The sequence below is a fragment of the Nicotiana tabacum genome, chromosome 13 (genome assembly GCF_000715075.1).
Source record: "Nicotiana tabacum cultivar K326 chromosome 13, ASM71507v2, whole genome shotgun sequence".
Taxonomy (NCBI): Eukaryota; Viridiplantae; Streptophyta; class Magnoliopsida; order Solanales; family Solanaceae; genus Nicotiana; species Nicotiana tabacum.
Window position 1 is genome coordinate 96943153 of NC_134092.1, and position 72089 is coordinate 97015241.

A 72089-nucleotide genomic window follows, 5' to 3' on the forward strand; every position below is an offset into this window, starting at 1 on the left:
ATCCCTTGAAATATCTTCTACTGCCTGAGAAGATCCACCTTCGGTATCCCTTTCAATCATCTTAGCTCAAGAAGGGATAATCTCGGCTTCTTCTTGTTCTGGGATTATGGCCAAGGTTCCCTGATTTGCTTCCACCAAATTGGAAGACTATTGAATCACAACATTAGCCCGTACGCAGGCTAAATTCTCCTTTCCTTCTTCGGGCTCGTCCCTTGAATGGCAGACCGCTTTCGAAGACATAACACCAGATCCCCCCTTCAGCTTTCGAGATCTCTTAGCCAGTTTCTTCTTTTCCGAGCTCGGGGAGCCCGATACGTCTTTTCTCTTCCTTTCTTTCACCTTCTTCAGGATAGGAACTTCTTCGCCACCAGATGGCAGCCTCATGACTACATCTTTCCCAAGTCCTACAAAAGGGAAGAGGAAGATTTACCATACAAACCGATGAAGAGACAAGTCGACAAAAAGATTTACCATGACTGATGGCCTCTCATCGACCCTTTTGATAATTCGACCCAAGCACGCTCGGAGTACAGTCTCTGCAATACCAGGCTTTCGACCCATTATCTAAGATCCGGGATCGGTTCCGGCATTCAAGCTACGGCTGTGATAAGGAAAAATAGATCAACAAAATAGAAAGCAATCACAAAATCAAAACGGGCAAAGAGAAACGTTTACTCACGGCTCATATTCCATTTCTCGGGAAATGGCAAGTCATCGGCAGGGATCAGATCCGAGGGTCTGATTCGAATAAAACGGCCTATCCAACCTTGATCCCATGTCTCGTCTATGCTCGAGAATGGCGCTTTGGTTGTTCGGCGAGCAAGCTTGATCAGCCCTCCTCGATAAAGTTGGGGACTATAAAGACGCATAAGATGATCGAGGGTGAAGATACACCCCTCGACCTTACTCGAGAAAAATCGAAGAAGAATCACTATCCTCCAAAAGGAAGGGTGTATTTGGCCGAGGGTCACATCGTATCTCTTATAAAAGGCAACGATGACAGGGTCTAGGGGTCCCAACATGAAAGGATAAGTATAAACACTTAAGAACCCTTCGACGTAGGTAGTAATTGATTCATCGGGCGATGGGATTACTATGAGTTTATTATCCCAGTTGCATTCTTGTATGACATTATCGAGAACTTTTTTGGTGATTGAACATTGGTACCTCGATATCGGCTCACACCGACCCGGTCTCGGAGAAGGCTTTTCAATTTTAAAATTGCCTACGATCGAACACCCAACCGGAACGAATTCCTCAGGGCGGGGCTCTTCCACATCCTCGCCACCAGCAGGTCGAGATGAAGAAGCGATCTCTTTTTGCGGAACAATTTTAGACGTTTTTGCCATTTTAAATTTCATAAACAAAGAACGGAAGTATTTGGTATTCTAAGGAAGAGTTTGCAATAAAACTCACAGGTTTACAGGCAGAAAACTCAGAAAAGACAAAAAGGAACTTGAAAAAATTGGAAGATTGAAGACGTAAAAATGATGAATGGTGGAAGGAAAGGCTATTTATAGATTAAAGCAATGACGGTTCAATATCAGAGGTGGCCAGCCACCGTCTGACACATTAAATGCCTCGGTAAAATCGAACTGATGGGACATCTATCACATACGTCATTCCCGGGATCGATGAAAATATCAGTATATATCTGATTGAGCTGTTGGGAAATCATATTGTTTCTCGCCACATCCTTTTCCAAGAAACGAGGGGACTATCTGTGTACGGTCAAAACCGATTTGAGTCAGTCGTACGGACTGGTCGAGACGATAATGTTTCGATCAAAGGATATCTGCATGACAAGCTCGGTCAAGGTCCGAAGTAAGGGCGGCGAGCTTCGAGCTCTATAACGGATCAATGACAAGCTCGATATCATTATCGAGCTCATATCCAAATCGAACAACAAGGCAAAGTGGAGATTATCGAAGATGCATGGACCGACCAACACTCACCCCGAATACCGAGACCCCAAGTCAGAATCGAGCTCGGATCAAGGACGAGAGCTCGATCCAATGCCGAGCTCGAGCCAGTATCGAGCTCGCAGACTAGGGCCGTTGCAACCGCACTATAGGAGAAAATCTTGGCGGAAATCGAGGAAAAGACAATACATCATGCGCTCTCCACTACGTATTTTTTATTGTATATAAAGTAGGATCCCTCTACTATAAGAGGGACATGGATTGTAAGCAAGCAGCATACACTGTAAAAAAAAAAGATCACTTCTCATATTGAAAGATATCCCCTTGTACTTGTTTTACTTTATCTTATTCATTCTTTTTGCTCACTATTTTCATTATCATAGTCAAGAATACACATATTTCTATTTCTCTACACGATTTATATTAAATTGTATCGCATATCCTTAGAACCATACACAAATCTAACGTTATCCGATTTTCCGGGTAAACACATAGCTTAAGGATAAATGACTTAATTGAGAAAAGCAAGCAGAAGTAGAGTCAATATCCACAACTCCAACATCATCTCCAGACGTACGTAACATCACATAGACACATCCTTCTTACCTTTGATAAGCTTGATATCATATGATAGAAATGAGACCGCCATGTTGTGGAGTTGCTGATATATTTTTGTGAATTTTGTTCATAAAGAAGGGAATAAAACCTTATTATACCAAAATAAAAGAATAAACATATAATGCAACATACATACATGAAAAAACTAAAAATCAAATGTACAAGGATGTAGAAAAGCAGTTATTCATGTGATCAGCCATGCATAAATTATTAATAAACTATTTTCGTTTTGTTCTTTTTATCATTCAAATGAAAATGATATAAAATGGGTAAATCTATCCCCGCGCTAAACACCAAACCAAGAAAATTCATTTCTTATTATCCATAAATGGAGAAAAGGTTAGTTTTTTCCTTTACGATAAATTTCGATATATTAATAATGTCTAACATGGTTAATCTTTTTAGAAGTTAGCAACTTTTTTCTTTCTCCTTTTTGGAACCATCCAAATCAAGAAGCAGACATCACAATATTAATCTTTGCTCTAAACCTCTAACCCAAAAAAAATTATTGTTATACATAAATATTTTTTTTCCTTTAACTTGAATTTTGATATATTAATAAACGTCTAAAGTACTTTGACTGTATTTGTTACTTAATATTTTTCGTTTTCTGTTATAGCCATCCAGATATGAGGAATGATTCAATGTAACTTTCTATAATTGAATAAAAACACGGTTGTTCATCACAATTATACTAACCAGTGAAAAACTAACAACTAAAATCTTTCTTATTTGCAATGTAGTATATACATTGATGTAGGCCGGGGATTTGGCGAATGAGAACGTACCTGGTGAAATCTTCTACTACAGATTAGTCCAAAAATATCAAGATCTTTTATTTCTCTGTGCATATACACTTACCGGCTTCATAATTAACTCAAATATTTTTAGCAGATTAGCTCTTCAGTCTCGAGACAGCCCAGTGTTTGACGAAAGAGAAATCTTTTAGCTCCTGCATGAAGAGGTCGTTTAGCTCAGAGAATAGCTTGATAGTATTAGTTACCAAACAATGTGCCATTATTTTAACCAATGCAACTCACGAAAAAGCATCTTTGGAGGAAAATAAAACAAAACAAAAGACTTAGAGTTGTACATACTAGTATGTGGTTGGTTTTGGAGTAGTCACTGCGATCAGGAATGGTGCTACGAGAATACGAGTTGTGTAATATGTTGGTTGATTATATCCATGGTTATAGTTATAGCTCGATGCAACTTGTTCGGACTTATACGGTGTGTAAATATAAGATTTGTGTCTTGAAAGAAATTCTAAAGGTTGGAAATTAAACTCCAAGGTTTATGGGCTAAGGTTAAATTAATGATTTTCAGTTGCATTGTGTAGTCAAGCCTATGTGGGATAGGGTGACGTGGGTTCAACTCCGTGTACGTGTGTGGCAAAATGGAACAGTGATTTGATGGCTTGGAAACAACTCTTGGCACGTTCGAGAACGAACGTATGTTTAAGTGGGGGAGAATGTAACAACTCGGACGGTCGTTTTGAGTATTACAATCCTGCTTCCCCATTTTCTGCTCAAATTATACTTTACAGTTGTTGTGTGACTTGCCGGGGTAATTGGTTCGGGTCCGGTGAGTTTTTGGAATGAATTGGAACACTTAGTTCCAAGGTTTAAAGCTTAAGTTACAATAGTGATCGGATGTCGGCTTATGTGTAAACGACCCCGAAATAGAGTTTTGATAATTCTAACAGCTCCGTACGGTGATTTTAGACTTAGGAGCATGTCTGGAAAATTATTTGGAGGTCCGTAGTGGAATTAGGCTCGAAATGCCGAAAGATGAATTTTTGAAAAATTTGACCGGGGGTTGACTTTTTGATATCGGGGTCGGAATTCGATTCAGGAAATTGAAATAGGTCTGTAATGTGAAATGTGACTTGTGTGCAAAATTTAAAGTCATTCCAGATTGATTTGATATGTTTCGACACAAGATATAGAATTTGAAAGTTCAAAGTTCATAGATTTTTGATTTGAGGTGTGATTCGTCATTTTGATATTATTTGATACGATTTGAGGCCTTGAGTTGGTCCGTGTTATGTTATGGAACTTGATGGTATGTTCGGATGGGGTCTCGAGGGCCTCGGGAGAGTTTCAGATGCTTAACGGATCGAATTCGGATTTGGAGGAGGAGCTAAAGCAGCTGGGATGCTGGTGTGATCGCACCTGAGCGAAAAAGGACCGCAGGCACGAAGAAATCATCGCGGGTGCAAAGACCGCAAGCGCGAAGAAATTATCGCGGGTGCGAAGACCGTAGGCGCGAAGAAATCATCGTGGGTGCGAAGACTGCAGGTGCGAAGAAATTACCGCGGGTGCAAAGACCGCAGGTGCGATGAAATCACCGCGGGTGCGAAGATCGCAAGTGCGAAGAAATCACCGCGGATGCGAAAATCCTGGACAGAATGCTAAAAATAGAGGGGGTTCTAAGTTTTGCCATTTTTGGACATACAAGCACGGTTTTTTGGGCGATTTTGATAGAGAATTTAAGAAAAACTTGAGGTAAGTCGCTTGTGATCATTTCTATTCCATAAATATTGAATTATCATCGAATAATCTGACTAGATTACATATTTTTGTGGTGTAAATCGGGGGTTTGAACTTAGGGATTTAAAAATAAGATTTGAAGATTTGTAGGTCGTATTTTGATAAAATTAGTATGGTTAGACTCGCGGTTGAATGGGCTTCCGAATTTTATAACTTTTATCGGATTCAGAGATGTGGGCCCCACAGGTGATTTTTGGGGCGTAATTTCGGATTTTTGAAAAATATTAGTATTTTGATATGGAATTAATTCCTATAAATTTTATGGGCTGAATCAAATTAATTGTGACTAGATTCGAGCCGTTTGGAAGTTGATACGCGCAGAATAAAATTTCTGGAGCATTGCTTAGCTTGCTCGATATTGGATTTTGCTTGTTCGAGGTAAGTAACTCTTCTAATCTTGGAGCTGGGGGTATGAACCCTGAATATATGTATTTTGTGAATTGTTGGGAGGTGACGCACATGCTAGGTGACGGGCGTGTGGGCGTGTACTATAGAAATTGTGACATAATTGGTTCTGTAGAATTTTGTAGTTTAATAGTCTTTGCATTCTCCATGCGGTTTTATGTGTTAAAGAAATTGAGCTAAAAAGCATATTAAAAATTATGTTGAGGCTATGTGCCAGTATTTGGGGATCCACAGAGGTCATATTGTTATGAATTATTTGTTTTAAATTGAAAATTCATACTCAGTTATATTCATTTCATTACATATCATATCTCAGTCTCTGTTGTTATTCGTTGATACATCATATCATCATTTTGGGCTATTTTCATGACATTTTGAGCCCGAGAGACTGATGACTGAATGAGGCCGAGGGCCTGATTGTGAGGATTATTATAGGATCGGGCTGCACGCCGCAGCAGTCCATATTTGTTTCATATATATTATTACTATTATATGGATCGCGGCTGCCCGCCTGCAACATGCCTTATTGGCTTATTATGGCACGTGAGTTGTCCGTGCGCATTCTGATATGATATTATAGCACGTGAGTTGTCCGTGCAGCACGTGAGTTATCCGTGCAGATTATAGCGCTTGGGTTGAAGTAGCCCCTCCGGAGTCTGTACACACCCGCAGGTACCTACTGAGTGCGAGTGCCGAGTGCCGAGTGATGAGTGACTGGGAGGCATGAGTGATTGTGAGGTATGCCCGATGGGCTGTTTGCGAGTGATTGTGAGGTATGCCCGATGGGCTGTTTATGAGTGATTGTGAGGTAAGCCCGAGGGGCTGTTTATGATTTTATCACTGAGTTGCATCACATTGGCATGCACACATGACATACAGGCATAGAGATGTATTTTTCTCATGTTGTACAACATCATATCACTCATGATTTCTCACACATTTTTGACAGATGAGCATAGTGATGCATTTGTTTTACACAAGTTATCCGAAAGGAAAATGAAACATCTTATTTATTATTAAAAAGATTTTTGGGAGAAATTATTATTTTCAAACTATTCATATTTTTGGCAACTTCGGCAAATAATTTTGGATTTTCACTGATGTATTTGAAAGTATTATTTTTTAAATCATGATTTGGCTGAGCATTTTATCTCTGAGTTACTTCTGGTATTATTTGCTTTATGTTGTTGTGAACTATTGGTTATGGACCCGACCTTGGTAGAAGCTCGTCACTACTTTCAACCTATGGCTAGGTTTGTTACTTACTCAGTACATGAGGTCGGTTTTACTGATACTACACTTCTGCACATTTCGTGCAGATGTTGGCTGCTGTTGTTACTGTGCTCGATGGTTGTGAAATTTGAAGATGTACCTACATTTCTGTTGTAGTTGCCTCTTGTTCAGTGTAGCCTTAGATTTATAAAAGCTCCGTTTAAGTATTATTCAAACAGACTATGTATTTATTTCATTTCCGCTATGTATACTCTATTCTTAGAAGCTCATGATTTACACTACCAGTTTTTATGGATTGTATAAGATTAAGACCTTTATTCACTTAAATTGCTTTAATAATTATTATTGAAATTGGATAGTTGGTAATTGGCTTACCTAACGGGTTGGGTTAGGTGTCATCACGACTAGTTGGATGTTGGGTCGTGACAATCTTAAACAAAGAAACTACCGAATACCCACTAAAATCACATTAACTATGACATAGTATATTAAAAAAGCAAGAATAGAGAATAATTCACCAGAATTTAATAAAATAAAGCACACACCAGAGAAACGTCGAAATCAAATTAAGCAATTTGAAAAAAAAAAACTCAATCAACGATGCATCGATGTGCAATAATTTCCAATACACCATGCGAGAGGAGAAAAATGATTCCTTACTGGACTGAAGTTGCAGTAAGAACTCCGTCTGCGTAACAGAATAGAAGATATTCACTTGTTATACCTAGAAGTGCATACCAAAAAATCTATGAAGCATCTGTTAAGTATTATATTAGTGTAGGAATCAGATAATACGTAAAAGAAATTAATATAGGCAATAATCATGAAATGATAAATACTGTCGCTACTACCTTTGCTCTATTTAGCTGCATGCCAAAAAATAAGGCTGAACTTAGAAGAAAGATTACTTATTCTTGCACACGATTAAAGCCCAGCACAGAAACCTTGCAACAAAATAAGCTTATAGAAGAAAGATAGATAAATATTAAAGGCACAATAATGTTTTGACATATATTCTCAAAAAGAAAACAACAACTTATTATATGAAGAAAAATGGAAGAAGTTCTATTCTTGCTATCACTAAAATTCATAGTAAATTGTTTCTCATACAGAACTGAAAATAACATATTATTCAAAGCAACAGTAGAGAAAAGCATACAAAGAGATTTAGATGTATAGACAATCCAAAAACACTCAAAAAGCATAATCAGTAAAACCAAAAATTGACTAATTAACATACGATACTGTGCTAACCCTGGGAAACCCCCAAAAAACAAGCACCAATGAGATCGATAAAAATCAACATTGAAGGGGAAGGTACATATATTTTCCATAAAATCGAAAGTAGCGACCAAATTGCTATCAAAGCAACAAAGAGCTTACAATAATTCAGAACAAGTTCATAGATTACAGTGATAACAAATTCATCACTCACTTGAAAGTTGAAACAAAGAAGAAATTAGAGGATGAAGCAGAATGTAGACACAAAAAAACAAAGAAGATGAATAGATAGAGACAGAGAGTGTAACGACACGACTTGTCGTTTCAAGAATTTAAGTCTCGTTCGGCGGCATAAGACCCGGAGCAACTTCGTATTATGCATATTGACTTGCGTGCGTGATTAAATTCAGTTACCAGATGATTTGGGGTGATTTGGGATACTTGGTCCCTAAAAAGGAAGCTTAAGTCTTAGAATTTTGACCGTAGTTAGAACAGTGTGAAGATGACTCCAAAATGGAGTTCCGTCAGTTTTGTTAGCTCCGTATGATAATTTTGGACTTAGAAGCGTGTTCGAAAAATTATTTGAAGGTCCGTAGTGGAATTAAGCTTGAAATGACGAAACTCAAAATTTTGAAAAGTTTGACCGGGAGTTGACTTTTTGATATCGGGGTCGGAATCCGATTCCGAAAGTTGGAGCAGGTCCGTAATGTCGAATGTGACTTCTGTGCAAAATTTGAGGTCAATCGGACGTGATTTAATAGGTTTCGGCATCGATGATAGAAGTTGAAGTTTCAAAACTCACTAAGTTTGAATTAGGGTGCGATTCATGATTTCGATGTTATTTAATGTGATTTGAGGCTTCGAGAAGGTCCGTGTTATGTTATGGGACAGGTTAGTATGATTGGACAGGGTCTCGGGGGCCTTGGGATTGATTCGGGATGGTTCCGGACCAAGTTTGGATATTTTGATGTTGCTGGTTGCTGGTTCTGGTGTTGTTCTTCACGTTCGCGAGGAGTCTCTCGCGTTCGCGAAGAAGGATTTTGCTGTTGGGACTATGTTCTTCGATTTCGCAAAGAGGTTCTCGCGTTCGCGAAGAAGGAACTTTTGTTGTTCGTAGTCTGACTTTAGATGCTCATATCTCGCAATCTATAAGGAATTTGGAGATGATCCAAAAATTAAAGTTGTAGCCCTTTATGTCTAGATTTCAGAAAGGTAAACCATTTTCATTTAAAGTTGTGTACAAAAAGTTATGGTGGATACACTATAGGCTGTCCGGGAAGAGTTTGGAAATCTCTGTTACGCAAGGTTAACTCTGGAAGCTTATATCTCATAATATATAAGGAATTGGGAGATAAGCAACAAATGAAAATTATAGTCTTTGGAGTCTAGTTTTCAGAAAGTCAAACGATTCATCATTTGGAGTTTTGTACAAAAAGTTACAACCATTATACTAGAGGTTGTATGAGAAGAGTTTGAAAATGACGTTTGAAGAATTTGTTCATCGCGAACGCGAGGGGAGTCTCGCGAACGCGAAGAACAAACCTCTGGGCAGCAGAATAAAGTCTAAATTTGTGTCATTCTTCCATTTTTGGACCAAGAAAGCTCGGGTGAGGCAATGTTTCGAGGAAAATATTGGGGTAAGAATTCCTAACTTGATTTTGGTTAAATTACATGAAACTATTGTTGTTTTTATCACTAAATTAGTGAATTGGGTTGAAAAATTTAGAAAACCCTCTTAGTTTAAATTTAAGATTTGGAGGTTGATTTGTTATTGGAATTCCGATAGGCGAGTCTCGCGTTGACTTTTGTTGAGTTTTTGGAATAAAATTTTAAGTCGACGTATTATTATTCGAAATTATTTTCGATGAATTTTAATGAAGTTGTACAATTAATTTGGATAGATTTGAGCTGTCCGGAGGTCAATTCAAGCAAGAAGGTGATTTTGGAATTACGGCATAACTTCAAAAAGGTAAGTGTCTTGCCTAATCTCAAGTGGGGGAATTACCCCTTAAGCATCGAGTCCTATGTGCCATTTGTGAAATGTGAAAAGCCGTGTACGCGAGGTGACGAGTACGTACTCGGGCTTATATGGCAAATTTTATTGAGTTAGAGTCTTGGGCATATTGTGTAGTAAATTGGATAATTGTTAACATTTATTTAGTCATCTGTTTGCCATGCTTCAATTCGCATTTATTGAATTTATTTTTATATGACGATTTGATGTGTATGTTACCTGTATATTTATGTGAATCCCGTGAGTTTGATATTCGTGGGATTTAATTTCATTATGGATTTTTTCTCTGCAAATAATCAATTAAATAAACTTAAGAAGATGTGTTAATATAATTATCTAAATTTGGATTAATGAATGTGTGCCCCATGTTGATTATTTTTCTATCTCTATTGATTGTTTTTGGGTGTTATATACATTGTGTGGAGCCTTGGGCTATTTGTTATGAAATTAATTGATTTTGTTATATCTTTGGATTTTGGTTGTGGCCATTGGGCAAATTGTGATATGAATTGATTTTATTATATTGTCGTGTTAATTTTCCATGTAAATTATTGTGTTGTGTGAGTTATTATTTTGGGGAGATAAGGGTAGCATTTCACCGTTGATATTATGTGGGTATAAGGGCGGCATTTCACTGTTGTTGTGTTTGTTGGAATATTGTCTGGGCGGAGCGATAAGGTGGCTATATGAGCGATAAGGGTGGCTATAAGAGCGATAAGTGTGGCTATTGATATTATTTTGGCGGAGCGATAAGGGTGGCTATAGGAGTGATAAGGGTGGCAATAGGAGCAATAAGGGTGGCTGTTGTCAGGGACGATATGTGATGATGTAGGGTTGTGGTGTTGATAATTTTCATGTGATGTTGTGATTTTCTTGTATTTATTTTTATACCTTGTGTAACTTGTCTTGTTGTTGGTAAATTGATAACAATCTATTTTATGTTGAAACTGAGAGCCTGTGGCTAGTGCCAGACGGATTATAAAATAAAATGTGGGCACGAGGTGCCGTGAGTAAATAATAAAAATATTTAGCACGTGAATTGTCCGTGCAGTTGTGATATGAAATGTGGGCACGAGGTGCTGTGATGAAATGATAATGATAATTGGCACGTGAATTATCCGTGCAGTTGTGATATGAAATGAGGGCACGAGGTGTCGGAGAAATATGATGATTTAATTATGGGCACAAGGTACCATGAAAATATGAAAATGGGTTGAAACCCATATTTACGAAAAATATGAAAATGGACTGAGACCTGTATTTTTATGATTATGAAATGAGGTGTCACATGGTGACTTTTTATTTGAAAGAATTATATTCAAAATATTTAATTGGAAGGATTTTTACTTAAAAAGTATTATAGGAAAGAATTGTATTGGAAAGATATTTATTTGATGAAATTAGATTTGAAAAGATTTATTGAAAGAATTATATTTGAGAAATAATTATTTGAGAAAATTATATTTGAAATAGAATTAGTTGGAAGAATTATATGTGAAAGACATTTATTTAAAGGACTTGATTTAATTAGGTGTAATTGTACTTATTAATTGTTGAGCGATATTAATGATATTCTTATTGTCTGTTGCACATATCACTGGTTGTTTCATGTTGCCCTATTGTTAGTTGTTTCCTATTATTTTATATATTATATTGCATATGTTATTAGACTAGTGAGTGTCTTGATTGTACCTCGTCTCTACTCCATTGAAGTTAGTCTTGATACTTATTGGGTACCGACCGTGATGTACTCATACTACACTTTTGCACATTTTTGTGCAAAGCCAGGTATTGAAGATAACGGATTTGAGCAGAGTTAAAGCGGGATCGCAAGAATTCAAGGTAGAACTGCTTGGTCGTCGCAGTCCCTTGGAGTCTTTTCATTTCATTGTACTGTTAATTTGTAATCAAACAGTATTGTATATTCGGTTCTCGTGATCATTCTATGTATTCAGTAATAGTTCGTGACTCAGTACTACCAGTCTTGGGAGGTTGTATATTATAATTATTTTCGTTGTTAGTTTAAAAAAAATAGCTTCAAAAATGTAATGAAAATCGGCATACCTGGTCTTAAAGACTAGGTGCCATCACGACTACTGTGGTGGGATTTTGGATCGTGACAGAAAGTGACCTATCTGTCATACAAAAGTGCCACATACTTCTTGTATTTGCACCAGCTTTCAAGCTGATTCACACGCGTTAGCTTTCAGTAAAATTTAGGAGTAATATAAAATGTCCAGAATACCCTTTAGTAGCAAGCACACACGACGACCTCCATCTGCTTCTCCCGCTCTTCTATATATTAGTAATAAAAAAAATCTTACTACTTTAAGGTTTGATCCCTTAATTCAGCTCACACTGCATTCACAAGAAACTATAGTAACGAAATTTTCTGAAGTGTAAGAAAAGAGTCAATTACTTTAATATTTATCCAACTTATAGCATTTTTGTAATAAATTCACTAAACTAGAGTTTGTCACTTAAAAATCGTTAAACTTTGTACACATCAAAAGAATAAAAGTCACGAAACTTTATCCACATTGAGAGAATGATTTTGGCCGGAATATTAACCCTACCACGCAGAGGCAGATCCGAAATTTGATGGTTATGAATGTCACATTATTTAATGTAAATTTACCATTAGTCAAGAAGGTTGAATTAGGGGGTACATTTGGCCGACTCACTAGTTTTGAATTAATTCGATTCGGTTCAATCCATCTTTAAATTTATTCGATTCATTTTACAAGATTTTTTGGTGCATAAATACATACGTGGTAAATGGTAATATAACTAAAAATGTTTGTCCTTTCAAAAAAAAATGATTAAAAGCATATTGAAATTTTAAAATTCGAGATTTAGAAAAGAAAAACAGAAGCAAATATACTTTTTTTAATCTAAATAACTAAAAATAAAAAAAAACTGTAGAGAGAGAAAATACAAAGATAAAAATAAGAAATTAAGAGAAAGAGAAGAAAGGAAAAATCTGGAAAGAACGAACAAGAAAAAGTAAAATTGGTTTTTCTTAAAACAGAATGAAATGAGAATCGATCCTTGGCCTTAGGCATAGCATAAGACACCTTTGACCATGACAACTATCATAATTTTATTATACGGGTGCCTTTTTTTTATTTTTTATTTATATACTTTTTTTTATGTGAACTATTAGTGAAATACCATATATACATGAAATTCTATCGAAGCGACCGGATGACGTACCGCCCCTCTTCTCTATATAGATCTGCCCCTACTACCACGTGCGAAAATTCTAACCTAATTGGCATGCTAAGTACGAAAATTTATGAGAAAAATAGACTCTTAATAGTTTTGTCAAACAACTTATGTGATGAATGTGTTATTTTCTACATGAACATGTTTGTATTTTAGGTCTATGTTATGGTGTATACAATATATTACATGAATTTACTATAGTGAAATAATATATCGAAAGGAGAATATATAGTAATTGATCATAAATAATGAAAAAGTACGTAAAAGACGTATATTTATTGATTTAATAAAAATATTAAGTTTGTACACCACTCGTGTTATTTGTACATTATGTCTCTTTACAATTTTAAATTTAAAAAAATGACCTTTTTAGATTTTTTACGTGTAAAAATAAATCTACCATGCTATATATAAAAAAAAAGTAAGGTCATAAAACTAAAAATAAATTCGTAATAAGCCAAAAAACCAATTGAGCACTCGTACTCGTAGGTTTATGAAATTGATAGATTTTGCTATTTTCCTCGAAGATTAGACTAGGAAGGGACTTCTATAAATCAGAAGTTAAATATCCAAGGATAATAGTGTAAATAAGTCATAATAGAGGGACCAATACAGCAAATGACATTTTCCCCCAAAACCCATAGCCACTCTCACTAAAACCCTAGTCCCTTCAGCAGCAGAGCATATATAAAAAGAAGTGAGGAGCCCGAACCCTTTCTTTATAGCTTCTTCCGTTTTCTCTCCCAAAACGGAGCTAAACTTATAGGAAGAACAATTGGTTAATTTTGGGCGAAGAAAATGTTGGTATTGTTTGAAACACCGGCAGGTTTTGCCCTTTTCAAAGTTTTGGACGAGGGAAAGCTCTCCAAAGTTGAGGTATAAGAAGCATTCTTCTCTTCGCCTTTGATATTTTTTTCTTTCTTTTTGGGTTTTCTTGTTTTATTGAATTCTTTTATTTTGTGTTGCAGGATTTGTGGAAAGAGTTCTCCACAACTGATTCTGCCCGAAAGGTAATATCTTTTTTCTATCTAAACTCATTTGATGAGTAAAAAGTTGTACTTTAATGTAATTTTTGTGATTAGGTAGCTGTGACATTGAAAATCTTGAGTGTTTCGATAAAAGAAACATTTAATGTATTTAATGGCGTTGTGTATACACCGAGAGCAGTTAGCTTAGTAGGAAATATTGTGGTTGCTGAATGTAAATATTTGAAAGGAAAAATGTCAATGAGATTTTTTTTTTCCAAATAAACATTTTATGTATTTAGTGGTTTTGTGTAAACATTGAATACAGTTAGCTTTGTTGGGAATATTGCGGTTGCTTATTAATATATAAATGTTTGAAAGTAAATATATAAATGTTTGAAAGTAAAATATGTCAAGGATGAATCTTGGTGTAGCTTTGTTAAAATTTGAACAAACTTAATCAGTAATCAGAGATTGGTTATTCTTTCTATTTGCTTGTGAACATAAGTTAACAGTTTTCAGACAGCAAAAGCATTATTGTTTTCTTTCTTCCTGTCTATTTATTTTGTGCTTAGTTGATGTTGGGATATGAACTACCCAAAGTTTTTGACTTTATGTTTCATATTTCATTTATGTGACTGCTCGGTACAAAAACAGGTTGTGAAGCTAAAAGCTTTCTCCAAGTTTGAGAACACCTCAGAAGCTCTGTCTGCAGCTACTTTGTTGATAGATAGCAAGCCCAGCAAAGGATTGCGCAAGTTTTTGAAAGCTCACTGTGATGGTGAAACTTTGGGGGTTGCTGATTCAAAGCTTGGAAATGCAATTAAAGAGAAACTGGTCAGCTCCTTTTTTTGGCGTCGGCTCATTGTTTCTTGGTTTTATTGGGTATGTGTTTTTTGACTAAAGTTTGTTCTGGATGTGTTTGCAGCAAATTGACTGTGTTCATAATAATGCTGTCATGGAATTGATGAGAGGGGTGAGAAGTCAGTTGACTGAGCTCATTACTGGTCTTGGATCTCAAGACTTGGCTCCAATGAGCTTGGGTTTATCTCATAGTCTTTCAAGATACAAGCTAAAGTTTAGCCCTGACAAGGTAATTTGTTGTATGTTGACTTATTTATTTCATGTGCTACATAGTTTCATTTATATATATTCTTATTTAATGATTGTTGGGATAATCAATTGCCACTTGAGAAAAGGAAAGAATAGCATGGTGGGAAGGACCCTCCACCTCCGACAATGAGGTTGGGGGTTCAATCCACCAGGGGAACAAAGGTTTGAGTGTTCAGAAGATCATGAACTTAGTTAAGGTGTCCAAATGAAAAACCATATATGTATTTGGCCTATTCATTGGTTCATATAAACTGTTTTCACTCTGGGAATTGGTAAGTTCTGTCTCTTGAAGTCGAATGGTGTCATGTAACAAAAGGTTTAAGTAGTTCACATTTTCATGGAATATTTTTCTCCAAAAAGCATTCTGATGGTAAAACATGTAGTCCACCATTATCATTGTATACGTAGCCTAATTTATGCTCATTCCATATGTATCCCATATGATGCTCACATGGTAAATTGAGGAGTGTCAGCTCTTTGGCTATGTTGTTTCCTGGGATCTAACATTCTCTTTCCAGTAGAGGTTATGTAATTTCCTGTAATTCACAGAACCCTTGCAAGTTCTGTTGAGCTTTGTAGTGTATAAGACTATATAGTGTGTGGGCTATGTTATTGTTCACTGTCAATGTGGTATAGTCTAACTTTAAAAAAATGTATTACAGCCTACCATTTTCTTCACATTTCTGTGTCTCCTGAAGTTGTTTGTAGCTTTGTATAGCTCATAAAAATGACTGGCCAGCAGATATTTGTCCAAATTTTATATTCTTGATGGCTTTGGCCTTTTGTTCAACAGATAGCAGTGTATGAATGACATTTCGTTGCTTTGCTTAGGTGGATACGATGATTGTACAAGCCATTAGCTTGTTGGATGACCTTGATAAAGAGCTAAACACATATGCCATGAGGGTCCGAGAATGGTACGGTTGGCATTTTCCGGAGCTTGCAAAGATTGTACAAGATAACATTCTATATGCCAAGGCTGTGAAGTTGATGGGCGACCGTGTAAATGCGGCAAAGCTGGATTTCTCTGAGGTAAGGAGTGACATCCTTTTAAATGCTTCTTGAACTAAAAAATCTGTTACTCTTCATGCTCAGAGTAATATTCACTATTATGTTGGCTAGACTTGCTAGCTGACATAAATCTTCGTATATTGTACTTCAAAATAGTCAATGTTCGCTTCCGACAAGATACATGCTTTCATTCTGAAATTAACAACAAAAAACCCAGTGAATTTCCACAAATGGGGATTTCATTCTGAAATTCATAAGATAAATTCACACTTACGGTATGGCTATGTTTACAGATACTGCCAGAAGAGGTTGAGGCAGAATTGAAAGAGGCATCCATGATTTCCATGGGGACTGAAGTTAGTGATCTTGATCTGGAGAATATTAAAGATTTATGCAGCCAAGTTCTGTCATTCTCTGAGTACAGAGCTCAGTTATATGATTATTTGAAGAGCAGAATGAACACGATTGCCCCAAATCTTACGGCTCTAGTCGGAGAACTTGTTGGTGCTCGGCTTATTGCCCATGGCGGCAGCTTGTTGAATCTTGCAAAGCAACCTGGAAGTACAGTTCAGATACTTGGTGCTGAAAAGGCTCTTTTCAGAGCTTTAAAGACGAAGCATGCAACTCCGAAATACGGGCTTATATATCATGCATCTTTGATTGGACAGGCAGCACCAAAACACAAGGGTAAAATCTCAAGATCTCTAGCAGCAAAAACTGCTTTGGCAATTCGATACGATGCTCTTGCTGATAGCCAAGATAATACCATGGGTTTGGAGAATCGGGCCAAGGTACTGTTTGTAACTGTTGTCTTTGGATGTTATATTTTTTTTCTGGCTCTTTATTAAATCTCATTATCTTGATATGCAACTTTTTTAGCTTGAAGCACGCTTAAGAGCCTTAGAAGGCAAAGAGTTGGGCAAGTCAGCTGGGTCTGCCAAAGGCAAACCAAAGATTGAAGTTTATGACAAGGATCGCAAAAAGGGTGCAGGAGCACTGATAACACCAGCCAAGGTTTGGGACGCCTTCTCTTTTGGGTTAATAGTGTCTGATTTGCTTCCAGTTATTGACTTCTCCTTTTGTAGGTTTACAACCCTGCTGCCGATTCTGTTATTGGACACACTGAGAATGAGGAGAAGATGAGTATAGATGGACAGCCATCTCAAATTAAGGAAGCAGCTGAGGAGGTTCCCGTTACTGAAGGAGAGAAGAAAAAGAAAAAGAAGAAGAAGTCTGCAGAAACAGAGGATAATGCTGTAGGAACTGATGGTGCAGAACCCGAAGACACAGGGAAGAAGGAGAAGAAGAAAAAGAAGAAGCATGCAGATGAAGTCGAAAGCGTAGAAGTGGAAAAAAGTAAGAAAAAGAAGAGGAAACATGCTGATGAGGATGAAGCAGAAACCACAGATAAAAAGAAAGACAAGAAGAAGAAGAAGAAGAAAACTGAAGAATAAGTGTTTAAGCGCAGACATTGTTATTATCAACAATTTTGGTATTGGGCGGCGTGGTTAAGTTGTAAAATTATGTCATTAGTAAGGTATTAGTGCTTTGTAATGCAACTTAGGACTCTGTTAGTTAACAGATGCTTGCTTGATGCTTTTAATCCTACTTTGGATGCTTTATTCTACTGTGGAATTTTTGCTATGCTATTTTACAAGTTTTAAGCCACAAATGATTTGAAGTTATAGTGCACCACAGGTGCTGTCCATGTATTGTTCGTGAAGAGCTAAATAGGGTGCACTTGTTTTGCCATCATGGCAAAAAAATGCTCTCAAGTGCCTTAGGAGCTGTAGCAAAGTAGACAATTACAAGAATCCATGTCACTATTCTTGCGAGGCACTTCTGGTAAGTGTCACTTGAGACAATAACAGAGCTTAGTGTATGCTATGAGCAACTTCTGTTCTCCTTCAGGGAATTGTCAAGTTGCGTGCTGGCTCCAGTGTGTATTAGTGCACTGGTTTGTTTATTAGCATTAAAAGGTGACATCTAATGCAGCTGTCTTTTTTAGTTTTTCCTTCGAATCTGAAGAAAAATCTGTTTCTTAGAGGTTGTGAGAAGCAAGCTTGTGTAGTTTTCCAATTTGGTTAACAGCCAGTGCCTATGTCCTTGAATGGACAGCAGAGATCATAAGAAAGATAGCTGTTATGGGCTAATTATACAAAGAATTTAAGGCAAAAAGGCCTAACAGCCCCGATTTTAAAGTCGGTACATGACGTCGTTCCCGACCGTTACTTAATGTGGTTCCACTATTTTTCTTCGGTCATTACTTTATCACGTGTATTTTGTAGGTCCCTCTTTTATAAACTAACTAGTGAACTTGCTTAAGAAAAACTTCTTTATGAAATGATCTTCTAATATTCGAATATTAAAAATAATAAAAATAGGTTATATATACCTAATTGTTTACCTTGTTATTTTATATCATGTTGGGTTTCACAAAAGAAAGGAGAAAGATAAAGAAGAGAATTTTTTTTTTTTATTTTCTTGGCATAAGCTATTCACAATTTACTCTTTTAGTTGCTTGACACGGGTACACACTTTTTTATCTTTATATATAAAAAAATTAAAGTGAATAGGTATTTTTTTTCTATTCATGAAATATAGAAATCTTATTATGACATACACGTAAAATCCACGAATATACACAAATCTTTGTGGGGAGAAACTATTACCAATGCATGTCTACCGTCTGTCGTTATCACAATCACTTCAAACCGCGACTATTTTTTGTTCGTTTGAGATCTCTCCTCATGTAGATTTGATATGTCCAAAAGGAATGAAACATTGGAGGGTAAAAACTTGAATGAGAATGGTGCTCTATCAAAATGAAAGGGTGTTACTTCTCTGTTTTTTGATGTTGCAAGTTGCAACCACGTTAGGAACATATGGCAAATATTAATAAGTAAAAAGCAAAGTACAGCTATTTTAAATTGAAGGGAACTACTAACAATTTCACTTTTGGAGATGAAAATTTTAATTGGACCACATTAAAAATATTACTAAATTGTGTTTTAATGAATTTAGCTAAAATAGGAAAGATAAAAATATCATAAATAGCCAAACATAAATAATTTCTATAAATTGATAAAATCATAATTTTTTTTCAATGTTATCTATGAGTGCAATTTTGGTCCTTCAAGCACCGTACATGACACAATCTATGTATGAGGGCATGCAAATGTTCCTACTTCTAGGCAACCTATTAAAATATGGTCCTAAGTACCCTGCCTTACAATAATCCTCATTGCCGTTATGCAGGTCCACGCCTGCCAAAGGAGATGTCTTTTCATTCTTCATAGACAATACTTGAGGAAGAATATTTAAACTTATAGTATTAAGTTATCTTTGGAAAAAAAATGAATTGGTTAATATCCTCAATACGGAGTATTTAGCCTTGGCAATAGGAAATATGAGCATTTCAACAAAGAATGAGATTACTATAAAACGTTCCATTTACATTAAATCTTTAAAGCTATTAAATGCATGTAATGGGTGATGCATTTTCCTTCTGCATTTATATATCTTTAATCTCCATAAATCTTGACCAAAAAAATCCATAAATGCACCTCCTCATGATAAATCCCACCATATTATAAAGTATAAACAGAGGTCAAAAAGGCATTCAGCCTTATTGAACAGTTCCTCCATCACAGTCATTTTTTAAGTTAAATACAAATTGAGAAGTAGTTTAAATATATCAAATAAGTAGTTTAAGTCGTGAAAATGGCAATGTATCATTATTGATGATCCAAGACCATACATATTGATTAAATTAAAAGAAATAATATTTATTTAATAAATAGACAGATAGACTGAAAAAATCATGACTATGCTTAACAGTAAGCCCACATACGTTTGTATAAGCTCACCAATATACAGTCTCCCTCCATATCTTATTTAGGCACACATTTTATTTTCCAAACTTTTTGCTATGAACTTCACATAATTGTCAAGTGATGCCATCTAAAGGTTTTAAAGTCCACCAATCCATTCTTAAGATACATCACATATCCTTGTCCTGAAAAGTGAAACCCGTTGAGGTTGAGAAGAGCTTTCCTCAAAGCGGAAACTTAATCACTTCACATTACCAGCCTCATTTCTCAATAGAGTCCTGTAAATGTCTGGTGTCCTTCTAGTTTAAAATTATACAGCATATACAAAGCATGTAGATTTTCTGTATTTCATTAGAAAAGAGTGTTGTAAATTTTAACTTATATGGAACCGCTATATAAGACCCAAGAAAATACATGATTTAACATCATTTTCATACCTTTATCGGGATGTAATTTGTGTCAGACAACCTTTGTAAGTTTTTTATGAAATAATGGACACAATCTTAAAACTGAAGGTCATTACAATGCAAATAAGCTTATACAAGTCAAAAACCGTGTGAAAGGAAACTTAGCCATGGAAAAAGGAAGAACTATTATTTGCTAAATTACCTAACAAAAGATCAAATGTAATTGCGACCGAAATAAAATCTTAAGCCAAAGCAATGATACATTCAGACTTAGTCATGTGCGAAATACTTAGGCAAGAGGATAATCCAACCTATCAACAAAATGACAAATTGAACATAATATATTCAAACTTTAAGAAGAAGATTGGATAAGCGGAAGATTCATTTAAACATCACCAAGAAACAATCGAAGTTAATGAGGCTTTTAAGTTAATAATACTAATATAGCAAGAACTTTGTATAGTCAAATGAAAATGAGAAGTAACAGGATCTAACCAATATTAATATCTGAGGTTACAATGAAAATCTAACGTACTCTAAACTCCTTATCAGTAAACTATAATCAATATTTATAGACATAAAATAAGTCCAATGGTCATCAGTCATCACTATTAAATTAAAACTCTTGCCTAACCCTTAATAATGACAAATTGCACTTAATTCTGCCTATGTCGCCTCCTATATGTGTTTTTTTGTGAGCATCTTCTTCTCTGGCTTTTGTGCTTTAATTTTTCTCTCTTATTTCTAGCACTATTTATGTGATATTGATTTTGTATTTTCACTATCTTTATTCCTCTCTTCATCGCTGCTACAACTGTTGGTGAGTCTTAATCTTCGTTTGTTTTTCCTTCATATTTTTTCCAATTTGGTATTTACATGGATATGGATAACAAGGTAGTTAGTTTTCTTCCTCCTTAATTTTATTCAACCATAAATAAATTATATACACATATATGATCTATCTTTATCAAGTTGAGCTAAAAGGCATGAAAAAATTGCAACTGATTAGGGATAAATAACGACCAATTTATAGTATAGCAATTATGCAATCATTTATGCCACATAAAATTGTGTCGTGATTAGATAGAAGTTTTAGATGTTTCTTATTGCAAATTCCCTCACAGATTTTAAGTTAGTTCAAGTGCGTGTTCTTGAAACAAATTGTTGTAATCAAAATAAGGAAAGAACTTTGGTAGAGCAGAATAGATTTAGGCAGTATCATAAATTTTTTTAAAAAATATAATTTACGCCATTAGGAGGCGTAGTCCTTATATTGCTAACCAAAATTACAGCATAACAGAGGAGGGCATCAACCAAAAGTTCAGTATCATAAGGTTTTATAGGAAAATATATTAATTTTGTTTGGTTCTTGGCAATTTTGGAGTACTATTAACTTTATAACCTCCCATTAATGCTCTCTGACCTTGAGTTTTATTTTTTCTTTAGCCTTCTAAGTTACGTGTTTCAGTGTCTACGTCAAGACGATCTTATTTTGAAAATCAGTTCGTAATGCTTTGAGTTTGAACACCAATATTTGAGGTTATAATGACAGTCTAATATAGTTTAAGCTCCATATCAGCAAACTACAATCAACATTTGTAGACATCGTTGACGAACACTTTTACCATTAAAAGTATCAGTAAAGCAAAATTCTTGTACTCCATATCGGACACACCCTCAGTTATCAATTTTGAAAAAGTTATTTATATTAGAATCTTTACACCCTTATGCAAAAAGCAAATAAGTTAAGAATCTCCGGAGCGTACCTCAAATACGAATGGAGAAAGGTCAAACTGAATTTTTTCACGGCCTTTTGTTGGTTTAAACTACCATCTATCAACCTAAAAAGAAAAACAAAACATGTGCTCAACTCAATTGTTAGAACTTAAAGGGTCTAACATTTAAAAGGCTGAAAATATATGGAAAGAAGGCATAGTTGGTAAAGATTAACTTTAAAAGGATTACATACCGGCAAATGTTGAGTAAATTTGCAGCATTTCATGAATCCATGGGCAAGGTCAACCTATAGGGCATATTTTCGAGCACTTCATGGCGTCATAAGCCGTTGTTATGCTGGCAAAGGAGTGAGTCAAAGACACATCAGGATTAAAAATCAAAGCGAAAGTAACTGGTAAACGCAAATTGGAAATGACCGTAAGGAAGGATTACATACCGGCAAGTGTTGAGTAAATTTGCAGCATTTTCTGAATCCGTGGGCAAAGTATTGGGCATATTTTCGAACACTTCATGGGCGTCAAAATAAGCAGTTGTTATGGTGACAAAGGAGTGAATCAAAGTCAGAGGGGAATTAAAAATTAAAGTGAAAGTAACTAGAAAACGCAAATTGGAAATGACCGTGAGGAAAGAGTTTAGAGATTAGTAGAGGAAATAAAGTAAATCAACAAACGTGAAGCAAAAGCAGTGTAGAATAAAAAAGAGGGAGGAGAAAGAGTATAAAGAATTTTAACAAAGGCAAACGAAAAGAACAATAGGAAAATAGAAAGATAAAGGAGGATGAATACTGAGATAGAGGGAGGAAAGGAAACAGAGAGAGTAAAGCATCTGTTGGAAAAGAAACAGTTATTTTTGAAGCGTTGTATATTTTTGGTTTAGGGTGACTTTTGGTTTTTGATGGTGAAAAATTAGAAAAAATAGCAGAAAATCATAGAAAAAGATAATTCCAGTCCCTATTGAATTGGAGCACCACGTAACAACGTTAGGCCCCTCAATTATAGATATATATATAGATAGATTTATTAATTTAGACCATTTCGCTATTTATTTTTCTTCTCTTCCGGTTCTTAGTCCACCGTGAACCACCACAACACCTCAAACCACCAGTCTCGTCACAATCTCATGACCAAGAAAATCCCTCCTCACTCAAAAAATCCAACTGGCCACCATAAATCATAATAGACAAACAAAAATACTCATATGTAATTTTATTCCAGCAACGGACCACCATCACAATCATGCCAGTCACCGTCTTCTTCGAAAATACCAGCTCCTTTCTCATCTCATTTTTTTTTATTTTCTTTAAAAGAATCTCACCGGTTCTTCTAGATATTTCATCAAATATTTTCCTACTTGAAAATCCATAAAATGGAAATTAAAGCCTATATTATTCAGCTCTTAACCTCTTAAATTACAGAGAAATAGAGATGTACAACAAGTCTTTAATATAGAGATAGTTGGTAGATTCAGAATTGTAAGTTAATATCGCAACTTTGACCGCATCCTTGCCATCAGACCCACCCACCGCAAATCCGAACATTTTAAGAAGGTGAAACAGGAAACGAGAAAAAGGGGTGGGGTAAAAGAAAAAGAATGGACGAAGGTGGGAATAGGGAAAGAAAGGGGTAGGCATTGGGGATTTCTTTTTATTTTGTTTTTTGTTGTTTAGTATTTGTTTTATGAATTTAGTACCTTTTTAATTAAAGTAAGCCTATTCACGCTCTATATCAGCATGATTAACACATGTCTTCCACATCAGTTGGATCTTTGCCACTTAATCATGGTCAACGGTCAAAAGGGTTTATTATTATTATGCAATTGAACAAGTAAAAGTGTCTAAATGAGAAAGTAATAAGTTCATTTAACGGGTTATAAATGGGTGAAAGTTTAAGCGGCAGGAGGCCATTTTGCCAAGAATTAAAGGGCCTGACTTAGCTAGCGTTTGACCATAAATTCCCAAATTTATTCTGAAAAAATATGATTTGGGTGAAGTTTGGTTTGAAGATGAAAATGTGTTTGGACATCTGTTTTGGGTGAAGTTTGGTATGAAAAAACATGAAACATGACTTATACCCACAAGTTCTAAAAACTATCATAAATACCCAACAGTACCATTATCAATAACATTCATTATATTATCTCAAACCATAGTCCTGAACATAAATAAATTTGATACAAAATTATCATTTTTATAATGAACTACATGATACACTATCAGATGATCGAAAAGACGAAACAACATCGTTACAAAATAATAAATGGTGGACTCTTTTATAAAATACAAAAGTTTGGGACAATTTTTAAAAAATATAATAGTGATATTTTGGCCCAAAACCAGCTATGGGATTTGGGATTTGGCCAAAATATAGGTAAAATCTATAGACAAACATGTGTTTGCCAAATAAAACCCTAAGTTTATTTTGACAAAATCTATGGCCAAACGGGTCTTTAATGATCTCAACCTGAGGAAGCAGGTGAATAGGTTCTGGATAATGAAGAAGAGAAGAAAAAGAAGAAAAAACTGCCGAGACAGGAAATTGGTGTAGCAACTGAGGAGGCTGATCCTGAAGAAACTGGGAAGAAGGAGAAAAGAAAGACGCAGCAGCACGCAGATGATTAAATAGAGTGTTGGAATGGAACATATGAAATAGAATGTGTTGGAATAGAACAAAGTTAAAAAATAGAAGAGAACGATATATTTGTTCCTATCAACAGGTTTACTATTTAGGCATCAATGGTGCTTCCGAGTTGTAAAGAGATGGTGTTAATCAGTTTTTGCTGGTTTGCGAGCAGCTTAAGATTTTGTTAATGGACAGATAACTAGATCCGGATGCTTAATTCTACTGTGGAAATCTTTTTCTATGCTCTTTTACATGATTTAAGCCATAATATGAGTGATGAGTCTCTACTACCCAAATATTTTTGCTATTTTTTCTTGCAAGTACTTTTAGAATCTGGCACTAATGGCATACTTCTACTAACCATTACATCTAAACTTGTGTAAATTTTCCAATAGCGCAAAAGTTGTAACTCTTCCATCACAAATTCAAGATAACAAAAAGAAAGACATACTATAGCTAGTAGAAAAGATGCAGGAATACAAGCTATCAGATTTGATCAACTCAAAAGCACTTACATTTGACACAGTTTCCATCTTATTGTTAAAAAGAAGGAACTCAACTAAAACGATTCTTGTTCCACTTAGAGACACGTACACCAACTGCTACAACTAAACAAATAACATTTCCATTGAAAATCCAAACAAAAGAGAGAGTAGATAAATATGGGAATTTTAGAATTGGTTAAGCCTTGGAATCCATAACCATGATTGTGCTAAGGTTCATGGGATGCATGTAGGCTGTAGTCCCAGTCAATATTTGTTGAACAATGATTCTGTTTGCCTTTTCTGAGGGATGAAATGGATCCCAAAATGCATATTCATCTCTGTTTGGGCACAAATTGGATAAGGGTGTGCACAGCCCTATCCCATTATATGGTCCTTGTCCACAGCATGCCACCTTTGATGTCACAAATCCTGCCCCATACAATTAATATTCAATGTTAGTAAAGTATAGATGTGTAATTAACTAAGTAATATTTTTACACAATCACTAATCCCAACCATCAGTATAAAAGTTAAACCCTCTAATTTTTCATAATTAAGAACTATAGTATTGCCTTTACCCTGTCCCCATAATAACAGTACTAGATGTTAGAGAGGACTAAAAATGTGGGACATCAACTAAAGCCTAGGAAAAGTCCAACTTATTTTGCTACAACTTTTTAGTACTAAACTAGTTACGCTAAATATGACAAAAGTAAGTAGGTAATCAATTAAAAGGCTTAAATTTTAATATACCAAAAGCTTGAGGATTAGTAACGAAGTCCAAGTGCATTTGATTTGTGTTTGCTGCAATGAAAACATGGCTCCCTATCTCACTGTTCAGGCCATTAAGCATCTCAACTAGCTGTGGATTGAACAATGAAGCTGCTTCCTGCAATTCAGCTGCACAGTTGCCGTCCTGGCTCCGTTGGGCTAATTCCGCTGGCACACAACCTAGTGGCCCTGTCCCTGTCACGATAACTCTACGAGCTCCTAAGCTGTAAAGTTTCTGCATAATAAAATTAGAATTGTAGTGTATATAAATTAAATTTAATGATAAAATATAAGAAATAGTGTCAATCAAATGAGGGTAGGGTGGGGTGGGGGTGGGGTGGGGGGAGTGAAATGACATTGTCTTTATGATGTGCTACATAAAACGACTTGAAATATAAGGGCACACCTAAGAATTGTACAATAATGTTTCCTCAAGTTTAATCAGTTGACAAAAAGTACTAGTATGAGCTAGCTATCGCATTTCAATAATCACATGCAATATTTATTTTCCATCTTAAGTAGGTGTGCACTAAGTTCAACTACTGAATCCTCTTACCTTTTTATTTTCTTTTGCCCACGTACTCTAAATGCCATAGATTATGACCTTTCTATTCCATTTTCCATTCCCTCTTGCTCAAATGTTGCCTTTTCATAAAAGTATATACAAAAATATATATTAATTTGTTCTAAATTTTTGTAGGGGTCAATTAAAACTCTAAATTTACTATCATCCTCTTATTTTTCTTTTTCCTTTTTTGGGTACGTCAATTTTTTTAGTTTAAAGTCTTTTCATATCGACTAAATTAATTTTTTCTTACCGGAACACTAAAAAAAACTGGATTTAGTGATAGACCACGTGCATCGTTACACTAGCAAAACTTGTCACAAATAGATTTATACAACCTTTTCTATTCTATGGAGAATGCTATACTATGCGTGTCAAAAATAACTTAAATGATCTTATATAGTAGTATCTTTTTTATTTTGTTGTCCCAATGTGACAAAAAAAGTGACTTATTTGTTAACCAACAACATGTTGATACTTGACATTATATATGCAGCAATAATTAATAGGAGTATAGTTTTTAGAGGATAGAGTATTGTTACCGCAAGAACTTTTTTGTACTCAGAGATGACAAAGGTGACATAATCTGGAAGGGCGTATTGGGTAGATCTCAAAGAAAAAGGGACCAAATAATAGTTGTTGACAAAATCATTGCCCCCAAGTGTAATTAAAACTAGAGCCTCCTTCACTAGTTGCTTTGCCTTTTCAGTCCCTACTAAGGCTGCCACTCTTTTTTGGTATTCTGCAAAGTACTCCAGCTGTTGCCCAATCCTTATAATGTTTACCTGATAAAATTGGTGAGATAATGATTTAACAAGAATGTATTTAACAAGAATGTAGTGCACAGGTAAACCAAGATAAAAAGAGGCTAAAAATGTTACTCGTATTTTTTATGAGATCTTTAAACAAATAATCGGTCGGATTTATTGTTTATTTTTTCTAACGGTATACATAGATTATACATATATATTATATATAGCTAATACATATATTATGCATATGTAGCCTGTTTTTAGTTTAATCAGTAGGACCGGCGGCTATTTAAAATAATTCATTTTTTATTTTATTTTTCTATTAAAAAAGAAGAGAGGAAACTAAAATCTACATTCTACAAACTTAATGAAACCTTAATCTACAACTATAACTCTAAATTGGTGCAAGAACTCAAGTTTGACTCGTACCCCGCCAACCAACATAAAAATAAGGAGCAATGAAATGTGGGGAATATTTTAAAAAATACTTTGGATTTTGAAGTACTTTTAGGGTAAAAATTATAAATCAGTTATCAAATAGTAATAGTTTAACTGGAAATTAAAAATTTGAATAAAGCTTACAAATTGAATTCCAGTGTCATTAAGTATTCCAACCCCAGCAGAGGCAAAGTTGGCACCGACAAGAAGCTTTTGCCCTTGAAGCTCTGGACTCAAGTATGGTAATGTAGGTTCCATTCCAAGCTTTTCACCTAATAATTGCATTGAAATGGAGATTTAAAAAAAATTAAATCATCATACATAAGGAAGAATAAAATAAAAGGAATGATAATCGTAGATATATGTAGCTGATAAATATTTACCAAGAAAAGAAAGGACAAAATATAGTAAGTTATTGAAAAATTAAAGTATAGGATTTGTCTTTGAACACCACATGCATGCAATGAAATGAGCCACTTCCTTAAAAATTGCCACCTGTGTATACTGATTCTCCCCTTCTCTTTTTCCTTTTTGTGCTAGACATGTGTGTATACGGTCAAACCTCTTTATAACATTCATCCTTTATAATAATACTTTACTAGAACAATTAAATTTTTTTTAGAATTATTTTTTTATATTATGTTATATTATATATTTTTTATAACAATACTTTACTATAATAGTAAAAAAATATCGAAACAAACACAACTATTATAGAGAGTTTTGAATGTAATAGGAGAAATGGAAGACCAAAGTGTTGAAATTCAAATTTGTGACACTACGATTCTAATCGTTCAATCAGGGACCACGTGTGTGCCTGCTTGCGAATAAGAAAAATAGCCCATGCATGCACAAATTTAGAAAAAGAAATTGTTTTGAAGGGTTGTAATGGCTTCTAGTCGTATTAAAGAAACTATAGAAAACTAATTTCCTGTTATAATAAAATGAAGTGAATTAGGTGAATTTTGGCATGGAATGCAACACACCGAAAGCTGGGCCAAGAAAAATACTTGTCTGGCCATTCATGTTTACATGCATCAAATAATATTATGCATGAATGTAATGTGTAGTAATATTTTGGCCACGTCAAACGTTGGTTTCAAAGTTGTAAAAAAAGTAAAAAGAGGAATATTAACTGATAATGTCAGGAATATTAAGGCCATTAGAGAATCGGCCAGTGGGACGATGAGTGGGATAATCAACGCCATAAGGAGGGGAATCTGCACGAGCACTTGTAGCTAAATAGTTGTTATTTCCATTATCAACCAATGAATCTCCAAACACAAAAAATGCTCTTCCCTCTACACCTTTAATTACCCCATTTTGTAATATTGCCAATGATAATAAGGTCATGAAAATAACCCTAAGATTAATCAAAGAAGAATTAGCCATGGAAGAAGTGGTATAAATGGTGATAGCAAAAGAATGTAATTAATAAAGAAAAGAAGGAAAGTAAAGAGAGAAAGCAAGGGCTAGAGCTACGTGGTGTTTTCCTTTAAAAACTAAGGAAACTGTTTTGGTGTGTATATTGGGAAAGCAGAGTTGCATTTATATATAATGGCACCCTTGGATGTTTGGTGTTACTATAATACAAGTAAAGAAAAAGGATCACAACAACTTCCCATTGTATAATCAATGTGGACAGTTGTTTAGCAGGGGTGATTAAATGCATTTTCAATCATTCAACTCAAAGACTTCTTTTTTTCCCCTTTTTTGTTTTTGAATTTAACTTCTATATAGCGGCAATATATTGAAATAATTCTACACTATCAAGCAAACAAAAGATGAATACATAAACCCATCCATAAAAAGTGAGATTAGTAATCTGAAAGCAATTCAATTGAGTTAACTGCTATTAGAGGCGGATCCAATATTTTAACTTGATGGATTCGACCTTAAGGTTCTCAATACTAAATTTATTATATTTTTAAAATTAAGAGTCCAAATCTAATAGTACAATTTTTGTATGTCTTCACCCGCGCGTGCGGGGATGAATCCTTATGTTAATATGGAAATCCTTAATTCTTTTAGCTATAGTACTTGTAACAACAATTTCTATCTCTCTTCGGTAACTTATAATTCATTTGTCCCATTTCACCATTTGTTTCTGTTCCTATCTTGGTTTTTCAACAGTAGGAAGTGATATATATGACCATGTGAAACGTTTGCTTTGTTCTTTAAATTTGACTTCTGCCGTTTGCCTTGTGTTGAATTGCTACTGATTGTTCAAATTAAAGTACAAATCAGTTAAAACGGCCAACCTCAACAATCACCTAGAGGCTAGAGAGTTGATTATTGACCACATAATGAGTGTTCTTTTTAGATGGAAAGACAAGTTACAAATGCGATACATCGCAGTGTAAAGTTGTTTTACATAATCATTTACCATACTATAATATAGTATGTAAATTATTATTTTTATCAAATTACGCATTGATTATCAAAGAAATATACCTGTATTTATCATATAATAAGTGATATGATGTTGTCAATATATTTACACGTTAATGCATAGAACTTAAGCCTTATCAATTATATAATTATATGTATAACATTCTAAAATTTTGTGAATTCCTTCAAAAAAAGTTGTTAGAAGGGCATTGAATAGTATGCACGTAGCGTGGACAGGTTCTGCTTTATTTAAGTTGGAAATTATTTAAGTTGGAAATAAATTGAAGGTTGAATTGTTATTGGAATTTAGTCATTCTGGTATGGTTAAACTCGTGGTTGAATGGGCATTCATATTTCGTAACTTTCGTCGGATTCCGAGATGTGGGCCCACATGCAAATTTTGAGCTAATTTCGGATTTTATTGAAAAAATGTAGTATTTCTTATGAAATTGATTCCTATAATTTTTGTTGACTGTATCGAATTAATTATGACTAGATACGAGTCGATCTGAGTCGGAAAATCGAGGAAAATGCATACAACTTGGTTAAATTGGAGCAAGTCGAGGTAAGTGACTTGTCTAACCTTGTGTGGGGGAAATTTTCCCTAGGATTGGTATTGAAGTGATAAATTGAAACGTGTTGAAAGTCGTGTACACGAGGTGACCGAGTGTGTACACGAGCTAAATGTGAAAGATTATGCATTTAAATTGTGTAGATCACTGTTGCATATCAATTAAATAATTTTACCTTGTTATATTCTTCATCATTGATTTAAATGTTTATACTTTAAATTTGCTTGACCTTTTCCTGCTAATTGTTTTACCTGTTTAATTGAAATTTGGTTTCTTTTATTCGGTGGATTATTTGAAGGTTGATTTTCTTTAAATTAAATATTATTAATATGAATTATTTGACATTTTAAATTTGGAATTGAAGCAACGTATTAAAATTTTGAAATATTATTTTGTTGAGTTATTTATTCCCGAATATTCTTGGTGAGATTTTCGTACTCATTGTGATGGAGCCGTGAGCTCTTTATTGTGGAAAAATATTATTGTTGAATTATTTTGGCATAAGTCGTGAGCTCTTTATTGTGAAAAAATATTATTGTTGAATTATTTTGGCATGAGCCGTGAGCTCTTTATTATGGAAAAATATTGTTGTTGATTTATTTTGATAAATTGAAATATTTGGGCACTTGAGGTGCAAATTGTGATATATTGTGATATTGATATGCATGCGGTGGTGTAAGGTTTGGGTGTTGAAACGTATGCGGTGAGATAAGGATGGCTTGATACGCGTGGCTAGTAGGGGAAACTACTAGAAGTCATGCGGTGTGATAAGGATGGCTAAAACGCGGGATGCTATTTCGGGAAAAATATTTTCTTTAAAATAAATTGTGAAGGCTCCCGCGGTGATATAAGGAAATGAGATATTGTGAATTTATTTATGATTTGGGACTACGAGGCGGTACCTCGGGAGTGCCCTTGTTGATATTGATTTATGGCCGCAGTTGCCTTTGATTATTGTTGTGATTTTCTTAAAGTTGAAAAGAATTCTATTTTGTTTTCACGAGGTATTAATTTCCATTATTTGGTGTAATTAAATGGTGACATACTACTTGACTCATTTTCATTGTCATTTTATCTTATTATATTGTTAAACGTATTGTACAGCTTTACATGTTTGGTAGGTGTCTTGACCTGACCTCGTCACTACTCTACCGAGGTTAGACTTGATACTTACTGGGTACCGCTGTGGTGTACTCATACTACGCTTCTGCACATCTTTTTGTGCAGATCCAGATTCCTCTTATCAGACCAGACATCAGTAAACTAGATGTACGAGGAGACTTCGAGGTATATCTGCCAGCGTCCGCAGACTCCGGAGTCCACTTCTATCTTACTATGTTGTGTTCCTTATTTGCTTTAGACTCTGATGTATAGAGACATAAAGAATAAATTCTTAAAAGCTTGTGACTTATTTCTACCGGGTTTTGGGAATTGTAACTATTTGAATTGTAGTTTATTTATTTCAGATATCTATTATATATTATTTCGCATTGATAGGCTTACTTAGTCTTAGAGACTAGGTGCCATCACGACTTCCTACGGAGGAAATTTGGGGTCGTGACACTTGACTTATGAAATTTAAGTTGACTAATTCAATTTACCATCTTATGTTAATATATATCGGAAATCCTAGAGGAGTTATATAAGTAATTAACTTCGTTAAAGGAAAAAAAGTGATTCTCTTCAAAGGATTTACGAGAGCATACATGAATATGTAAGTCATGTAAATTTAAGGACATGAACTTCGTCACATATGAAATGATTTATATATATATATTGTGGACTCACATATGAACTGGAGTAGTAAAGTTGTGGACTCATTCTTGAATTAATTAGTACATTCTTCTCTCACTGACTACAGAATATGATTGCAAAGTTAATTCTTTTTTATCCCTACTACTGCAATTTCTCCTTACACATTTGCAATTACGTACCATTGCGCCACGTATTTTGGTGACATAAGTTCACTAAATAAAATAAGAAAATTCAATAAATTCTAGGAACCCAAAATTAATGACACTCTCCCGATGCATTTCTTGTGAATGTAATTTCGTTGTGCACACATTTTTAAGAATTAAGGATATTTCTCACAAGTAAGTTAAAGCTGTATCACAAATATCTTTAATTTTTAGATATCGTTAAGAATTTTACATGCCTTTTTATGTTTTCTCTTTATTGTACATATTAAAAATAAATTAAGATATATATAAAGATTAAATGATTTAATTTTTTTTTAGAACTCACTAAAAAGAAAAGTTTGTCACACAAAACAAGTCAAAAGGACTATCATACTTAAAGGATATACATTATACATTTAGAAATCATATGAAAAACTACCCTTGAAAAAATATGATGCGATTGTTGAATTATTTTTAAAATTTAAGACTTGAGAATAAATTAATTTTTGGTAGTAAATGTTTTATTCCCTCAGTAGACAACTAAACTTATTGGAATTAGTCATATGAATACTCGAATATGGATTGCCTTAATCAAAGTGATATCCATGTGTACATTCTTGCACATTGCAAGGTTTTCTATTTGTTGTTCAACTCATTGGAAGAGGAAGAGGAAGATGATGCAAGAGGTGATGTAAGAAGACGGTTACAGTCTATTAAATTCTTCCAAACTTCTTAGAAGATAAGTAATTGGAAGTTAGTGATAATTTTCAAAGGTATTAATGGCTTCATTTGGAAGAGAGCTTCAAATACAGCTAATCAACTACTAAGTAGTAACTTTTCTTTTCACCGAACACCGCTTCTTTCAATTCCCATGTGCTTTCGTCTTCTGCTTCAAAAGAATGGGCCATTTTGGGTGTGTTTGGTACGTTGAAAATATTTTCTTTGATTTTTTTTTTGAAAAATAAGTAGTTTTCGTACTTATTTTTGGGTGTTTGTTTAGGTAACAAAAATATTTTTAAAAAATATATAATTTAGATATGAGACAAAATAGGTAAGGGCAGTGGAGAGTGGTAGGTCAGAGTCTAAAGGCTGAAGTAGCAGTGGCGATGTTAGGGTGAGGTTGGGTAGGGGTGGAGGGTGGTGGGGAATTGGGTGGGAAAGGTTTAAGAAAGAGTTTTGGAAATGTTTTTCCTCTTTTTGGCAAAGAAGTCATTTTTATTTTCAATTAGAGAAAAATGAGTTGATGCGAAAAATATTTTAAAAATATCTAGATCAACCAAATATGAAAAAATTAAAAAATATTTCTCAAAAAATATTTTTCTTGATATCAAACACACCCTTCTACTCTTTCTCTTTGCAAGGAACTACTAAGAGCTTCATTTCTTCTCTCTATCTTTTATTTTTTTTCTTTTTTCTTGAATGGTCTTTAAAGTTCTTCTCTAAAAAAGAATTATAAAAGATATGACGAAGTTTAGTGCTATTGAAATAGAGAAGACCTACTTTTTTGTGATAAGAGTTCCTCTCATGTTAATCATGAATTCATGATCAGGTCAGTTTGAGTCTCGATTTTGAATTTGATTTTTTAGTACTTTAAATTGCGCATGTATAAATAGGATTATATCTATAAAAAGAAATTTAGTGTAATGAATTTCATTTTGGGGCTTATTTTACTTTCGTGCTTAGTTAGGAGAACTAATGGTTCGGAAATAAGTAGGCACATATTACTTTTTTCAGTGTGTAATCTAGTAATATAATTTGTTTAGAAAACCCCTAAAGCCTACAGAATTTTTCGTCTTTTCGTCTGGTTGTAGCACCTGAAGGAGAAGATTAAAAAAACAACATTTATTCAACTTTTACGTGGTGAAAAAAAGAACTAATTAAAATGGGACAAAACTTGGGCAACGATTCTATTAATAGAGATATGGATATTATATATGTGCCAACCTTTGAAGCATCTTGTCTTTCCAGCAGTTCTGCAAGGCCTCTACGACTTAAAAAGAGGAAAGAAAATTCACACTAAGAATCAAAGTATGATCACTTGCTTGTGGACTTTTTGATAATCAATTCACAAAAAGATATTATTTTCTCTCATTTTCAGATTTCAGGTCGTAGTTACAGAACTATTAGTGTTTTTATGAAAATAAAATAGATTTTTTTCTTCAATATATTAATTATCAGAAAATCCACAAGGAAATGTTCATGATTTGATTCATCAGTGCCAATTTTCATCTTTCTAGGTCGTAGAGGTCTCACAGAACTGTTGGAAAGACAGTTTCTCATACCGGCCTTATCAATAGAATTCTTGCCCAACTTTTTCCATTTTAACTTTTTCAACCACAAAAAAGTTACATTTTTTATTGAAATTTTCACGGCAACACAACCAGGGTGAAAAGATCTGTAGGCCTTAGAGGTTTTTTAATTAATCCGGTTACTACACTACACACTTAAAAAGTGGAGTAATAAATTTGTTTCTTAGCTATTGCTTCTCCCAATTAACCACCAACTGAAATAGTCCCCAAATTAAAAATCCTTGACTAATTTTTTTTTTCTACAGACATAATCTTATTCATTGCATTAATATAACGCAATTCAAAATTTAGTATTCAGTGGATCAAGGTGTGATCAATACGGATAGTCAAACCAAAACTTAGAAGTCCCTTGTGCTCTATCCCTAACCCATCCAAGACCAACACACAAAACAAATTTCGCTCATGATCATATTATGTTAACTATTCATATTTTGTTCGTTCCATCGGTATGCTTTGTAATTGTAATTGTGATTCATTTGTTAGAACCAAAGGGTCTTTCTATAGAAACCTCCACGAGCAATCATCACTTTTCGATGAGTTTTCTGCTTTTCACAACTGCTCTTTTCACATCTCTGGATATTCGGTGCCAAATTATCGCCCTTTTCCCCGCTTAGGACAGAAAAGGCAAGTAGCGAGATTACGATTCATTCGATTGGCAATTCGTGTGTTTGTCGCTCAAGCAATTGTGGAAGCAGATTACGTTGAAAAAGTTGTGTGCATAAAAAAATGGAAGTGATCTCCTTCTCTCTCTTGGACCTTGCTCATACATAGTTAGCACATTAAGGGCACCTTATATAAAAGACAGTCTGCAAGTGTCAACAATTCTAATACACAAGACACTAGGCAAGTGAAAACGAAAAAAATAATTTTGAACAAGTTAGAGTAGTTGAAGGACAATAATTTAAATTATGAATCTCTATAATTCTCTGCACTTCAAAAATAGTTAGCGAAATCTCTATATATTGTAGTACTAAACCTATTTTAACTAGAAATTGGAAGATCTGTTTCAATATACTTCTAACTTCAAATCCTAACTAGACATGAATTGAATAAACAAGCAATTATTAAATCCTAAACAATTTTAGGTTTATATTATAACTTTGAATTTGTTCAAAGTTGTATTTCTAATTTTTGTTGTATTGGAGCACTTCTTTCCAATCTTCCAATTGTTGAAGCACTTGTCTCCAATTTTTAATTATAGATGCACTTTGTTACTAACTTTTAATCTGTTGACACTTGTTACCAACTTTCAATTGTTGAATTACTAATCTCCAACTCCCGTTGATACATTTATCACCAACCCCTAATTTTGTCGAAGCATTTGTCTTCAACTTCCGATCGTTGAGGCACTTGTCTCCAACTTATAATTGTTGATTCAGTTGTAATCAACTATAACTTTTTAAACCATTTCTTTAACTTTTAAAGAGGAATTTCCTTCTCTTGTGTCATATTTATTTGCATATTTTTAAGCTTGATTTGATTTTTCATGCGTATCATGTCATTGATTCGGCGGGCTACACATGTAAGTTGACTATTTTTATGTAACAAAAGCAAATCCTAGCAACTGTACGTAGTTTTCTATTTTGACATAGTATCAAAAGTTAATCGACTCGAATAAAAATGAACAAAAAAATAAGCTGAATGGGATAGTTCGAAAAAGTCTAGTTCAGTTACTAATTGCAACTTTCTAATAAGTTCATACTATATTATAATAAGTGAAAACTTTGTGAAATTATTTTACTAAAATATCCTTTAAAATTTAATTGACCAAATTACCCTTCACTTAAAGTCTTTCCCTGAAGCTATCATTATTTGTCTAAACCATTTAAACTGTAGAGATACTTACTTAAATTGGCCATGTAAATTCTTAGATCATTTTATCTGTGGTTCCTAGCTTATAAATACATCATTTTTGTTGAGAGATAAATGCCTTGATCATTTGAAAAGCTCTACCATCAGCGATTGAAGATGTGCATGGAGATGATAAATGGTCATAAAGTTTTCCGACATATATATATATATATATATATATATATATATACAGTTTCGACAATATTAACTGTTTACCCTCAAAATTGAATAACAATTGAATTTGTTAGTGGTTTAAAGAATATGCGGATTAACTTGATACAAAGCGATAAATTAGATTGCAATTAAAATAAATGACGATAAATTAACTCTATCCCTTTTTCGAGTATACAGGTAAGCAAGCCACCCTTGAAATGAATGCACTTTTGTTGACACAAAGATACCAAAGAGTAAGAACTCAGAGAATGTATTGCTTATCCGTGTATGTTACAATATGTCTCATGAATTTTTAAATCCCCTTTATATATTAGGGGAGACCTACCTTTTAAGATATTATCTTATTGTTCTTTAAAAGGCAAAAGTTCAAGATTTGCTAACCGTTGGTCCCTTTTTAACTTGTTTTGTGATTTCTGCCATAATAATTGGTTAATGGCGAGAATTACGGATCCCTGCCAGATGAGTTGGCAAAACTTTTTTCGAGACCGTTAGAAACATGACCGGTTACGCCTTCGGTAAACTCGAGGGCAAATCTGATGGTTTTGATGGCTAACTTTGACAATGCTTTGGGTTCGATCACAATCACCATGCGTCGATCTTGGCTGATGGTGTTAGACGTTAGATCGATCTTCGAGCTCGACTTCACCCGATCACAGATATTTTGACCCTGGCCTAATCAGGGGGTTCGGAAGCTCGATCAAATATCAAGCTCGGTTTTACCCGTATACAGGTAGTCCCCTCATTTTTCGGAGAGTAGATGACGAGGAATGACATGAGCCTCAGATTCTCACTTCTATATATCATGACGTAAGTGAAAAAACATGACGTCAAATCCCCTTATTTTTCGGAGAGTAAATGATGAGAAACGACACGAGCTTCCGATTCTTACTCCAATAACTCATGACGACGAATTCATGACGTAAGTGATAAGAATAGTTGAAACGTCCCGTCGGTCTAGTCTTCAAGGCATTAAATGAGTGCTAGTTTACGGTCGGCCGCTACAGGATGCAAACCGACGTTTGAGAAAAATATAAATACCCCTTTCATCTATTTATTAGAACTTTTACATTCAAAAATTTTGTCACGACCCGGAATTTCCACCTTCGGACCGTGATGCGCCTAACATTTCATTTGCTAGGCAAGTCAACGTTAGAATAATATTATCCAGTTTAAAACAATTTTTAAATTTATTAATAACAAAGAAATAAATGCGGAAGTAAAGTCTGGAATGTAGTGAATAATTTATAAAAATAATGGTGTCTAAATACCATCCCACAATTGGTGTCACAAGTGCACGGACTTCTAGAATAATACAAATAAAGGTCTGAATAAAATAAAGCTGTCTGAAAACAAACACACAGCTAAAGTAAAGTAGACGGGGACTTCAGAACTGCGGACGCCGTGCAGTTATACCTCAAGTCTCCTCTGGTAGCTGAAATCCGAACCAGTCTATAGTACGCCGCTGAGACCAACTCCGAAATCTACATAAGAAGTTCATGGTGTAGTATCGGTACAACCGACCCCATGCACTGGTAAGTGCCGAGCCTAACCTCGACGAAGTAGTGACGAGGCTAAGGCAGATCACTTACATTAACCTGTACGCAATAATAGTAATAACCACAATAATAGAATTAAATCAGGTAACTCATTTCTAATAGTTGAAGCCAACTCAGAAGTCATAACCAATTATTATTTCAATCAATTTCTATTGCATCGTGCAACCCGCTCCCACAACATATTCATTTTCAATCCTCCAATATATTTATTTTAATCAAGTATATATAGACTTTTAAATAAGTCTATTGTGGCGAGTAACCCGATCCTCCAATATGGACTTTTGAACAAGTTTGTTGCGGCGTGCAACCCGATCCCCGAATATGGACTTTTAATAAGTCTGTTGCGGCGTGCAACCCGATCCCCCAATATGGACTTTTAATAAGTCTGTTGCGGCGAGCAACCCGATTCCCCAATATCGACTTTTAATAAGTCTGTTGCGGCATGCAACCTGGTCCCCTAATATATTTATTTCAATCAATTCTGTTGCGGCGTGCCACCCGCTCCTCCAATATATCAATTTACCAATTCTTATAGAAGAAATTGCCCAAATAAATGCAACAATTAATATAAATTTTTTAAGACAACAAACATACAATAATTATGATTTAATTATGAAACAAACAATGACAAATAGTAATTTATTATGAAAATCAGGGAGAAAATAGGAAGTTTACTATTTAATATGCTAAATGTCAATTAGTAATTAATGCACATAAATCAAATCAGCATGTAGCAATTATTGCAGGAATTCAAAAATTAATATTTGACAAAGAATAGGAGAAAAATAATTATCATAACAATTAATTCGTGTATTAAAATAAATTTAGGATTTTTAAATAATTATGCAAATAATTAATTTGACAACGTATAGACACTCGTCACGTCGCCTATACGTCGTTCACATGCATTTCACATAACAATTAGTAATTAATGCACATAAATCAAATCAACATGTAGCAATTATTGCACGAATTCAAAAATTAATATTTGACAAAGAATAGGAGAAAAATAATTATCATAACAATTAATTCGTATATTAAAATAAATTTAGAATTTTTAAATAATTATACAAATAATTAATTTGACAACGTATAGACACTCGTCACGTCGCCTATACGTCGTTCACATGCATTTCACATAACAAATAATTTAAGGGTTCTATTCTCTCAAGTCAAGGTTAACCACATCACTTACCTCGTTTCGCAACCAAATTTTAAGTTTCCAATACACCCTTGCCTTGCGAATCAGTGTCAGAAATCCTCAAATCTAGTTATAAACAATTCAATATCTTCAATACAAATTGTAGGAATTAATTCCATATGAATTTACTAATTTTCCGGATAAAATCCAAAATTTATTTTAATAATTGACATTGGGGCCCACATTTCAAATCTCAGAAAAATTTACGAAATCCGAACACGCATTCCGAGACGAGTCCAACCATACAAATATTATCAAATTCCGATGTCAAATGGACCTTCAAATCTTAAATTTTCGTTTTTGGAAGATTTTATAAAAATATAATTTTTCTCCCAAAATTTTACGGATTCATGATATACATGAGTATGGAATCATAAAATATAATCAATATAGGATAAGGAACACTTACCCCAATATTTTTTCGTGAAAATCGCCTAAGAATCGTCTTACCCGAGCTCAAAAATAGAAAAATGGTTGAAAATGGGACAAATCCCATTTTCCAGAACTTAAGTTCTGTTTCTCGAATTTTTACCCTTCGCGAACGCGGTCAGTGCCTCGTGTTCGCGAAGCACAAATTTATGATGTCCGATTTTACTCTTCGCGAACGCGAGGGCTACCTCGCGAACGCGAAACTTACCTGGCTCGCGAAGGCAAATTTCCTGGCTAGCCTCTTTCCCTTCGCGAACGCGAGACCCCTCTCACGAACGCGAAGAAGGAAACCAGAAGCAGATTTTCTACAATTTTTTTTCCAAGTCCAAAATGATCCGTTAACCATCCGAAATTAACCCGAGCCCTCAGGGCTCCAAACCAAACATGCACCCAAGTCCTAAAACATCATACAAACTTGATTGCTTGATCAAATCGTCAAAATAACACCTAGAACTACGAATCGGATACCAATTCAAAGAAATTTTTCAAGAAAACTTTAAAACTTATATTTTTACAACCGGACGTCCGAATCACGTCAAATCAACTCCGTTTCTCACCAAATTCGGCAGACAAGTCATAAATATTATAGGGGACCTATACCGGGCTCCGAAACCAAAATACAGACCCGGTATCAATAAATCCAACATCAGTAAATTTTTAAAAATCTTTAAGCTTTCAAACTTTTAATTTTTCATCAAAATTCCATATCTCGGGCTAGGGACCTCAAAATTTGATTCCGGGCATACGCCCAAGTCCCAAATCATGATACGGACCTATCAGAACAGTCAAAATACTGATCCGAGTCTGTTTGCTCAAAATGTTGACCAAAGACAACTCAGTTGAGTTTTAAAGCTCTATTTCACATTTTAATCCATTTTTCACACAAAAACTTTCCGAAAAATTATACGGACTGCGCATGCAAGTCGAGGAATGATAAATAATGCTTTTCGAGGTCTTAGAACACATAATTACTTATTAAATTTAAAGATGACACTTTGGATCATCACATTCTCCACCTCTAAAACAAACTTTCGTCCTCGAACGGAGTTAGAAAAAGTACCTAAGCTGGAGAAAAGGTGTGGATATTTACTCCGCATGTCCGACTTGGGCTCCCAGGTAGACGCCTCTACCGGCTGACCTCTCCATTGCACCCGAACTAAAGTATAACTCTTAGACCTCACCTGACGGACCTGCCGGGCTAGAATAGCCATCGGCTCCTCCTCGTAAGTCAAATCTTTATCCAATTGGATTGAGCTGAAATTTAACAAATGGGATGGATCACCGTGATATTTACGGAGCATAGACACATGGAACACCAGATGAACCTCTGATAAACTAGGTGGTAATGCAAGCCTGTAGGCTACTTCACCCACCCTTTCAAGAATTTTAAAGGGTCCGATATACCTAGGGCTCAACTTGCCCTTCTTTCTAAACCTCATTACACCTTTCATAGGTGAAACCCGGAGCAATATTCTTTCTCCAACCATGAATGCAATATCACGAACTTTACGATCGACATAACTCTTTTTCCTAGACTGAGCTGTGTGAAGTCGATCCTGAATAATCTTGACCTTATCCAAGGTATCCTGTACCAAATCGGTACCCAACAACCGAGAATCTCCCGGTTCAATCCAGCCAACTGGCGAACGACATCACCTTCCGTATAATGCCTCATATGGAGCCATCTGAATGCTCAACTGGTAGCTATTTTTTTAAGCAAACTCCGCAAGTGGCAAGAACTGATCCCAAGAACTTTCAAAGTCTATAACACATACGCGAAAAGTAGGTTCCTCTAATATATAAAGGGGGCCTCACAATTCATGAAGGACATTGTAACATACACTCATAAGCAAGATATTACCGTTATTCTTTAAGTTCTTATTCTTTGATATCTTGGTGTCAATCAAAGTACATCCAGCACGAGGGTGGCCACCTTTCCTAGGCCTAATATCCAATTCGTGTGGTATGCAGTTAATTTATCGTTATTTATTTCAATTGCTATCAAAGTTATTGTTTAGTATCAAATTAATCTGCATATCCTTTAAACCACAAAAAAATTCAATTGTTATCCGATTTTGAGGGTAAACAGTTTGGCACCCACTGTGGGGCTAAGGATATGAATCACTATAACACACCCCATTTTACACTTGTTCTATGAAGTATTTCTGATTTCAGGTCAGGATCGAAAAGTCAAACCCACAGTCTGTCCCCCTAACATAGACATAGAATCCGGCCACCACGATAGGAACAAGAATGCAGCGCTCGGTAATGAGGCAACACCGGTCGATCTTGGTAGAATCCTGGTGGTGGTTCCCATCGATGCCTGTTTTTATATGGCCATCGAAACAAACCAGCCCACCGACCCCAAAAACAGCGTGCACAGGGAAGTGCGTTCGATTGCCCAAAACACTCACGATGGCGAAAATGATGGGATCAAACTGCATATGATCTTCGAATGCTACATGCTCAATAGACGGCGATAGCTCAACTTCATAACCAAGGTCGAACACTGAGCAGGAATGAACCCGAGCTCCCCCGGGAAGCCATCCGCAGGAACGAACCAATCTCGGAAAGAACGAGTGAGAGTGAATCGGGTACTAACCCCGAAATCATGAAATTGCTCGAAGAATTGACGAAACAGATAGAAATAGGGGAAAATAAAATCAAAGCCAATGATAAAAAGGTGAAAACCTACAACTCTAGGGTCAACCAAATCCCAGGAGCACCCCCGATATTGAAGGTCCTGGATTCCAAGAAATTAATTCAAAATCCTTTTCCCCCAAGCGCCGCTCCGAAGTCGATCCCCAAAAAATTTCGCATGCCTGAAATCCCTAAGTACAACGGAACGACCGATCCAAACGAGTATGTAACCTCGTATACATGCGTCGTCAAAGGGAATGACTTGGAAGATGATAAGATCGAGTCTGTCTTGTTGAAAAAATTCGGAGAGACCCTGTCAAAGGGAGATATGATATGGTACCACAACCTTCCTCCTAATTATGCTGACTCGTTTGCTATGCTTGCAGATTCCTTCATAAAAGCATACGCCAGTGCTATAAAGGTTGAGACAAGGAAGTCAGACTTTTTCAAAGTAAAGCATAGGGATAACGAAATGCTTAGAGAATTCGTTTCTCAATTCCAAATGGAACGTATGGATTTGCCCTCGGTCGCAGACGATTGGGCCATTTAGGCTTTCACCCATGGACTCAACATTCAAAGCTCATTGGCTTCATAACAGTTGGAACAAAACTTGGTAGAATATCCAGCCATCACTTGGACCGACGTCCATAACTGGTACTAATCAAAAATCAGGGTCGAGGATGACCAACTCAGGACCCCTTCCAGATCCGTACACCCCGTCAGGATCACCGACCGAGTCAAGAAAGACACCGATCACGAACCTAGATCAAACCGGGATCGGTATCAATAGTAAAATAGGGACCGGAGAAGCAGTGGGTCCGGGCGAAACCTTATGAGAAATGAAAAACGAAATGACCGCCGACAGAACAACCGAGGACTCATGAGCAAAAACAACTTCGACAGACCCATCGGGCCTAAAGAAGCACCGAGGCTATCAGAATATAATTTCGGCATCGATGCCTCTGCTATCGTGTCCGCCATCAGATACATCAAAGATACCAAATGGCCTCGACCTTTGCAATCTGATCTAACCCAAAGGGATCCTAACCTTATGTGCAAATATCACGACATTCATGGTCACAGAATGGAAGATTGTCGACAATTAAGGGAAGAGGTAGCCCGGTTGTTCAACAATGGGCATCTCCGAGAATTCCTCAATGATCGGGCCAAGATCCATTTTAGGAACATGGATTCTAATAAACAAACTAAACCAGAGGAACCTCAACACGTCATAAACATGATCATTGGTGGGTTCGACATCCCCCGGGGATCAATGCTAAAGCGTACCAAACTTTTCATCACAAGGGAGAAACGGACTCGAGATTACTTACCGGAAGGAACCTTGTCGTTCAACGAAAAAGATGAAGAGGGGATCGCACAACCCCACAACTATGCACTGGTAATATCGGTACTCATAAATAAATATCGAGTTAAACGTGTGTTGATTGATCCAGGTAGCTCGTCCAATATCACCAGATCGAGGGTCGTGGAATAACTCAACCTACAAGATCAGATCGTACTGCTGTCCGAGTCCTAAATGGGTTCAATATGGCCTGTGAGACCACTAAAGGGGAAATAAAATTACCGGTGAACGTCACCGGAACCATTAAGGCAGACAAGTTCTATGTAATTGAAGGGGATATGAGATACAACGCTTTGCTCGGAAGGCCATATATTAACAACATGAGGGCAATACCCTCGACATTGCACTAGGTGCTGAAATTCCCGATGCCCGAAGGAATCAAAATAATTTACGGGGAACAACCGACCACAAAGGAGATGTTCGCTGCCGATGAGGTGATCTCGGCATCCACACTCTCGGTATCTAAGTGTACGAATCTAGTGGTTGAAAATGGGGCCAAATAGCAATCACTGATACCAACCTCAACATAATTGGATGAGCGGAGGATAGACAAGGGTGACGACTACGGCGTCCCTAGGTCTTTCATTGCCCCCGATAATTTGGACGCTACAAAATCAACGGTCGAGGAACTAGAGCAAGTCGTACTAAGTGAACACTTGCCCGATCGAAAGGTATACCTGGGTACGGGGTTAAATCCCGAGCTCAGGAAAAAACTCATTCAATTTCTTATAGCTAACAAAGATTGTTTGCTTGGTCCCACCTCGTTATGACAGGGATACCACCGAAAATAACCACTCACAAGCTAAGCTTAGATTCGAAGTTCCACCCGGTCAAGAAGAAGAGGAGGCCCTAGTCCAAGATCAAAAAGTTTTCATCAAGGATGATGTATCTAAACTCCTTAAAATAGGGTCCGTTCGGGAAGTTAAATACCCTAATTAGTTAGCGAACGTAGTGGTAGTTCCTAAGAAAGGGGATAAATTAAGAATGTGTGTAGACTATAAGGGTTTGAATAAAGCATGTCCCAAGGACTCCTTCCCTCTGCCCAACATCGATCGCATGATCAATGCCACGGCCGACCACGAGATCCTCAGTTTTCTCGACATCTACTCTGGGTACAACCAAATATGGATGAACCCGGATGATCAGGAAAAAACCTCATTTATCACTAAATATGGCACATACTGTTATAACGTAATGTCATTCGGGTTAAAAAATGCGGGTGCCACTTATCAACGCCTAGTAAACCGGGTGTTCGAAGAACAAATAGGAAAATCAATGGAGGTTTACATTGACGATATGTTGGTTAAGTCCTTGCGAGCAGAGGACCATTTAAAACACTTGTAGGAAACCTTCAACGTATTAAAAAAATACAACATGAAGCTGAACCCGAAGAAGTGTACGTTCGAAGTTGGATCGAGTAAATTCCTCGGATTCATGGTATCCAACCGGGTAATCGAGATCAACGCCGATAAGATCAAAGCCATCGACTATATCACGGTCATAGATAATGTAAAGGTCGTGCAAAGGCTAACCGGGCGCATAGCCGCTCTGGGGAGATTCATCTCGAGGTCCTCCCATAAGAGTCACCGATTCTTCTCATTATTGAAGAAAAAGAGTAACTTCTCATGGACTCCGGAATGCCAACGGGCCTTGGAAGAGCTCAAGCAATATCTGTCGAGCCTGCCGCTACTCCACACGCTGAAGATAGACGAACAACTATACCTTTACTTGGAGGTCTCAGAGATAGCGGTAAGTGGAGTCATGGTCCGGGAAGAAAAAGGTACGCAATTCCCAATTTACTACGTTAGCAGAACTTTAAGTGAGGCCGAAACTAGATACCCTCACCTAGATAAATTGGCGCTTGCTTTGCTAAGCGCCTCTAGGAAGTTGAAACCGTATTTTCAATGCCATCCCATACGTATTGTGACTACTTACCCATTGAGAAATATAATGCATAAACCCGAACTCTTGGGACGCTTAGCCAAGTGGGCCGTTGAGGTCAGCGGGTACGATATTGGATATCGGCCTCGAACCGCCATTAAATCTCAAATTCTGGCAGATTTTGTGGCCGATTTTATGCCGACGCTGGTACCCGAAGTCGAAAGAGAGTTATTATTGAACTCAAGGACTTCTTCGGGGATCTAGGACCTTTTTATAGATGGCGCCTCGAACGCAAAAGGGTCCAGACTTGGCATCGTGTTAAAACCACCAAAGGGAAATGTAGTTAGACAATCTATTACAAAAGGTGCAAAAACCACGACCTACTACGTAGGATTTTCAACTCCAACTCCACTAGAACAATAAGACATAATATATCAATTACAAGACTATAATTCAATACTCTCCAGTACTCCTACTACTCCTATTTGATTCACAAGTTACTCTAACTTGTAAAACACTCACTCCAACTCAATAATTGTTAATGACACTTGATTACAACTCAATTTTCTACAACACATTTACTAGATTAACTCAAGAAGAATACGATGTAAGTACTCGACTCAAGTAAACGACTTATGGCTATTTTAGTTGATGTGTAAGGATAGTTCAGAAGTCCAAAGTTGATCATATTTAAACTCTTCAACTTGAGATCTTCTAGGAGTCTTATTCATAGTTAGCTTCCTCTTTGATAGGACTCCTACTGTTCTAAGGATTCCATAAGCTTTGGGACTTTTGTCTCTGACTGAATTATCCATATCTTCTTGAGCAACGGCCCTTGTCACATATAGTAGCCTTCATCCACCAAACTCCGACCTGGATAACTTTATGATAAGTTACTGTCTTGTACGGACATACAAGTATCAACATGAGGAACTGGTCATTTATCCTGAGGAGCTGGTTCTTCAGAACAATTAAGCAGTTACGTTGAGGACTTGATTCTTTAAGCATTTAGTCATACTTTGTTAATCATCAAAACTTCAAAACTCAACAGGAATTTTGGGAGTTCAATCAAGACCAACTATATTCCCTTAATTCATTCAGTATTTTAGTTTCAAATATTTTTTAAAACTAGAAGCTAATTTTGCACGCTAATCATTACGTCTGGGCGTCTGGCTAATTGATTACTATAGAAGCTATAGTTGTTAAAATAGAACTAGCCTAATTATCTTGCTTTCTTCATAATAGGAACAAAGGGAAAGCTACAATAATTACACTTTCTTAATTCGCTTTTTCCTTTAGGGTCCGAAAAGGGCTCTCCTTTACTGACATACGTTAATAATCCAGGCTCATTCATTTGTTACATTAATTAAAGTTAAAAGCAAGGGTTTTAACTCAATAACTACGAAAAGGATGATTCTTTTTTCTCTTTTGCAACAATAGTAATATAATCTAGAATCTAGACTCTAGATGAATGATATCTAAAAGACAATTAAATATGAGGGACAGATTTAGTTTGGATTTTGAGGGTGGACATCAATTATGCGTCTGGGTTAACTCTTTTATATTTGTACGATTTTCAGTTATTAGAGAGTAAAAAAGATATAACAAATTAATAAAATCGAAAGCAACTAATATAAAGCATCTAAGTTTCTTTCTTTTTTGTTTTTTTTTTCTCCGAGAATAAAGTGAATTAACTTTTGTTTCGTGGGAAAAGAAGACGAGCTTGGTAAGTATAACGGGTGAATATGGTGCGGTTTGATCGTTTATCTTAAGTAAACCATACTAATTTTCGAATAATTTAGTAATCTAATAATTAGACTCTTTCGAATAAATTCCATGGGTGGTCATTCAACTTTGTGTTCATTATGCAAAATTTATTTTTCTTCTTTTTGTTACCGAAAAATCATTCAACTTTGTGTTCATTACCCAAAAATCACTTTTCTTTCTTTTGTTACACAAAAATTATTTTACCTTGCTCTATTTGTCACAAAAGTCACCTTAGGCATATTTTATAATACCTTTACTTGAAAAGTCTATTATGTTCTTAACATCATAAATTCTCTCATTTATGTGTAATACCTTTTATATTATATACTATATAATATATTTTTACCTAGGTATTTTACTTATAATTAAAATAAATTTATATTATTTTATTTTATTATTTTTATAATATATTCATACATTTAATTTTTTCATGGCATTCAATTTGTTTAATCATTCAAACATAAACATGTTTTAAATAAAAAAAAACATTTATTTTTAAATATTTATTTAAAATAATAAAATAGATTTGTTTAATAAATGATAGTTTTTTTAAGTCAATAAAAATTTTAAAAGAAGTTTCAAAGATATTTGTGTTTAATATTAAGTTTTTTAAAGTTTTATCTGTTAATATTATTTATTTGAAAGTGTTAATCTGATGTGTCATTTTGCTAAATGTGGGTATTTTATTTATTAAATTAATGGGTATGGCTTGGCTGATAAATCAATGTACTTGTTTTTTTAATTTTTATTAAACATATTTCATTAAGCATGATTAAGAACTTGGACTTGATATTTGTTCACGGTAATGTTACTGACAAATTTAATAATGCTACTTATATATCTTGACAATTAATATTAAGAAAAAAAAATTAAATGTACTGTGACGACCCAAAATGTCATATTTAATTTAAACATTTATTTCTGTGTTCTAAGATCTCGAAAATTACTATTTATCATTTTTTGACTTACGTGCACAGTCCATAAATTTTTTTCGAAAAGTTTTTATGTGAAAAATGGATTAAAATATGAAATAGAGCTTTAAAACTCAACTGAGTTGACTTTGGTAAATATTTTGAGCAAACGAACTCGGGTCAGTATTTTGACAGTTCCCATAGGTCCGTATCGTAATTTGGGACTTGGGCGTATGGCCGAAATTTAATTTGGAGGTCCCTAACTTGGATTATCGTCAGTTGGCGAAAACAAGAAGCTTAAAGGCTTAAAGAATTTAAAGTTTGACCACAAATTGACTTTTATTAATATCGGGGTCAGAATTCAGTTCTGAAAATTTTTATAGGTTCGTTATATCATTTATGACTTGTGTGCAAAATTTGAAGTCATTCGGACTTGATTTGATAGGTTTCGGCATCGAATTTAGAAGTTGAAAATTCTTAAGTTTTCTTAAGTTTGAATTGGGGTATGATTCGTGATTTTAGCGTTGTTTGATGTAATTTGAGGTTTCGACTAAGTTCGTATGATGTTTTAGGACTTGTTGGGGTATTTGGTCGAGGTCCCGGGGGCCTTGGGTGGATATGCTTAGCGCTTGTGTTATAGACTTTGAAGATTCTTGGGATCAGTTCTTGCCACTTGCGGAGTTTGCCTATAATAACAGTTGCCAATCGAGCATTCAGATGGCTCCATATGAAGCATTATACAGGAGGCGATGCCGTTCGCCAATTGATTGGTTTGAACCGGGAGAGGCTGGGTTGTTGTGTACCGATTTGGTACATGATGCCTTGGATAAAGTCAAGATTATTCAGGATCGACTTCGCACAGCTCAGTCTAGGCAAAAGAGTTATGCCGACCGTAAAGTTCGTGATATTGCATTCATGGTTGGAGAAAGAATATTGCTCCGGGTTTCACCTATGAAAGGTGTAATGAGGTTCGGAAAGAAGGGCAAGTTGAGCCCTAGGTATATCGGACCCTTTGAAATTCTTGAAAGGGTGGGTGAAGTAGCCTACAGGCTTGCATTACCACCTAGTTTATCAGCGGTTCATCCGGTGTTCCATGTGTCTATGCTCCGGAAATATCATGGTGATCCGTCCCATGTGTTAGATTTTAGCTCAGTCCAATTGGACAAAGATTTGACTTATGAAGAGGAGGCGGTAGCTATTCTAGCACGGCAGGTCCGACAGTTGAGGTCTAAGAGTTATCCTTCAGTTCAGGTGCAATGGAGAGGTTAGCCGGTAGAAGCATCTACCTGGGAGTCCGAGTCGGACATGCGTAGTAAATATCCACACCTTTTCACCAGCTCAAGTACTTTTTCTAATTCCGTTCGAGGACGAACGTTTGTTTTAGAGGTGGAGAATATGATGATCCAAAATATCATCTTTAATTTAAATATTCATTTGTGTGTTGTAAGACCTCGAAAACCACTATTTATCATTTCTCGACTTACGTACGCAGTTCGTAAATTTTTTCGAAAAGTTTTTTATGTAAAAAATGGATTAAACGTGAAATAAAGTTTAAAACTCAACTGAGTTGACTTTGGTCAACATTTTGAGCAAACGGACTCGGATTAGTATTTTGACAGTTCCGGTAGGTCTGTATCATGATTTGGGACTTGGGCGTATGCCCGGAATTTAATTTGGAGATCCCTAGCTTGAATTATTGCCAGTTGGCGAAAACTAGAAGCTTAAAGGCTTAAAGATTTTAAAGTTTGACCATAAATTAAATTTTATTGATATCGGGGTCAGAATCCAATTCTGAAAATTTTTATTGTTTAGGCATCGAATGTAGAAGTTGAAAATTTTTATGTTACCTTAAGCTTGAATTGGGGTATGATTCGTGGTTTTAGCGTTGTTTGATTTGATTTGAGGTTTTGACTAAGTTCGTATGATATTTTAGGACTTTTTGGTGTATTTGGTCGAGGTCTCCAGGGCCTCGGGTGGATTCCGGATGGTTAACGGATCAAAATTTGGATTTAAGGAAAATATAAAATTTTGGCCTTCTGGTGTAATCGCACTTGCGGATTTTAGACCGCAGGTGCGAGCTCGCAGAAATGAGCTTGGCATCGCAGACGCGGACGGGGCATCGCAGAAGCGCGACCACAGAAGCGGCACACCCATCGCAGAAGCGGAAAAGGGGAAGGGGCAGCCTCGTCGCAAAAGCGAGTCGACAGAAGCGAGCCAGTCCGCAGAAGCGGACTCCTATCCACAGAAGCGACCATAATCTCCGCTAAAGTGATACCGCAGATGCGGTTAAGTGTCCGCAGATGCGAAAATGCTGGACAGAATGGTTAAAAATCGGGAGTTAACCATTTTTACTCATTTTTGAGTTTTGAGTCTCGGATTTAGATGATTTTGGGCGATTTTTACTGAAAAATATTGGAGTAAGTGTTCCTTATCCTATATTGATTATATTTCATGATTCGATACTCATTTAAATCATAAATTTATGGAAGAAAAATCAGATTTTTATAAAATCTTTCAAAAATATAAAATGAAGATTTGAAGGTCAATCCGATGTTGGAATTCGATAAATTTTATATGGTTGAACTTGTATCGGAACGGGTATTCGGATTTCATGAGTTTTTCTGGGATTCAATATGTGGGTCCCACTATAGATTTTTAAAATGAATTTCGGATTTTAATCCGAAAAATTAGTAAATTCATATGGAATTAATTCCTACGATTCGTGTTGAGTATATTGAATTGTTTATGACTAGATTTAAAGCTTTCGAACACGAATCCGCGAGGCAAAGGTTTATTGAAATCTTGAAATTGGTTGCGAAGCTAGGTAAGTGTCGTGGTTAACCTTGACTTGAGGGAATAGAACCCTTGAATTATTTGTTATGTGAAATTCATGTGAACGAAGTATAGACGAGGTGACGAGTGTCTATACGTCATCAAATTAATTGTTTGCCTAATTATTTGAAAATCATAAATTATTTTAAATCATGAATTAATTATTATATTAATTGTTTCTCTCATATTTTACTCAATATTATGTCTTGAATCCATGCTATAATTGCTATATGCTTATGTGATTTATGTGACTTAATTGCTACTTGACATTTAGCATACTAATTATTAAATTGTCTATTTCCTCCTTAATTTTCACAATTAATTGCTACTTGTCATCACTTATTTCTAAATAAATCATAATTATTGTATGCTTGTTGTCTTATAATTTCATAATAATGGTTGCATTTATTGGAGTAATTTCTTTTATAAGAATTGGTAAATTATATTGAGGAGCGGGTTGCACGTCGCAACAGAAATGAGAGTGAATATATTGGAGGAGCGGGTTGCATGCCGCAACAGAATTGATTGAAATGAATATATTGGACGAGCGGGTTGCATGCCACAACAGAATTGATTGAAAAGATATATTGAGGATCGGGTTGCACGCCGCAACGGGATTAAATAAAAATGAATATATTGTGGGATCGGGTTGCACGCCGCAACGGAATTGAATATGAATTTATTGTGGGATAGGGTTGCACGCCGCAACGAAAATTAATTGAAATAGTAATTGGTTATGACTGTCGAGTTGGCTTCAACTATTGAAATGAGTTACCTGTTTTATTTCTATTATTGTTATTATTATTATTATTGCGTACAGGTTAATGTAAGTGACCTACCTTAGCCCCGTCACTACTTCGTTGAGGTTAGACTCGACACATACTGGGTACATGGGGTCGGTTGTACAGATACTTGTTACGACCCGAAATTTCCCATTGACGGGACCGTGATGGCGCCTAACATTTCACTTGCCAGGCAAGCCAACGTTAGAGAATCATTAAACCAATTTCTTATTTCCATTCAGTAAATAACAATAATTAACTAAGATGAAATATAATAAGTGCGGAATATCATAAAACTGTATTAATTACTACCACCCGGATATGGAGTCACAATTCACGAGCATTCTAGAATTTGCTACAAGTAATAGTCAAAAAGAAATACAATTGTCTGAAGGAAAGAAACAGTAGAACAGAAAAGATAGATGGGGACTTCAAGGTCCGTGAACGCCGACAGAACTACCTTGAGACTCCGGACAGCGGACCAATAGCAAAATCTCGATCAATCCGAGTCGGTATCAAAATCTGCACAGAAAGTACAGAGTGCAGTATCAATACAACCGACCCTATATACTGGTAAGTGTCGAGCCTAACCTCGACGAAGTAGTGACGAGGCTAAGGCAAGGCACCTACAAATCAACCTGTATATTTTAACAGTGTATATGCAAATAACAGAAATGAAGAATTAAACAGGAAATGTCGGGAGGGGAACATACTGAGGGGAATACAAGATAAAGAACTACAACAGAATGATCACCGGAGCAGTCAATATACCATGAATCAACAGGAATAGTGAATACAGTAAGGAAAAATGCACGGCATCACCCTTCGTGCTTTTACTCTCAATATCAATATAAAATTTATAGAAACGGCATGGCATCACCCTTCGTGCATTAACTCTCATATCATGGCACGACATCACCCTTCGTGCATTAACACTCACAATATGGCACGACATCACCTTTCGTGCATTAACACTCACAATATGGCACGGCATCACCCTTCGTGCATTAACACTCACAATATGGTACGGCATCACCCTTCGCGCATTAACACTCATAATATGGCACGGCATCACCCTTCGTGCATTAACACTCACAATATGGCACAGCATCACCCTTCGTGCATTAACACTCACCCTTACCATAATGCAATGCATAAATAACAACAGGGAGATAGAATAACAAGTACAAACCTTACTTCAACATTTGGTTCCATAATATCAATCTCAACTTTGAAATAAAAACTCAATTATCACCAGAAAATCCGTAAACATGATAAGAACGATAAATTGAACAACACTAGTATAACACGTAGCAATTTGGCATAGGAATGAGACAATATAAGAAAAACAGAGAAACGTGGAAAACAGGTAAATTGGCGGCGCATAAGTACTCGTCACCTCACATATACACCGCTCACATGAATTTCACTTAGCAAGTAATCTAAGGTTCCTAATTCCCTCAAGTCAGGGTTAGACACAACACTTTCCTCGCTCCGAAGGCCACTTAATTCTCAATCATAGCTTTTCCTTTGGAATTCACCTCCAAACCACTCGTATCTATTCAAAAATGACTTAATAATATCAAATATTGCTAAAGGAATCAGTTATATTGCATAAATTAAATTTTCCAAATTTTTCTCCAAAAAGTCAAAAAATCGACCCCGGGCCCGCTTGGTCAAAACCCGAGGTTCGGACCAAAATCCATTTAACCATTCATCCCCGAGCCCGAATATATAATTGGTTTTGGAATCCGACCTCAAATTGAGGTCTAAATCCCCAAATTCCCGAAATCCCTAGTTTTACCCTAACCCCTAATTCTATCATGAAAACTCTAGATTTTAGGTTGAAAATTCAAGAAATGTAATGGGTAATTAAAAGAAAATGGTTTAGAATCACTTACCAATAATTTGGGGAAGAAATGACTCTTGAAAAATTGCCTATCACCGTTTGGTTTTTGAGAAAAATGAGTTTTTTGGGCTAAAATCCCGTTTTTGGGTTTTGTTAAGTGCTGGGCGATAGTGTTCATCGCGTTCGCGAAGTGTTGGGCTGCCAAGCCTTCGCGTTCGCGAGACAGTGCTTGCGTTCGCGTAGGCTACCCTTCCCTGGTCTTCGCGTTCGCGAGTCATTTTTCGCGTTCACGATGAAGAAAAGGCTACCTGCCCATCCCCAGTGCCTAACACTACGCGTTCGCGATGAGCTTGTCGCATTCGCGAAGGGTAACGCCCCCATCGCTTCGCGTTCGCGACCAAGCTTTCGCGTTCGCGAAGAAGAAATCCTCAGCTGCCCAGTTTACTCTTCGCGAACGCGAAGAAGGACATGCCAGAACACCTGCTGCAGCAAAATACCAGATTTCCAAAGTCCAAAACATCTCGTGGCCTATCTGAAACTCACCCGAGCCCTCGGGGCTCCAAACCAAACATGCACATAAGTCTAAAACCATCATACGAACTTGCTTGCGCGATCAAATCGCCAAAATAACACCTAGAACTACGAATTTAGCATCAATTCAAATGAGATTCTCAAGAGCACTTTAAAATTTCTATCTTCTCAACTAGACATCCGAATCATATCAAATCAACTCCGTTTCTCACCAAATTTAACAGACTGGTCTTAAATATCATAATGAACCTGTACCAGGCTCCGGAACCAGAATACGGACCCGATACTAACAAAGCCAAATATCAATCAATTCTTAAAAACAAATAATTTCCAAACTTTTAATTTTTATCAAAAATTCATAACTTGAGCTAGGGATCTCCAAATTCGATTCTGGGCATACGCCCAGGTCCCATAATTCGATACGGACCTACCGGGACCGTCAAAGCACGGATCTAGGCCCGTTTACCAAAAATGTTGACCGAAGTCAACTAAAATCAACCTTTAAGGCAAAAATTCTTATTTTCATTAGTTTTTAACATAAAAGCTTTCCGGAAACCTGCCCGGACTGCACACGCAAATCAAGGAGGGTAAAAATGAGATTTTTAAGGCTTAAGACAGCAGATTCAAGTTCTAAAACATAAGATGACCTTTTGGGTCGTCACAATCTCCACCACTAAAACAACTGTTCGTCCTGGAACGGACATAGAAAAGTATCTAGGCTGGTGAAAAGGTGGGAATATCTACTCTGCATATCGGACTCGGACTCCCAAGTATCTGCCTCAATCGGCTGACCCCTCCACTACACTCGAACTAAAGGGTAACTCTTTGATCTCAACTGGCAAACTTGCCGGACTAGAATTGCCACTGGCTCCTCCTCATAAGCCAAATCCTTGTCCAACTGGACAGAGCTGCAATCTAACACATGGGATGGATCACCGTGATACTTTCGAAGCATGGACACATGGAATACCGGATGAACAGCTACTAAACTAGGTGGCAACACAAGCCTGTAAGCCACCTCTCCCACTCTCTCCAGAATCTCAAAAGGTCCGATATACCTAGGGCTCAACTTGCCCTTCTTTCCGAACCTTATTACACCCTTCATGGGTGATACCCGAAGTAACACTCTCTCTCCGACCATGAATGCAACATCACGAACTCTACGGTCGGCATAACTCTTCTGCCTGGACTGAGCTGCGCGAAGTCGATCCTGAATAATCTTGACCTTGTCCAAGGCATCCTGTACTAAATTTGTGCCCAACAACCGAGCCTCTCCCGGCTCAAACCACCCAACTGGCGACCGACACCGCCTACCATATAATGCCTCATAGGGAGCCATTTGAATGCTCGACTGGTAGCTGTTGTTGTAGGCAAACTCTACAAGGGGCAAGAATTGATCCCACGATCCGCTGAAGTCTATAACACAAGCGTGGAGCATATCCTCCAAAATTTGAATAGTACACCCGGACTGCCTGTACGTCTGAGGATGAAATGTTGTGCTCAACTCAACCTGCGTACCCAACTCACGCTGAACTTCCCTCTAAAAGTGCGAGGTAAACTGCGTACCTCGATCAGAAATGATAGACACGGGCACACCGTGAAGACGGACGATCTCACAAATGTAAAATCTCTGCCAACCGCTCCGAGGAATAGGTAACTGCCACAGGAATGAAATACGCTGACTTAGTCAGCCTGTCCACAATAACCCAAACTGCATCGAACTTCCTCTGAGTCCATGGGAGTCCAACAACAAAATCCATAGTGATACGCTCCCTCTTCCACTCAGGAACATCTAACCTCTGAAGTAAATCACCAGGTCTCTGATGCTCACACTTTACCTGCTGGCAATTTAGGCATCGAGATACATAGGCAACTATGTCCTTCTTCATTCTCCTCCACCAATAATGCTGTCTCAAGTCCTGATACATCTTGGCGGCACCCGGATGAATAGAATACCGGAAACTGTGGGACTCCTCAAGGATCAACTCATAAAGTCCATCCACATTAGGCACGCAAATACGACCCTACATCCTCAAAACTCCATCATCTCCAACAGTAACCTGCTTGGCACCACCGTGCCGCACTGTGTCTCTAAGGACAAGTAAATGAGGATCGTCATCCTGCCGAACTTTGATGCGCTCAAACAAGGAAGACCGAGCAACTGTACAAGCTAGAACACGGCTGGGCTCAGAAACATCCAACCTCACGAACTGGTTGGCCAAGTCCTGAACATCCAATATAAGCGGTCTCTCACCCACTGGAATATATGCAAGGCTACCCATACTAGCTAATTTTATACTCAAAGCATCGGCCACCACATTGGCCTTCCCAGGATGATACAATATGGTGATATCATAGTCTTTCAATAGCTCCAGCCACCTCATCTGCCTCAAATTGAGTTCGTTCTACTTGAACAAATACTGCAAGCTCCGATGATCAGTGAATACCTCACATGGCACTCCGTAAAGATAGTGCCTCCAAATCTTCAGCGCGTGAACAATGGCTGCCAGCTCTAGATCATGAACAGGGTAATTCTTCTCGTGAACCTTCAGCTGCTGTGACGCATATGCAATAACCTTGCCACCCTGCATCAATACCGTACCCAGACCAATACGAGATGCATCACAATATACTGTATAAGATCCTGAACCTGTGGGTAACACCAATACCGGTGCCGTAGTCAAAGTTGTCTTGAGCTTCTGAATGCTCGCTTCACACTCGTCTGACCACCTAAACGGGGCACCCTTCTGGGTCAATCCGGTCAACGGGGCTGCTATGGATGAAAACCCCTCCACAAATCGACGGTAATAGCCCGCCAAATCCAGGAAACTACGGATCTCTATAGCTGATGTGGGTCTAGGCCAGTTCTAGATTGCCTCAATCTTCTAAGGATCTACCTGAATACCCTCTGCTGATACAACGTGACCCAAGAAAGCAACTGAACTCAACTAAAACTTGCATTTTGAGAACTTAGCATATAACTGGTTGTCTTTCAAAGTCTGAAGAACGATCCGGAGGTGCTGCTCATGCTCCTCTCGACTGTGGGAGTAGATCAATATATCATCAATAAACACAACCACAAAGAAATCCAAGTTGGGTTTGAACACCCGGTTCATCAAATCCATGAATGTTGTTGGGGCATTTGTTAGCCCAAATGACATCACTAGAAACTCATAATGTCCATACCGAGTCTGAAAAGCTGTCTTAGGAACATCGGATACCCTAATCCTCAACTGATGGTAGCCAAATCTCAAATCAATCTTTGAAAACAACTTGGCACCCTGAAGTTGATCAAATAAATCATCAATCCTCGGCAATGGATACTTGTTCTTGACGGTGACTTTGTTCAACTACCGATAATTTATACACATCCTCATCTATCCATCTTTCTTCTTCACAAACAACACCGGTGCACCCCAGGGCGAGACACTAGGTCTAATGAAGCCCTTATCAAGCAAATCTTGCAACTGCTCCTTCAATTCTTTCAACTCTAGCGGGGCCATGCTATATGGCGGAATGGAAATAGGCTGAGTGCCCGGAGCCAAATCAATGTAGAAATCAATATCCCTGTCGGGTTGCATCCCTGGCATGTCTGCAGGAAACACTTCTGGAAACTCACGAGCAACCAGCACTGAATCTATGGAAGGAACCTTCGCACTATAATCACGGACATAAGCCAAATAAGCTAGACATCCCTTCTCGACCATATGCCGAGCCTTCGCATAAGAGATAACACTGCTGGCAGAATGGACAAGATTCCCTCTCCACTCTAATCGAGGCAACCCCTGCAAGGCTAAGGTCACCGTCTTGGCGTGACAATCTAATATAGCATGATAAGGTGACAGCCAATCCATACCCAGTATGACATCAAAATCAACCATGTCAAGAAGTAGAAGATCTACACGAGTCTCAAGACTCCCAATGGTGACCACACACAAATGTTAAACACGATCTACAATAATAGCATCTCCCACTGGTGTGGACACATACACAGGAGTACTCAAAGAATCACGGGGCATAACCAAATAGGAAGCAAAATAGGATGACATATAGAAGTAAGTAGATCCCGGATCAAATAGAACTGAAGCATCTTTACTACAAACTGAAACAGTACCTGTGATAACAGTGTCGGACGACTCAGCCTCAGGCCTGGCTGGGAAAGCATAACACCGAGGTTGGCCCCACCACCCTGAACTACGTCCCTGGGATGGCCTCTAGCTGGCTGGTCTCCACCTCTAATGGCCTGACCTCCACCTCTAACTGTCTGGCCCCTACCTCTAGCTGCCTGACCCCTGCCTTTGGCTGGCTGAGTAGGTGGTGTAGCAACTGGTGATGGAACCATGGCACGAGAACTCTGATGTTGTGAGCTACCCGTTGCCCGAGGGCAAAATCTAGCAATGTGCCTCTGATCACCACGAGTATAACATAACCTCGGCTGTTATGACTGCTAACCCTGATACTAACCCTATCGACCTGAATAACCACCCTGATAACTCTGGAGTGGAGGTGCACTAATAGGACCTGGTGGTGCACTGTGGGCTAGCTGGTCGGAATAATGCATCTGAGGGTCACAACCACCTGAGGCACCGTGGGATGCCTGGAGCGCTGAATGAAACGGCCTGGGAGGATGGACTCTACCAAAAGTACTCCAGCCTCTAGATGAGGCACCGCTGAACTCACCGGAATGACGAGGCCTCTTATCAGACCCCTGACCTCCCTGAGTAAGAACCATTTCAACTCGTCTGGCGACATTAGCAGCCGCCTGAAAAGAAATCTCACTCCTAGTCTCCTTAGCCATCTGCAATCTGATAGGCTGAGCAAGTCCATCAATAAACCTCCTCACCCTCTCTCTCTTGGTGGGAAGTAGAAGAATGACATGATGGGCCAAATCCACAAAATGGGTCTCATACTGAGTGACAGTCATACTGACCTGCTGGAGACGCTCAAACTGTCGACGACGCTCCTCTCTCAATGTGATAGGCAGAAACTTCTCTATGAACAGTTGAGAGAATTGGTCCCAAGTAAGAGCAGGCGACCCAGCTGGTATGGTCAACAAGTAATCTTTCCACCATTTCTTGGCGGAAATAGTCATCTAAATGCAGCAAAATCGACCCCATTGGTCTCCACTATACCCATATTTCGTAGAACCTCGTGTCAGCTGTCAAGATACTCCTGGGGATCCTCTGAAGGAGCACCACTGAAGTGAACAGGAAAGAGCTTGGTAAACCTGTCCAACCTCCATAAAGCCTCAGAAGACATAGCTGGCCCATCTCCGACCTGTGCTGCAATAACTGGCTGAACTAATCCGACTGGCTGAGCTGTTGGAGCCTGATACTGGGGAGCTATCTGCTCCGGAGCAGGAGTGGTGGGAGTCTGGGCTCCTCCTCCAGCCTGAGAGACTGCTTGTGCCATGGGAAATGTGCCATTCTGGGCCACACTCTCCATAAGGCCCAACAAATGGACCAAAGCGTCCTGAAGTACTGGGGTGGCAATGAACCCCTCCGGAACTTGAGCTGGTACGACAGGAATAGTCTGGGCTGGAACCTCCTCGTCAAGCTCTATCTGAGGCTCTACTACTCAGGTGTATATGCAAATAACAGAAATGAAGAACTAAATAGGAAATGTCGGGAGGGGAACATACTGAGTGGAATACAAGATAAAGAACTACAACAAAATGATCACCGGAGCAGTCAATATACCATGAATCAACAGGAATAGTGAATACAGTAAGGAAAAACTCACGACATCACCCTTCGTGCTTTTACTCTCAATCTCACCATAAAATTTATAGAAACGGCACGGCATCACCCTTCGTGCATTAACACTCACAATATAGAACGGCATCACCCTTCTTGCATTAGCACTCACAATATGGCACGGCATCACCCTTCGTGCATTAATACTCACAATATGGCACGGCATCACCCTTCGTTCATTAACACTCACAATATGGCATGGCATCATCCTTCGTGCATTAACACTCTCCCTTACCATAATGCAATGCATAAATAACAACAGGGAGATAGAATAACAAGTACAAACCTTACTTCAACATTTGGTTCCATAATATCAATCTCAACTTTGAAATAAAAACTCAATTATCACCAGAAAATCCGTAAACATGATAAGAACGATAAATTGAACAACACTAGTATAACACGTAGCAATTTGGCATAGGAATGAGACAATATAAGAAAAACAGAGAAACGTGGAAAACAGGTAAATTGGCGGCGCATAAGTACTCGTCACCTCACATATACACCGCTCACATGAATTTCACTTAGCAAGTAATCTAAGGTTCCTAATTCCCTCAAGTCAGGGTTAGACACAACACTTTCCTCGCTCCGAAGGCCACTTAATTCTCAATCACAGCTTTTCCTTTGGAATTCACCTCCAAACCACTCGTATCTATTCAAAAATGACTTAATAATATCAAATATTGCTAAAGGAATATAAGATACTCTAGCAGTTGGAGTCTACGTTTTAATTGCAATCACTTTTAGTTTTAATGTGGATTCATCATTATTTGTGGGTATTTGAGGATCCATCACTCATTTCTACCATCTTCCTTTATATATTTAGCTAAATAGGATCTATATTAATTATGTTCAGGTGCTTATACATTTTCTTATTTATTTTTTTTATTTTATAACTCAAATATATATTTTAATAATATTTATGTGCTATTTTAAAAATTTTATACTAATTAATGTGAATACACGCGAAACGTGTGCGTCCAAAAACTAGTTTAAGTAACAAAAGCAAATCCTAGGTCTTCTTTTTTGACATATTAAAAATAAAGTATCAAAAGATAATCTAATCGAATAAAGATGAACAAAAAATCAAGCTGATTGGGGTAGTTCGAAAAATGAGTAAATTTTATGGGTGGTCATTCAACGTTGTGTTCATTATCCAAAAGTTATTTTTCTTTCTTTTGTTACGTAAAATTTATTCAACTTTGTGTTCATTACCCAAAAGTCACTTTTCTTTCTTTTGTTATACAAAAATTATTTTACTATGCTCCAGTTATCACAATAATCAATTTTGACCAGATTTTACAAATATTTTACCTGAAAAGTCTATTATGCCCTTGACATTATAAATCCTTCCCTTTATGTAATACCTTATATATTATATGCCATATAATATACTTTTATCTAGATATTTTACTTATAATTAAAATAACTTAATCTTATTTTATTTATTATTTTTATATTTTATTCGTACATGTCACGACCCGAAATTCCCATATTCGGGACCGTGATGGCGCCTAACATTTCACTTGCTAGACAAGACAACTTTAGAATAATCTTAACTATTTTTAAACAAATTAAATTAAACGGAAGTCAATTACTGGAATAAAGTGCGGAAGACCATAACTACCGAATCATCAAAATACATCCCTGAATCTGGTGTCACAAGTGTACGAGCTACTAGAATAATATAAATAAAGGTCTGAAGAAAATTCAAGCTGTTTGAAAGATAATACAAAGCTAAGATAAGATAGGAGGGGACTTCAGAACTACGGAAGCTGTGCAGTTATACCTCAAGTCTCCTCTGGGTAGCTGAATCCGAGCAAGTCTATAGTATGCTGTTGGGACCAACTCCAAAATCTACACAAGAAGTGCAGAGTGTAGTCTTGTGATGACCCAAAAGGAGCATCTTATGTTTTAGAACTTGAATATGCGCTCTTAAGCCTTAAAAATCTCATTTTTACCCTTCTCGATTTGTGTGCGTAGTCCGAGCAGGTTTCTGGAAAGCTTTTATGTTGAAAATTGATGAAAATAAGAATTTATGCCTTAAAAGTTGATTTTAGTTGACTTCGGTCAACTATTTTGGTAAACGGGACCGGATCCATATTTTGACGGTCCCAGTGGGCCCGTATCGAATTATGAGATCTGGGCGTATGTCGGGAATCGAATTCGGAGGTCCCTAGCTCAAGTTATGAATTTTTGATGAAACTTAAAAGTCTAGAAAATTATTTATTTTTAAGAATTGATTGATGTTTGGCATTGTTAGAACCGGGTCTGTATTTTGGTTCCGGAGTTCGGTACAGGTTCATTGTGATATTTAAGACTTGTTTGTGAAATTTGGTGAGAAACGGAGTTGATTTGACGTGATCCGGACCTTCGGTTGAGAAGATAGTAACTTTAAAGTGTTCTTGAGAATTTCATTTGATTTGGTGCTAAATTTAGAGTTCTAGGTATTATTTTGGCGATTTGATCACGCGAGCAGGTCCGTATAATATTTTTAGACTTGTGTGCATGACGAACTTCATTTACTTGTCCTTAGAGACATAGTGCGGCACGGTGGTGCCAAGCAGGTTACTGTTGGAGATGACGGAGTTTTGAGGATGTAGGTTCATATTTGCGTCCCTAATGTGGATGGACTTCGGGAGTTGATCCTTGAGGAGTCCCACAGCTCAATCCAAGCAGAAGAGTTATGCCGACTGTAGAGTTCGTGATGTTGCATTCATGGTCGGAGAGAGAATGTTACTTCGAGTATCACCCATGAAGGGTGTAATGAGGTTCGTAAAGAAGAGAAAGTTGAGCCCTAGGTATATCGGATCTTTTGAGATTCTGGAGAGAGTGGGAGAGGTGGCTTACAGGCTTGCGTTGCCACCTAGTTTAGCTGTTGTTCATCCGGTATTCCATGTGTTCATGTTTCGAAAGTATCACCGTAATCCATCCCATGTGTTAGATTTCAGCTCGGTCCAATTGGACGAGGATTTGACTTACGAGGAGGAGCCGACGGCATTTCTAGCCCGGCAAGTTCGTCAGTTGAGATCAAAGAGTTACCCTTCAGTTCAAATGTAGTGGGGAGGTCATCCTATTGAGGTAGCTACTTGGGAGTCTGAGTCCGATATGCGGAGTAGATATCCCCACCTTTTCACCAGCCCGGGTACTTTTCTATGTCCGTTCGGGGACGAACGATTGTTTTAAAGGTGGAGAATGTGATGACCCAAAAGGGGAACCTTATGTTTTGGAACTCGAATCTACTCTCTTAAGCCTTAAAAATCTCATTTTTACCTTCTTCGATTTGCATGCGCAGTCCGGGCAGTTTTTCGGAAAGCTTTTATGTTGAAAATTAATAAAAATAAGAATTTATGCCTTAAAAGTTAATTTTAGTTGACTTCGGTCAACAGTTTTGGTAAACGGGTCCGGATCCATATTTTGACGGTCCCGGTGGGTCTGTATCGAATTATGGGATCTAGGCGTATGCCCGGAATCGAATTCGGAGGTCCCTAGCTCAAGTTAAGATTTTTTTATGAAAATTAAAAGTCGGGAAATTATTTGTTTTTAAGAATTGATTGATGTTTGGCATTGTTAGTACCGGGTCCGTATTTTGGTTTCGGATCCCTGTACAGGTTCATACGATATTTAAGACTTGTCTGTGAAATTTGGTTAGAAACGAAGTTGATTTGACGTGATTCGGACCTTCGGTTGAGAAAATAGTAACTTTAAAGTGTTCTTGAAAATTTCATTTGATTTGGGGCTAAATTTAGAGTTCTAGGTGTTATTTTGGCGATTTGATCATGTGAGCAGGTCGGTATGATGTTTTTAGACTTTTTTTTATGTTTGGTTTGGAGACCCGAGGGCTCGGGTGAGTTTCGTATAGGCTACGGGAAGTTTTGGACTAGGGGAAAATCTGGTTTTCTGAAAATTCTAGTGTCTGGCATATCCTTCTTCGCGTTCGCGAAGGTCTTCTCGCGAATGCGAAGAGTAAACTTGCGAGGCTGAGAATTCTTCTTCGCGAACGTGAAGGACTGGTCGTGATTGCAAAGTGATGGGGGATTTACCCTTTGCGAATGCGACCGGCTCATCACGAACGTGAAGCACTTGGGAACCTGGGGGAGGGTTGGTTGTTCCTTCATCGCGAACGCGAGCAATGCCTCGCAAATGCAAAGGCCAGGGGGGAGTAACCACCGCGAGCTGGGTCTCGCTAACGCGAAGGCTTGGCAACCAGTACCCTTCGTGAACGCGACAGTGGCCTCACAAACGCGATGCACACTGTCGCCCAGTGCATAAAACAGAATCAAATACGAGCTTAAGCCATTTCTTCAACATTTTTCAAGAACCAAACGGGTAGAGGCGATTTTCAAGAGTCATTTGCTTCCCCAAAGTGTTGGTAAGTGATTCTAAACCATTTTCTTTCAATTACCCATTACATTTCTTGAATTATCAACCTAAAATCTAGAGTTTTCATGGTAGAATTAGGGGTTAGGGTAGAAACTAGGAATTTCGGAAATTTGGGGATTTAGACCTCAATTTGAGGTCGGATTCCAAAACCAATTATATATTCGTGCTCGGGGGTGAATGTGTAAATGTATTTTGGTCGGAACCTCAGGTTTTGACCAAGCGGGCCCGGGGTCGATTTTTTTGACTTTTTGGAGAAAAATCTGGAAAATTTAATTTATGCAATATAATTGATTCCTTTAGCCATATTTGATATTATTGAGTCATTTTTTAATAGATACGAGTGGTTTGGAGGTGAATTCCAAAGGAAAAGTTGTGATTGAGAATTAAGTGGCTTTCGAAGCGAGATAAGTGTTGTGTCTAACCTTGACTTGAGGGAATTAGGAACCTTAGATTACTTGCTAAGTGAAATTCATGTGAGCGGCGTATATGTGAGGTGACGAATACGTATGCACCGCCAATTTACCTGTTTTCCATGTTTCTCTGTTTGTCTTATATTGTCTCATTCCTATGCCTAATTGCTACTTGTTATACTAGTGTTGTTCAATTTATCGTTCTTATCACGTTTACGGATTTTCTGGTGATAATTGAGTTTTTATTTCAAAGTTGAGATTGATATTATGGAACCAAATGTTGAAGTAAGGTTTGTACTTGTTATTCTATCTCCATGTTGTTATTTATGCATTGCATTATGGTAAGGGAGAGTGTTAATGCACGAAGGGTGATGTCGTGCCATATTATGAGTGTTAATGCACGAAGGGTGATGTCGTACCTATTGTGAGGGTTAATGCACGAAGGGTGATGCCGTGCCATATTGTGAGTGTTAATGCACGAAGGGTGATGCCGTTCCATATTGTGAGTGTTAATGCACGAAGGGTGATGTCGTGCCATATTGTGAGTGTTAATTCCCGAAGGGTGATGCCGTGCCATGATATGAGAATTAATGCACGAAGGGTGATGTTGTGCCGTTTCTATTAATTTTATGTTGAGATTGAGAGTAAAAGAATGAAGGTTGATGTCGTGCATTTTTCCTTAATTGTATTCACTATTCCTGTTGATTCATGGTATATTGACTGCTCCGGTGATCATTCTGTTGTAGTTCTTTATCTTGTATTCCCCTTAGTATGTTCCCCTCCCGACATTTCCTGTTTAGTTCTTCATTTATGTGATTTGTATATACATTGTTAAATTGTACAGGTTGATTTGTAGGTGCCTTGCCTTAGCCTCGTCACTACTTCGTCGAGGTTAGGCTTGACACTTACCAGTACATGGGGTCGGTTGTACTGATACTGCACTCTGCACTTTCTGTGCAGATTTTGATACCGGATCGGGTTGATCGAGATTTTGCTATTGGTCCGTTGTCCGGAGATTCAAGGTAGATCTGTCGGCGTTCACAGACCTTGAAGTCCCCGTCTATCTTTTCTGTTCTACTGTTTCTTTCATTCAGACAGTTGTATTACTTTCAGACTATTACTTGTAGTAAATTCTAGAATGCTCGTGAATTGTGACTCCAGATCCGGGTGGTAGTAATTATTACAGTTTTTTGACATTCCGCACTTATTATATTTCATCTTAGTTAATTATTGTAAATTACTGAATGTGAATAAGGAATTCATTTAATGATTCTCTAATGTTGGCTTGCCTAGCAAGTGAAATGTTAGGCATCATCACGGTCCCGTCGGTGGGAAATTTCGGGTCGTGACAGTTGGTATTAGAGCCCTAGATTTTCTAGGTATCACGATTCACGAGTAAGATTAGTAGAGTCTGGAGGATCGGTACGGAGACGTCTGTGCTTATCTTCCAGAGGCTATGAAGTGTAGGAACAAGTTTCACTTCTATTCTTCTCTGTCGTGCAATTTTCCTTTCTCAATGCTGATTGAACTCTTCTACTCTTAATCTCTCGCAGATGGCGAGAACACGTACCGCTTGCTCAGCTGAGCAGTAGCTAGAGACTCCAGTAGCAGCTCCTATGCGGGGCATAGGTCGAGGCCGAGGCCGTTGTCGGGTCCAAACACACTCACGCAAGTATACGTGGTCGTCAAGTAATAAAGTAGTGAATAAAGTATCGTTCCCACGAAGACTTATGATTAACTTTTGACTAATTCAAACTCGAATAGCTTATCGATTCAAAATATTTCTGACAAAATATATAATTTTCTAAATTACTACCTAAAGGCTATCAAGTAATGAATTTCTAAGAATCAAACACAACACTTAAATAGTTTTGAATAAAAATCAATAGGGTATAATATTCCAGGGTCACGGGTTATCTAACAATCATGTTGCATTCTTAAGTTAAAGTAACTAATTGATTTATCTGGATTGTTGATTCACAGGGTTGATATTGCTCGTAAGCATCTGTCGAGTCCTTACTCGCCTATTCAAGCTAACTTAATACCTATATGTCTATGGAATTAAGTTTAACAAGAACGCATTTACAATTCCTGTATTGCAACCGAGTAAGGCAATTAGGTATATGTCTATCCTAATTGCGAATCCATTCCCCGATGCCCGGGTTTAAGAACTTACTCTATTTAATTCTATATGCAATCTATAGTTCCCACTTTCGAGTTCAACTCTAGATTCGTAGATAGTATTTCACTGTTAGCTACTCAGCAAAATAATTTAAAACAGAATTAAATAAATAACCCAATATGATAAAATCAACTTCGTCAATTTAAACTTCAAACATCAACATTCATGTATACCCATGACCCTAGAACAATAGGGTTCTTAGCCACTCATGTTCATACAATCATCAAAAATTGTATTTTCAAACATAAAATCAATGAATACTAGGAAAGGGATGGAAGAATTGATCAAATCCTCGCTTTTTAGTGTTTTGTGCCTCTCCTCTTTCTTTAAATCCGTTTCTCCCCTTCAAAAATAGGTTTAGGTTGGCTTTTATATGAGTTGGGGGCGTCTAGGGGTCGAAATAACCGAGTCCTAGTCAAAAAAGGAGAATTCCCGTTGTGAGCATCCAGGCCAGCATGGGGCGCTGGACCTGGCGCTCAAACTTCTTTGCTTCTGTAAAGTGCGCCACAGCGAGCGCCCCACGCTGGCTGTGGCGCTCAACTTCCATTTCTGCAATTTTGTTCCGATTTCACTCCAATTCGCGCCCTTTCGTCCCAAATTGCATCCGAATGATTCCTACACATAGAAATACCAAAATTTAGCACAAACAATCATATTAAACACCTCAAATCGTCGAGACATGAGCAAAATGTGAGACGATATATATCAAAATATGCATACATTAAGCCGATTATCAACACCCCTCACTTAGACTCTTGCTCGTCCTCGAGCAATGGAACTATATTAGCACCCCCATTTAACTATGATCGATGTCGGCAATTAAGCATGAACACACAAATTTTACATTCTTCCCGTTTTTAAATAGCCCAAATATACTCAATGTTTTTCAATCAACTCAAGAAACCTCTCCACAACCACCTTACCTCAAGAGACGAATCGTTACCACTAAGCTTCCTCAACTCACGCACTCACCCAACACAAGAAAGTGTACAATATCACCAATCCGTCATGAGATCAAGTGCCCTCACCACAAGAAAAATAGTGAATATCAAAGTAGTCCACAAATTTAAATATGTCATTGAACATAAATTAAGGACATCACACAATTGAACAACATTCACTCACTCTCCCAAAGAATTCATGTGCATCCCGTGGTCGTACCATAAGCTTGCCCGTAGTGTACATCTCTACTAATCTAAGTTAGCTAACTCTAGGATCAATTAGGACTTTAAGATTGTAATGTAGGCTAAGGGACGGGTAGGATATATTTGGGAGTAGTGACTAACCCTCCTAAGCACTTTAATACACTATACTCATAATTCAAGCGCCATATCTTCTCAACCCATTCACTTGTCATACACCATAAATAACATAGCCTCTTTTCCATCAGGCATCTCTATAGATTCACTAGCACTAGTGAGAGAGATTAGGAGGTGTGTATCTTTCTTCATTATTTGAACCTTTTTTTAAAAAAAAAAAAAAATTTAAATAATACACTCCATACATTGAAGTTCATAAACTAGTGACCTTTATTCACAATTTTAGTGCACCTTAGGCACCCTTTCATGGTTCCACTCGGAAGCCACTTCCTAATCTCTCACCTTACTACTTTTAGCGACTAAGTGCCTTAGGAGGTTAAGGTTCAACAATCTCACCTTAAGAACAATTAGGATTACGGCTTGTAATGTGGTTGCCAAGGAAACGATCTATAGGCTCAAAGGGGCTAGCAATGGGAAAATTTTATCTGTCATTGACAAGCACTTTTATGGTCAAGCAAGAAACGCCTATGTCATCTCCTAGACTAGCATAACTTAATGATTTTGCGTTGATTAACACACGGGGCAAGTTCTAGACTACACAGGGTAGCACAGAATATTAACAATCCTTACACACACATGGCACTTGACTCACTCAAGACGGTTTTGTGCAACTCTCAAGTCAAGCAAGCATATCAAGTTGAGGATCTTTAAGCAACACTGCGCTAGGTGGTATACAAGTCAATCAACTGAGAAAACGGCATCAAAGAGTAAGCTACTTTAATTTACTTGGGCATTACAATTCAAATCATATACGCAAGAAGACAGAGCGCATGCCCTAACTTAATTTACCAACACCAAAGATGTCAACAGGTACCTCAGATCAATCTCAGTTTTCTCCCTTATCCTACTTCTAAAAAGAAATAAAACAAAACACCCGGTTCGAGCTACACCCTTGGAAAAGAACCGGCGTCCAAAGAAAAACCAAGGGATACTACCTAACTATCAAAAATAAAACAAAAGAAAATCTTTTTTGGTATTTTTAATCGGACTTTAATCCCTCAAGAAAATTGTCCAACAGATCCATCGTCGGGAAAAGTCCAAAACAAAATTTCAATTTTGTTTCTCAATTTTTTTCTATTTTTTTATTTTTATTTTTTATTTTTAATTACTACTACTACTATCTACACCACTAATTCTACTAACTATGCTATTAAAAATAAGAAGCTAGCTAACTATAAAAAGATAAGAAACTAACAATACACTAATATAATACTATAGAAAGAATAGAGAATCTTCCACCCCACACTTAAAAAAAAAGCATAGTCCCCAATGCTAAATAAATTCGAAAATAAAGTAAGGTGGAAAGAAAGAACTCCCTGTTAGTCGGAGTCTGCCTCATCAGGATGCCAACCAGCGGCGGCAATGTGCACATCATCATCCCCAGAGAGTACCAAAGCCATTGGTCCCATATCGTCATCATCATCCGCATAATCAGATTCTTCGTCAGTGTTTTCATCCTCAGATGGATGAATGGGACTGCCTGGTGCTATGCCCAACATCTCCTTGGAAGAACTGGAGAGATCACTTCGCATCTGCGCGCGCTCCCCATCTGACACCCCAAGCTTGCTCATAATAACATTGAGGGATTTGTAAAGATACCTGTTAAAATTTTCGTCCCTCTCATTCCTAGCAGCTTGGGTGAGCTTGGATGTGGGTTCTAGCATGGATGTGATGTCTAACAATGTTGTGGGCGCCTCCACTACCTCATCATAGCCAGGGTACTCTGGCACCCCATGAGAGAGCATGTATTGTGTTAAGGTGTTGCCGAAGAAAAACCTTTTTATCCTTCCTCCAAAACGGGTGCGGGCCATTTCCCTAAGCATGAGCTCGCCCACATTTATGGGGCGCCCGGTCATGAAAAAGTAAATCACACACACTCGAACTCGAGTGCACTCAGTATTATGTTCAACGGGCATTAATCTAGCTTGCACAAAATTTTGCCAAACCTTGGCCGTTTTGTTGAAGTCGAAACGGAGCATTTCAAGGTGAATATTGCCCTTAGTTCGCGTCTATCTTGCATTAGAATCAACGCCACAAAGAGTGTGATGTATTGCTTGGTAGTTTGGACTTTTGACGAACTTTCGAAGCCTTCGTGGATTAGGACTATCCACTCCCAAAAATTGACATAAGGCTTCCCTATCCATTGGAATTTCCTGACCTCTGACCCACGATATGTCATTTTTCTCATTCCAGTAAGCATACAACTCTCTTACCAGGCTGAGATTTGCCGGGCCCGGACATTCGAGGAGCTTATCCATCTTCTTTGCAATCAATGTAGCAAGTATATCTGGGAAGTTCCGTTCTAAAGCTTTCACATTTATCCCCATTTCAGATACATATCGCCCATATGGAATAAAAGTATCATGCCATTTGATGGCGTCCTCCCGAACAAGTTCCACTCGAGGCCGTGGTGGCCTCTCAGACCCACTAGCCTGTTGCTTTCCTTTGGCTTGTCGGGAGGAGCTCTCGCCTTGCCTGCGTTTCTTTTGAAGGGGGAGCAGTAGTGGAGGATTTTCCCACCCCTTTTCCTTTAGCGGCATCATCACGAGCCATAGCAACCTACACATGATAAACACAAAGATGAGAATGAATCAAGAGACGTTGCCTAAGGTCATCGTGAGAGGCAAGATGACCCCACACTTAAAATCGAAGGTTGTGTATAAGCGAATCATAATATTGATCCAATGTGCACCAATGTGTCATCACAAGGCTATAGGTACTTAGACTTCCCTATTCCATAAAATTCAATTAGCCTATCATGGTCGTAACTTAACTATAGTGCAAACATAAGAAAGTTAAAATCTACATTACTACACTAACTACACTTACAAAAGTTTACAACAAGAGACAATACCCCCACAACACCCCACACTTCACCCAAACTCATATATAACTACACTCGGCTACTTAGACTTCACTGGTGTTCAAATTTACTCTCTTAAGCTTTTTAGCAAACACCTTGTGGGCATTAATTTTGCTCTTCTATTTCAACAATGGTGGGCAAAGGTGGGCCTCCCAAATTTACATGAAGTAGAGGGAATTATAGTTTACTACTTCAATCACAAATGCTCAACCAAAGTTTTGCACCAATTTTTCGTGTATAATCATTCCACCTACCATACCATCCAAATATGTTTAAGAACATAGGGTGTTGGAAGAAAGGGGGGAAAGAGATAAGACTACACTACTCTAAGAACTTCCAAAATACAAGAAA

General features: G+C 37.2%; 2 protein-coding genes and 1 long non-coding RNA gene across 4 annotated transcripts; 1 reads left to right on the forward strand and 2 right to left on the reverse strand.

The window, feature by feature from the left end:
• Window positions 1-13931: 13931 nt before the first annotated feature.
• Window positions 13932-17907, forward strand: LOC107803219 (probable nucleolar protein 5-2). The gene is given in 8 exon segments (NM_001325736.1): window positions 13932-14069; window positions 14162-14203; window positions 14816-14995; window positions 15087-15251; window positions 16103-16303; window positions 16576-17073; window positions 17162-17296; window positions 17368-17907. Coding segments are annotated over 8 exon segments (1668 nt in total). The 5' UTR covers window positions 13932-13991; the 3' UTR covers window positions 17737-17907.
• A 2117-nt stretch (window positions 17908-20024) lies between these two features.
• Window positions 20025-23906, reverse strand: LOC142167871 (uncharacterized). 2 transcript variants are annotated; one of them, XR_012698110.1, is made up of 4 exons: window positions 22696-23906; window positions 22492-22595; window positions 22289-22363; window positions 20025-20833 (listed from the first exon to the last, which is right to left on the reverse strand). It is a non-coding gene; the product is annotated as an uncharacterized LOC142167871 (long non-coding RNA). The 2 variants fall into 2 exon arrangements; XR_012698109.1 differs by having other exon boundaries at window positions 20025-22363; window positions 22696-23896.
• A 1395-nt stretch (window positions 23907-25301) lies between these two features.
• Window positions 25302-29415, reverse strand: LOC107831987 (GDSL esterase/lipase At5g33370-like). Its single transcript, XM_016659783.2, has 5 exons — window positions 29025-29415; window positions 28033-28160; window positions 27241-27483; window positions 26116-26368; window positions 25302-25791 (listed from the first exon to the last, which is right to left on the reverse strand). Exons 1-5 carry the CDS (start codon window positions 29278-29280, stop codon window positions 25559-25561), a joined length of 1113 nt encoding a protein of 370 aa, XP_016515269.2. The 5' UTR covers window positions 29281-29415; the 3' UTR covers window positions 25302-25558.
• Between the last annotated feature and the right edge of the window lie 42674 nt (window positions 29416-72089).

Excerpts from the sequence above, each read along its gene's own strand:
- LOC107831987 (XM_016659783.2), bottom strand. The coding sequence starts at position 29,280 with ATGGCTAATTCTTCTTTGATTAATCTTAGGGTTATTTTCATGACCTTA. Across the intron at positions 27,484-28,032 it reads ATGACACTGGAATTCAATTT|GTAAACATTATAAGGATTGG; the intron begins GTAAGCTTTATT and ends CAATTTTATCAG. Across the intron at positions 25,792-26,115 it reads TACTAATCCTCAAGCTTTTG|GATTTGTGACATCAAAGGTG; the intron begins GTATATTAAAAT and ends TGTATGGGGCAG.